General features: G+C 49.5%; 2 protein-coding genes across 8 annotated transcripts in view; both read left to right on the forward strand.

Moving 5' to 3' along the window:
- The first annotated feature begins 541 nt into the window (after positions 1 to 541).
- IL18R1 (interleukin 18 receptor 1) lies at positions 542 to 35023 on the forward strand. 4 transcript variants are annotated; one of them, XM_054728299.1, is made up of 12 exons: positions 544 to 738; positions 787 to 813; positions 4974 to 5060; positions 6193 to 6436; positions 9705 to 9870; positions 13159 to 13309; positions 18012 to 18074; positions 20342 to 20462; positions 22599 to 22738; positions 25936 to 26094; positions 31476 to 31634; positions 33606 to 35023. In XM_054728299.1, the coding sequence occupies exons 3-12, from the start codon at positions 5003 to 5005 to the stop codon at positions 33965 to 33967; spliced, it is 1623 nt and encodes a 540-aa protein (XP_054584274.1). In that variant the 5' UTR covers positions 544 to 738; positions 787 to 813; positions 4974 to 5002; the 3' UTR covers positions 33968 to 35023. The 4 variants fall into 4 exon arrangements, with proteins under 4 accessions (XP_054584273.1, XP_054584274.1, XP_054584271.1 ...); XM_054728296.1 differs by having other exon boundaries at positions 544 to 813; XM_054728297.1 differs by lacking the exons at positions 544 to 738; positions 787 to 813 and adding an exon at positions 1683 to 1686.
- Positions 35024 to 49061: 14038 nt separating this feature from the next.
- The window catches only part of IL18RAP (interleukin 18 receptor accessory protein), a 27333-nt gene continuing 5722 nt past the window's right edge, over positions 49062 to 70672 (forward strand). For 2 of the 4 annotated variants that reach the window (XM_008153427.3, XM_054727990.1), the window contains exons 1-7: positions 53104 to 53287; positions 53749 to 54070; positions 54162 to 54345; positions 61414 to 61564; positions 64845 to 64910; positions 66732 to 66855; positions 68773 to 68924. In XM_008153427.3, the coding sequence (XP_008151649.2) occupies positions 53218 to 53287; positions 53749 to 54070; positions 54162 to 54345; positions 61414 to 61564; positions 64845 to 64910; positions 66732 to 66855; positions 68773 to 68924 (1069 nt within the window). In that variant the 5' untranslated portion in view covers positions 53104 to 53217. Of the gene's footprint in view, positions 49084 to 53103; positions 53288 to 53748; positions 54071 to 54161; positions 54346 to 61413; positions 61565 to 64844; positions 64911 to 66731; positions 66856 to 68772; positions 68925 to 70672 lie in introns of those variants that run through there. The other 2 variants (XM_054727988.1, XM_054727987.1) reach the window with 2 other exon arrangements.

Consider the following 70672-nt stretch of genomic DNA (forward strand, 5'->3'; position numbering starts at 1 on the left):
GAGGGGACCCCCCCTCCAGTGCATGAATTTCATGCACCAGGCCTCTAGTAATTGTATAAAATAAATGAAAATTAGTCTCATTAAATCCTTTTCCTGTAAGCCAGGGTTTAATTCTTCATTTTTGTTTGTAAGATTCACCCGCAGACCTGTCCGCTAAGCAATTTCCTCTCAGTTCCACACAGCGGGCCACTCCCTGGCTTCCCAACTGCAAGCCCCCCGCCCCGACTCCCGACCCACACCCCGCTGGGCTAAGCAGGGAACGTGGGTGCTTGGCGGGGACCTCCTCCTGACCTTTGGCTCACCTCAGGACCCTGCCCGAGCCTGCTCCACGCCCCTTCCCTTGGTGCAGACCCCCCCCCACCGCCCCGGGGCTGGGCACAGTGGCTCCCTCATATTCTCCCAGGTGCTCACAGCCCTGCAACCGCGCAGGTGCCTCCCAGCCCCGCAGTCACCTGGCTCCACCCACCGCCCAGAGTTCCAGGGACCCGCCACCTGCCGCCGCACCCCGCGATCCCCGCCTGCACTCGGGCCAGCGCCAGGACCCGAGCGGCGCCTCCGCCCGTGCGCCCCCCTCCTCCCGCGCCTCCGCCCGCCCCCTCAGCCGCGGCTTCTCTTTCTTCCCATTTTCTGTCCCTTTTCTCTGGTGGACTCTCCAGCGGCCTCTCCCCTTTCCCCACACCTGGGGCTCCTCGGCCCGTCCTTGCTTCTGGAGCTGGGGCTGCCCGCGCTCCCACCCGCCGCCGGAGCCCTGCCCCTGCCCGGCCCCTGCCCCGTGGAGGGGGCCCGCGCCCGCCAGCCTCCAACTCCTGGGAGGTAAGGACCGCGCCCGCGGCTGTGCCCCTCCCCAACGCCCCCCCGTCGCCTGCGGGCAGGTTTTCTGAAAACAAAACCCATTTTAAGAGGGGTCAGGGAAAGGCTCCCTCTGCTGGGACTGCCAGTCCTGCCTTTCTGATGACGGGATGCAGCCCGCGGGGTCTCCTCCCGGGGACCCCTGGGAAGGGAGGGGAAGGTTTGGGAATCAGGATGAGGGTGTGAACCCGGGGTCCGCGGCTGAGCCCGGAGGCCGCCGCACCTGCCTGCCGGGCGGGGCCCGCTCACTGGCCGGCGGAGAGGAAGGCCAGGCGCCTGCTGGCCCACAGCCGCAGACACAAATTAGCGCGGAATAAAGAACACTCTCACCTGCGTTAGCTGTTTTCACTTTTCAGGAAAAAATGGGAATGCTTTAACCTCGAAAACAATACTGTTCTATCGTATGCGTTATAGTGTACGGTGATTCCATACATTACGTATGAAGATCCGTTGTGTGTGTGTGTGCGCGCACACACACATGAACAGTAAGCGGAGGAGGTGGGGGGCATCGGCAGTGATGGGCGGTCTGTGGCCCGCGTGCTCTCCTCACGCCGGGGCGGCGGCGCTGGAGCCGGGCACACCGGCCGGTGTCCGGTTGAGGAGCCGGTTGCAGGCAGCGGCGGGAGCGGCAGCAACACTGCGCCAGGTGCTCCGCTGCGGAGGGCGCCCCAACGCAGATATTCTGCCTTCATTAGCTCAGCCAGTAAACCAGCGAGCAGACATAAAACGGTGCTGTCAGTTAGGAAAAGTGCTCCAAATAGGAAAACCAAGCGGCGGGGGCGGGGGCGGGGGCGGGAGCGCCGCGTGGAGGAGGACGGGCTGTGAAGCCCATCACAAGTCAGTCGTGAGTAGCTACTTGGGAAAAATAAGTGAAGTTGACCCCATCTGCATACCGAACAAGAAAAGCATATGTTAGTGGATGAAACAAATTAAATGTAAAGAAAAACCAAGCCATAAAAATAAAGAAAATACAGATAAGTATGTATTTGACCACGGAGGGAAAGGCATGTTCTCATGGTTCAGTGCCGCAATGGAAGAATCGCAAAGCAAAGGCCCGACAGGTGTGGCTGCACAGGTGTAAACTCTTCCGGGCTTTAAAACATCGAAGGAGGAATTCAAAGGTAAACTAAACAACAGGTTGTAGAAAACACTGAACTTCTAAAAATGGACAAAAGGCATGAAAGCACAGTTCATAAGTAGGAAACTAGCTACAAAAGGCATGACTAATATTTCGCTTTCTTTATACCAATAGAAATGCATATAAAAAACATGAGCTACATTGTACTAATTTGAGTACCTAATTGAAGAATGAGAATGCTCAGTGCTTAGTTGGGTGTGGTAGGCAAATAATGAATTATTACCGCAGTTCTGGAATGCTGTATGCATTTAAATGTTTAAAATGTATTCTTCGTACTGCCATGTACTGACACCAAGAAAGTAAGAACTATAGATAAATAATAATAGCTAACCTCTAAGTGATATTTATTATTCACCAGGTATTTTGGAATAGCAATTTATGTAACCTTCACAACAGCTCTGGGCAGTGGTATTGCTCTTCCCTTTCATGGCTAAATAAAGCAAGGAACCGAGAGGGTAACTTGTTCGGCACCATTTAGCTGATAACGAGTAAAGCGAGAATGTGAATCCCGCCAGTCTGGCTGCACAGGCCATGCTTCAGAAACTGACCCCGCTGCCTTCCATGGGAACATGGCTGTGGGCCATTTATCATGAAATACATGCTGAAATTATAACTTGTCCATATGGAAGAATATGGTGTGACAATTAAACGGGGTTGACAAAGATTTCTGCAACACAGGAAAATGCAGGATAAGAAGTTATTTAAAGGTCATCTTAGTTATTTGAAAACATATAAAGTACAAGAAAACACACTAAATAAAGTACTAGACATGTTGATATTATTTTCTTCTTTTCAATCTTCATTTTATACATATCCTATAATTGACATCTATTACTTTAGAAATCAGAAACATTTTTTAAAAGAAAGGAAGAAGGAAGAAATTTTAAAATTATGTAAAGGCAAGAAATAATATCAACATCAAACATAGCACTAAAAAAATCTCGAGAATTTCCACATGCAAGAAATTTAATTCTTTATCCTCTTACATATATTTTATAACTAAGTTATCTATGATATTTTTCAGAATAACTTCTCTTTTAGAAATTAACTTTTATAATTTAATATCTTAATCTTTTAAATCTGCAATAAGAACATTAGTAATTTTATATATACACATACATAGAGCAGGGAAAATACCAACTAATTTTTATACTGGAATCTTAACATGTTTCATATTGAAACTGAGTTAAGTCATCAGAATGATGAGTTATCTCATAATAGCTTCCTCTCTCAGTAGACCTTGAACATTTAAAAACCGCAGACCAAGCAAACAGCAGCGTCTTCACCGGCGGTGTCAGCCTTACCCAGAGGAAACAGCCCTTTTCATTCTACCCTAGATAAGAGAATTGATAGTGAACAACAAAACATGTGCGCATGTGCACTGCGTGTGCATGTGCGTGTGGAGGGGCTGCTTTAAGCCATAGAAATATTCTAATTTCATTATGAACAGTTGGTACTTTCCATACTTCCTTATTCCTTTTGTCTTTACATTAGTGATTATTATCTCCTGGAAATGACATCAAAAACTTGGTGTTTTATTCATAAAGATTGACGTAAATGGTTTGGCAGCTTAGCCATTAAATGTTATCCAGGATGTGGGCATTGATGGGTTTTGTTGTTGTTGTTGTTGTTGTTGTTGTTTGTGTGTTTTTTGTTTTGCTTTGTTTAGTTTGGGAGGTGAGTGGTAACTGGTGAGAGAATTACTTTGGGCTGAGAGGCTTCATGCACCCAACCCAGGAAGTCTTCATAAACATTAGCTCTTAGATTGCTCAGTAATTTTGGAGACGGGCATTCTTACCATCTCCACTTTGGAATGAGCAAACAGACTCAGACTTTTAAGTAACTTGCCCAAGGTTCCACAGTTTGTCATGTGCCCCAGAGACCAAGCCCTTTCCATGATGCTGCGCTTCCTCAATCAGTAATGCGAGGTGTCTGGTATAAAAGAAGCATGGGATTGCTGGCCGGCTGGCGTGGCTCAGTGGTTGAGCATCAACTTATGAACCAGGAGGTCACGGTTCGATTCCCAGTCAGGGCACATGCCCAGGTTGTGGGCTTGATCCCCAGGAGGGGGTGTGGAGGAGGCAGCAAATCAATGATTCTCATCATTGATGTTTCTATCTCTCTTTCTTCCCCCTTTCTCTCTGAAATCAATAAAAAATATATTTTTAAAAATAAAAGAAACATGGGATTATTTATGAAAAACTCAGACCTGGTATAGGAGCCCCAATGCACCCTTCCTACCTATTCTACCTCTAAATTTGTAATTAGTAGGACAAAACTTGGGTTGGAGTAAGATCAAAAGTCAACTCAGATTTGAATTCTTTGAGTCTGTTTCTGTCTGGAATGTATGCATTTTGTCTCTCCATTTTCCTAAAATAAACATATATGGGCACATGAGTGCAGAAACATGCACACACATCCACACACCTATTTCTCATTAATGAGTATTGATGAACTCTTACTATGTGCTAACCATCGTGCTAAACTTCAGGGAGACTTAGTTCCTAACTTCTGCAACTTGTGTTCTGAAGAAGTTGGATGAGAGAAAACAACTGGAACACACACACACACACACACACACACACACACACACACACACTCCTACAGGGGCAGGATGTCAAACATATTTCAGTAGATTGCAGACTGCATTCATAGAATAGCAGATTTTCTATAAATACAGTTGTCCTCAACTTTGTTCTTGGAGGCAAGATTTAGTAGGCCAGGCCTAAAACACATGAAGGTCTCTGTATTAGAAAATTGTATTACCAGGGATTTCTTCTGGATGCCAAACTTCATTGCATTGAAAATTTTATTAATTCCACTTGCCCGAAAGTTCCAAGACTTGGTGACTAGATGAATGTCTATGAACATTTTCTGGGTCCATTTTTAAAATTCTGTGTGCCAGAAGATGTTTAAACCTTCTTCATAAGACAGGTATGTTTTTATGTGAAAGTTCTAACTGAACCCGACTTACTCTGTTTTCCAGGAAAACTTTTTGAAGCAGAACCCTACAACATGCATCTGGGACAACTGCCCTTGACGCTTTTGGCGCTTATGTGCAGGGACACCTCGGGTAAGTCATAGCAAGGTTTTGCTGCTTGTTTTAGGAGGTGGCTATAGAAGATGCTGAATTTATTAAAGTTAGAGAGTGATTTTAAATTTAGAGAGTTGCCTAATGTTTTGGTGTCTCTGCTCTGGCACAGAGACTAAAAACCCACAGGAGTGGGATCAAATAAAGAAACATATGGGTTTATTGGAAAGAAGAAAAGGTGGCCCCCGAGTTAATGTAGAGAGAGCAGAGTGTGAAACCTTGCATCCTGAAATAACTTACATTTGTCTGGATGAAAATCTGCTTTGTGTTGTTTGAAACTGAATATGTCACAGATGACTTTTTTACTGACCTTTAGAACATTTTACACAAGTTATCTGCTTCCCAAATGAAGGCAAAGATCCATGTTCATAATTTAGGGAATGAAGGATGTTCATGGGAATACCTTACAAATATTAAGGAAAATATTCTAGTCAGAGCAACTACTAGTATATATGAAAGACACGTCTTAGGTCAGGGAAGTCAAGGAAGCTTTATAGCAGGTGTCAAATACCAATTTTAATATATTAGCAGTGACTGCTTGATGACTTTAAAAAAATATTTTAAATTGACTTTTAGAAAGAGAAGAAAGGAGAGGGAGAGAGAATCATCCACATGAGATGGAAACTTCTATCAGCTGCCTCCTGCATGCCCCCTACTGGGAATTGAGCCTGCAACCTGGGCATGTGCCTGACCAGGAGTCAAACCTGCCCCCACTCGGTAGGTGGGATGCAGCATCTGTACCTGCCACTGCGCCCTCCAGGGCAGCGGCCAGTTGAGTGACTGGTTGAGTGCAGAAGCCCCGCTGAAGTCTCTGGCTTTCTGGCATCTTCTCTATGGAGACGCCTCAGTGAGGATGTTTTCGGGAAGGTGTGGCAACCCTGTGTCTTCTGTGGCTTCCCGTATGAAGAAGTTGTCGTGTGCAACACTTTCTTTTAAAAGATTACTCTGCATGTGCCTCCCTCCTGGGGTGGGGGGTCAGCTGCTGCCCTCCTCGTTGGGAGGGCCTGTTGGTATCTCTGCCCTCACTAATGTTCTGGAAATGCCTCCGTGTTGGGAAAATCGCCTCTGTCACCATGTGTTTGATTTTTTCTTTTATTTTGCTAATCTTTTGAAGAAACCTGTACTGCACGTCTTCATATTAATGCCCTTGAAGGGGAACCTTTCTTTCTGAAATATTGCCCATTTTCTCCTGGGCATAAGAATGAACCAAACACCACAAAGTGGCTCAAAAGCAATGACTCACATGGAGAAGTTGAGCTCCGCTCAAGCAGTTCACCCAGAATGACTTTGCATGATTATGTTTTGGAGTTTTGGCCAGTTGAGTTGGATGACAGTGGATCTTACTTTTTCCAAATGGGGTGAGTATCCTTTCTCTTCGTGTTAGTGTATTTCACGGCACTCCAGGACTTGGTTCAGCAAAACAAATGGACAGTAATCTGAAAGGTCATATAACCCAAGCATTTTTTTTCTCCTACTCTTCGTACAATAAAAAATAAATACTTCATTATTGAAAAATTAAACTAGATATTGCCCCTGTGTTTATGTTCTTAGTGGTCTTAATGAAATGAAGACGACGAAAGGAGATTACCTTAAAATTGTTTCCTTTTAGGGTATTCTTGCGAGAGGTAAGTGAAGGCTGAGTGGCATTCATTCTCAGATTCAGCCAGGCCTGCTGGGTAGAGCTGCTGGTCAAGCGGAACGCGTGGCTGGGCTCGGACGGACGTTGTGAGCATGAACAGGGGCAGTGCCTGCTCCTGGCAGTGCGCGCGCGGGCAGCGGGGTGATGGGTGTAGATACACCCTGGTCTAGTTCTCAGGTGTTTGCTGAGGGCTGGTGACAGTGCGTGGAGTAGGTGTGCGTGGCAGTCGATGACAAAGCTCTGCCCAGGGCCGGGGGAGGGGCACACCGAAGGGCCTGGCACAGCCTTCTCCTGGCCCCAAGCGGGCGAACCCCCAGAGTCAGAACATGTCTAGGAAAGGAAAGAACTGGCTGAACGTGCCAGCTGCTGAGCTCGCTCTCTTAACCTTTGATTGATGAGACGGGAGGGGAGTACCTGGAGAAGGAACGTTCTGTGATGGGCGTTGGTGAGGACAGGAGGTCCGTGTTTGTCAATTACTTTGGCGATCTTATATATGTACTTAGGTATCTATGTGTGCATGTATTTTATAGAGATTTGAGACAGACCTATAGGAAACAGCTCAGGGCTGGGGGAGTGATGATGGTGCCAGTGTCAGGAGCACCTGGAGTGAGTCCTGCTCGGATGGGTGTGGTGAAGGCAGAGTGAGAGGTCCCAGGGAAGCCTAGCGTCACTCCTGCGGTTTTAGGGAAGTGAGGTCACTTGGTTTGTTTTTACATATAGGCACCCAAGAGTCAGAAAGAAATTCAAGAACTCTTGTTTTTTAACCAATGAAATGTATGTGACCTTTTAGGAGACATGATTCCAGAAATGAGTCACAGCTGGACTTTTCACAGTCATGTAGAGTGAACACTGGCCATCAGGGCGAGAAGCACTGCTCCCTAGCCTGGGCAATGAAGGCAGCATTTGAATGAACAGGGCAGAGAGCACGGGAGGGGCCCCACCTCCCCCAGCGCCACTCATAGACGGACAGGGACGGGGGCATGACCTGTCTCCAACACGGAAGGTGGAGAACATAGCCTGCATTAGGGAGAGAAGTGGGATCATCAGAGGTCGGATGGCAGAGGGGGGTGCGGACCAGGAGGCCAGGAGGAGACGGCAGCCCAGGCGCTCACGGGCTGTGGTGCTAAACTCTGAAGGGGAGTGGAGGCTGGTGAGTGAGATGAGACTAAGTGATGGTGGAAAGAGCAGGCTTGACAATGGCTTTGAAAGTAAGTGGGAACCTTGAAGATACAGACTTTCTGAAGGTGGTACAACTGACGTGTGTGCACGTGGCGGCGGGCGCCTTGTAGGTGAGTGAGGCCTGTGGTCTCTGTGCGGACCTCACTCCTGGATTATCCCCTTAGAACTGCGGCCTGGCATTTCCAGGAAACGCTGGCTAGTGGTCACATTCCCCTGGAGACGGACACTCCACTCCTGTAGCGAAATCCCTGGGTCAGGTAAGTTCTAAGGAGGAAACCCACTGAGAAGGAGGATGCAGGAGCGTCCTTGATGTCAGAGTCAGTCGTGAAGGCGGAGGGAACAGCGCCCGCAGATCAGGCGCAGGCCGAGCAGTGGTGGGCTTCGCCAGGGCCTCGGCGAGGGGGCTGGTCTCTTCAATCCCTCTGTGTCGCTAGGGGCGGTTCTCGCACCAGGATGACCGGCCCTGACAGGGCTGTGGGCGGTCACCCCCTGGGCCGGGCTCAGCTGCACGCCCCCTTGGAGCTCTTGGAGGCGCAGGGCGCCCCTTGTTTCAGCACCAGGCGCCTGGGGCGCGGGGCAGCGGGGGGAGTGCTTGCTGAGTGATAGCGCCGAGGGCTGCAGAGCAGGAAACAGTCTGACCTGAGAGCATGGGGAGGTGTCATCAGCTTCCCAGAGAGATCCGGACACAAGCCTGCCCAGGGCAGCGGGCCAGCAGGAAGCACCGGCCACGCGGGAGAGGCCCCGCAGCTCCACACTGTCATGGCCGCTGACCCCTCCTGTAACCCCAGGACGAGGAAGGCCTGCCCGCGCCCTCTGCTCCCAGACCATCTGATCCTGTATAAATTCACACGCAAGGGAAGGGCCAGGCTCACACTGATGGTCATCACATGGTCTTTTCCAAACACTCCCGGCCTTTAGGACCAAAGGGATAGGTGTGCCTCCTGGCCGATGGCCGCCCAGGCGTGAGCCGCGGGAGATGTTTAACTTACTTGAAGGCTAGCTTCCTCACTAAGGAAAGTCATCCCGCGCCACTGGACCAGGGGTGCCAGTGGTTCCACCCAGTGCAGACTCTAGGGGAGCCGGGAGCGCCTCCTTGGGCACAGACTTTTCACACACACAGGGCAACTGTTGGATTTGGTGTAGGACTCTACATACTGCTCGCACAGTTTAAGCAAACGTTAGATTGCAAACAATTTTCTTCTAAAAACATTGCAAAATTTCTTTCTTTTAGATTTCTAATTTCTAATCAGAAGGAACAACAATATCTATTCAAATAAACGTCTGCTCAGTGAGGCACGTCAGTGCCAACAGGACCCGCTGAGGGCAGCCCACAGTGGGAGAAGAGTGTTGGGCTGAGCGGCCCTGAGAAACCAGACTTTCAGAAAGCAGGTTCGGGGCCTCAGGAAGACATCGCCCCTTCCTGTCTCGGGTTAAAAATCCCTGAACTTGTTTATCGCCCAAATCGTTGATGTTTTAAAAATTTCTGGTCTGTAGTAGGCTTTGTGTGTGTGTGTGTGTGTGTGTGTGTGTGTGCGCGCGCGTTCACGCGCATACATGTGTGTGCACACATGTGTGCACTTTCAGGCCTGCTCAGGTTTATCTTTTTCCTCGCCTTCTACCCCCATCCCATGACAGTTAAATTTCTTGCTACACTGAACCTAAAAGAGGCAGAGCAGAGTTTGGGCATCAGTAAATGAGTCTCTTTATACAAAAATAGGAAAAAAATTTTGTTGCATTGGTTACTCAATGATGGTATTTGCAAAGTCCCTGTACTAATTATAAAATACCTTTAAACCTTTATGTCATAGAAATCATACTCATGAATGGAGACTAAATGTCATCAGAAGAAGTAAACACAACTGTTTTACTGAAAAACAAGTAATTAGTAAAACTGTGGAAGTTGGAAAGGCTTTGCAGGTGGACTGTAACCATAGTTACTATCGAAACCTGGTCAACAGAACGGCACTGTATAAGGTAACACTTTCAAAATGGTTTAACTTCCGACCTGGCAGAAAAGACAAAATTCCAAATGAGGGTCTGGTGGCTGTGGAGCATTTTGTTCTCGGGACATATAAGCTGTGTGACCTCAGGCAGCTCACTGGCCCTCTCTGAGTGAGGTGGCCCCTAGGGCTGCTGTGATGAGAGCCTACACAGGAGGCATGGGGCACAGCTCCTGCCTGATACTAAGGTTCAGTAAATGACAAGGCTTCCTCTCTCTTGTCTTTCATTAGTTTGTCTTCTTTTTCAATAAATTAATTTTTAGAAATATTAAAGATTTTTATTTTCCTCTTCCACACATACTTAAAATTTTAAATTCTATTATATACACACTAGAGGCCCAGTGCATGAAATTCGTGCATGGGGAAGGGGGTCCCCTCAGCCCAGCCTGCACCCTCTCCAATCCAAGACCCCTCAGGGGATGTCCGCCTGTCGGTTTAGGCCCGCTCCTGGGGATCAGGCCTAAACCAGTAGTCGGACATCCCTCTCACAATCCAGGACCGCTGGCTCCTAACCACTCACCTGACTGCCTGACTGATCACCCCTAACTGCCTCTCTGCCAGCCTGATCACTCCTAACCACCTCTGTCTGCCGACCTGATTGCCCCTAACTGCCCCCCCCCCGCCGGCGTGGTCGCTCTCAACTGTCCCCCTCCCCACAGGTCTGGTTGCCCCTAACTGTCCCCCACCAGCCTGGTCACCCCTAATTTCCCCCACCTGCCAGCCTGGTTGCCCCCAACTGCACCCCTGCCAGCCTGGTCACCCTCAACTGCCCCCCTCTCCTGGCCTGGTTGCCCCTAACTGCCCCCACCTGCCAGCCTGGTCACTCCTCATGGCCCTCCTGCTGGCCTGGTTGCCCCCAACTGCCTCCCTGATGGCCTGGTCACCCCCAACTTCCCCCCTTCTGGCCTGGTCACCCCACACAGCCTGCTGTTCAGTCATTTGGTCATCCCTCACTAACCCCCCTGCCAGCCTGGTCACCCCCAACTGCCCCGCCCCCCCCGCCAGCTTGGTCACCCCCAACTGCCCCCCTGCCGGCCTGGTTGCCCCACATAGCCTGCTGTTCAGTTGTTTGGTCATCCCTCACTACCCCCCTTGCCAGCCTGATCGCCCCACGCAGTCTGCTGTTCGGTCATTACTGTGAGGGCATCCTGACCAATTACCCTTTTATTAGTATAGATTTTTCTGATTATGTTAAGTTCATTTTATAAAATTGGAAGGTAGAGAAATAAATAGGAAGATAGCAGAAATAACTTATAATCCTATCAGCCAGAGAAATTTTTTCCCTGTGTAAACATCTTTTTTAAAAAGTGGTATTTTTAATGGCTTGTATTTTTTCTTTATTCACTAAAAATTATATTGTGATTATTCTTCCATATCTTTAAAAATTCTTCTGACATGAGATTCCATGTGTATTTCCTTGTACCTGACTAATCCCCTGTTATGGACATTTGTTAGTTTCTACTTTTCACTATTATTACTAAGACTAAAACAAATATTATTACTATAAGTCTTTGAGTGTATATATGATTTATCCTCTAACCTAGGGGTCCTCAAACTTTTTAAACAGGGGGCCAGTTCACTGTCCCTCAGACCGTTGGAGGGCTGGACTATAGTTTAAAAAAAAACTATAAACAAATTCCTATGCACACTGCACATATCTTATTTTGAAGTAAAAAAACAAAACGGCAAAAACACCCGCATGTGGCCTGCGGGCCGTAGTTTAAGGATGCCTGTTCTAACCAAATCCATAAACGTGGAATTATTGGATCAGAGGCTAAGAGCAGGTGTGTGCCTTTTGACACACATTAAACTCCATGCCAGGGGTCAGGCCAGCTAACCCCTCCTCCCGCTTTGGCCACCACCCTGGCGGCTGCTCAGGGACCTCTAAACCCCTGACATGCGAACCTTCTGCAGCTCTTAGCAGTCCCCCCACTCTTCTCAATAACACATTAAACGTTTTTTGTGTATTAATTGCATCTTTGTCTTATTTCTTTTGTGGATTGTCTACTTTCTTTGTCTATTTTCTTCAGTTAGTGTACCTTTTACTTGTTAAGCTATAAGAGATCTTTTAGACAATACTATAGAGATTATTATATAGAGAGATTTGTATACACTCACATGTATATTACATATACAATGCATTTGTACACTCACATGTATGCAAATACAATATACACACATACATAAATAACATGCATGCACACACACAACCCAAATTATATTATTTCTGTCGAAGCACAGCGTGGAGGCCGTGGTTGCGTTGTGGAGCTGAGAGAGGGTGGTCTGAACAGAAGACCTTGGGAAAGATGAAACCGATTTCCTAGGAACTTTTGCTTGTTTCTTTTGCGTGAACACTGTTTACTTGTGTTTTTCAAGGACAGCTCTTATGCAAAATGTTTTCCCAATGTCTGAGCCAGTCTGCAGTGGACTTGACCCCATTTCCTGCCGAGCGTGCAAATGTTTGCAGCACATGACATGTGAGGCTCAGCGTGTGGGGTCCCAGCAATCCCCACATGCAGACAGTTAGCTTAGAGGATGGAGCTGGGGGTGCTCTCAGCTGGAAAGCTGACATCGGGGCTCAGTCTCACAGCCTGTTTGCACATCATGACCTACTTGGGGAAGGGCAGCACGGAAGCTGAATCGGTAAACAATTGACGGAAAAAGGAAGAGTCGTTGGTATTTCAACATGGCCACGGCAGGGTCAGTTTGAGTTTATAAACATTCGGTGTCCACAGAAGCAATCCCTGCCGTGAGGCCACGTGGGTGCCTCCCAGCCCAGGCTGCGCCCTCTGCCAGGTGCCACCAGCTTGGCCGCTTTGAGAGAGGAGCTGCGGGGACAGGGGCACGCAGTCAGGATTAGCAGTTCAGTTCCTGTTTCCCCACCTGGTTCTGAGTCGCTTCATAACCTGCCTCTGAGTGAAGAGCACTGCCAGGGTGGCGTTCTCGCTGCTGTTGACCCCTCTGACATGGATGGAAGTGTGTGATGCAGAGGCGTGTGCGTGCGTGTGTGTGAGATGCAGTGGCATGTGCGTGCGTGCGTGTGTGTCCTTGGACTTGAATATTCTCCATGCATTTCCAATCAGGCACCGTCTCCTGGTGCAGGACGTCAAGCGAGGTGTCTGCTAAGTGCTCAGTCCTCGGGTCACTGGCTCCCATGCCCCGCCCCTCCCCCCGTCATGAAATAGAATTATGTACAATTTTGAATTCTTATAATATAACATTGCTTTTACCTAAAATATTTTAACTTGCTTTTTAAAAACAGAACTGTGAAAAGATAGAGAACAATAAAAACCCATCTTTAAAGAAGAACGCAGAGTTTAAAGACCAGGGATATTACACCTGCGTGTTTTTCCTTCATCACAATGGGAAGCTATTTCATGTCACCAGCACCTACAATATAACAATAGTTGAAGGTAAGAAAAATTTTAGATTTGGGAGGAAACAAATGTATCTTAGCAAAATAGACTATTTTTTCTCCTAAAGCAGCACAGGAAGCCAGAGGCAAGCTAGTGGGTGCTGGGGCCACACACTCCTTCGAATGGAAGGCTCCCAGCCACGGGGCGGTGCTCACTGTGCCTGAGATTCTTGGGGAAGGGGGGGTGTAATTAAAGTTCATAAAGGCGAACCTCCCCTGAGCCAGTTCCTTTATTTGGTATTTGAATAAATTGTGGGGTCTTTTATTGTTAAGCATATGTTTTCCCTCAACAAATATTTATTGAGGATGCCTGTATTTAATAACCTCTGAGCACTGGGAGGGCCGGGAGCAGGGAAATAGGAAATGGAGTGAGTAACATACTCTCCGCAAGAACCCGATTGTAGTCAGGAAAGGTGATGAGCCTCACAGAGCTACAAGCAGGGGTGAAGGACACCGATCGCCTCACAGTCAAAAACCTGGGGATGACTTTTGGTTTTCCCAAAACTCAACTACTAATAGCTAGGTCTTGGTGAGCAGCCTTACCTATAAGACATACTCTGTATGTCTTATGCATTATGTTCTGTGTTCTTACAATTAAGTAAGCTAGAGGGAAAACACTTTATTAAGAAAATCCTAAGGAAGAGGAAGTGCATTTGCTGTATTTAATGAAAAAGTCTGCATACAAGGGGCCATGCAGGTCAGACCTGCATTGTTCAAGGGTCACCTGCTCATGAGCCTGGAGTCATCAGGGAGGTGTTCATGGCGTGGAGGGAGTGAGAGTGAAGACAGGCGAAGGGGGCTGCGCCAGGTCCAGGCGCCGGGCGTGATGGGCGGCAGGAGGCAGGAGCTTGAGGAGAGGGTGCCAGGAGCCAGGCCTGGGGCGGGAGGGTATGCTTTCGGAGATGATGGCTCTCGGTCTGGTTTATCATGGACCCCGTTGCATATAGTGGAAAAACTCAGGCTTGGGCTTTTGAGTGATGGAGGCCTTAGAGGTGACTTAAAATTAACCTTTCCCGGGGAAGCTATCCTTCGCGAGGCCCAGGACGGCTCCTCCAGTGCGTCTGGGTAATGACCATGGACACCACCAGGTCACAGAGGCCCAGTTTGTACTACTGGGTTGTTGAGAGTCATTTTCCCCGTTGAGACCAACATGCCTCATGAGCCTCTCTTCAGTGGCACACTGATGGGCTGGCCCCTCCTAACGAGTTTCCCCTCGACATTCCTCCGCACCTTCTGTGAGACTCCTGTGCCTCCACACTCCACAGGCAGGGGCGCACGGGAAACAGAGCTGCTGGGCTGAGGCCACAGGTTCCTCTTCGCATTGACTATCCCCTCACGTAGCTGTGCTCCATACACTGCTCACGGTTCAACTGCTACACGCCCATGTCCCCTAACAACAGAAATCACTTAGCCAATGGTTCTGAAAGTCGGCAGTCCAACATGGTTTGACTGGGATACAACCAAGGTCTGGGCAGGACTGCGTTCCTGCTGGAGGTCCTGGAGGAAGTAGGTTTCCTTGCGTTTTCCAGTTTCTAAAAGCCACCTGTGCCCTCACCTCTGCCTCCTGCATCTCCCACCTGTGCCCTCACCTCCTACCTCCATCTCCCACCTGTGCCCTCACCTCCTGCCTCCTGCATCTCCCACCTGTGCCCTCACCTCCTGCCTCCTCCATCTCCCACCTGTGCTCTCACCTGCTGCCTCCTGCATCTCCCACCTGTGCCCTCACCTCCTGCCTCCTGCATCTCCCACCTGTGCCCTCACCTCCTGCCTCCTCCATCTCCCACCTGTGCCCTCACCTCCTGCCTCCTCCATCTCCCACCTGTGCCCTCACCTCCTGCCTCCTCCATCTCCCACCTGTGCCCTCACCTCCTGCCTCCTCCATCTCCCACCTGTGCCCTCACCTCCTGCATCCTCCATCTCCCACCTGTGCCCTCACCTCCTGCCTCCTGCATCTCCCACCTGTGCCCTCACCTCCTGCCTCCTCCATCTCCCACCTGTGCCCTCACCTCCTGCCTCCTCCATCTCCCACCTGTGCCCTCACCTCCTGCATCTCCCACCTGTGCCCTCACCTCCTACATCTCCCACCTGTGCCCTCACCTCCTGCATCTCCCACCTGTGCCCTCACCTCCTGCATCTCCCACCTGTGCCCTCACCTCCTGCACTCTTTTCATCTGAAAAGCCTGCAATGGACCATCTTCAAATCTCTCCCTAACCTTTGCTCCCAACAATCACACTTCCTTTCCTGACACACTTCTCTCTTATGAGGACCCCTGTAATAACGCCAGGCCCACCTGGATGACCCAGGACACTGTCCTCATGTGAAATAACCCAGGACATTGTCCTTAGTTTCATCACATTGCAGGTCACTTTGTCATGTGAGGTGTAATATTGACAGGATCTGGGAAGTAGGATGTGAACAACTCTGTTAAGCATATGTTTTCCCTCAACAAATATTGCCCCTGGAGGGGCATTATTCTGCCTGCCACAACCTGTACCTGGAATCCCATAACTCAATTCTGAAACTCAGATATCTTAAATTCTCTATATGTCCCCTAAATTCCTCAGTTTTACTTTCCCATATATATCCTTCAATCTCATATACATCTCTGGTCCTTTGACACTTCCACCACCAACACTCTCACCCCACCAGTCCCCGCGTTTTGCCCATCAGCCCCTCTCTTATTCCGCCCTGGAAGGATTAAGGAAATTCAGGATGGAAAGAGCCCTTAGCACTGGCCAGCACTGTACTGGATGCTTGAATGGAATCATCTCATATACTCCTCCCAGCAGCCTCGGGTGAATTAAATTACTTGTTTGTGCCTCGGATGCCTCATAGTCAACGGGGTAGTGCGGGTTCCTCCCTCGGGGCTGCTCCGAGGACGGAGGGATGTGAGTGAGGCGTTGAGATGGTGCCAAGGACAGGGAGAGTGCTGTTGTCATTACCACCTCCCGATGTCCCACCCCCACCCACCGCTCCACAGGCCCCTTTCCTGCCTCAACTCCCCATCACACGGGTTGTGTCTTCTTGGGGGCTGCCTGCTGTCTCTCAGGACTCAGCTCAAATGCCTCCCACCTGTGTGTCCCCATGCTTCTTATCATATCTCGGATTGCTGCCAGAGCTTGGGTCACGTGTCTGTCTCTGACAGTAGACTGAGAAGCTCTTGGAAATAAGGGATCGAACTGAGTTCTCTTCCTCACCTTGCATCTCCCACATGGATGCCTGGCACTTGGTGCATAGTAGGTGCTCAGTACGTGTCTGTTGAGTGGATTAGTGAGCCTCGTTCCACAAGACTAGACTCTTAGCCATCCTGGCCGTTTTCCGTTGGCTTGGTGATGTTTGCATCGTTCTTCTAAGATGTAGAGCTTAGAGCTGAGCAGCTGGGAGGTATCTTGACCTCCACTGAGGACACTGGGATGCTGAGCTCGACGCGGTCGGTGTGGTGCGGTGATTGCCTGCACCTGGTCAGGCTGTAGGTCTCTCAGCTGCCAGGAGCTGAGCACGGTGGTCTTGAATCAGTTCTCTCGCCTCCCACCCGGCACCTATGTTTTCCCTCCTGCCTGGCTGAGCGGGTGATGTACCCTCCTGCTGGCAGCCGTCAGTTTGGATTACCATCAGACTAGGCCTCCAGGGCATGCCCTCCTGCTTCCTTCCTTCCGCGCCTTAAAGAGGGTCTCGCCCTTCACTTGGCACCAGTCCCACTAACCCAGTGCTGCTCTGGTCCCGGTCTCACACTTCACATTTAGAGACGGGTCCGGAGGGAGAGAATCCATAGCGTTTCCCCTGCCTCAGAGCTGCCTGGCAGTTCTTTGGAGCCACGTCAGCTCCCCGTGCCCAGGGGGATTCCAGACCTGCCCAGCGAGTCCGAATCTCAGAGGAACCAGACCTGCTGGGGTTCCCCTGCCCTAGTTTCACTCTCCAGTTCCTGCCCACATGCTGCTCCACCCGCTTCTCCGCCCGCACCTGCCCTGCCAGGTGTGAGGGGGCGCAGGCTGTGCTGCGGGAGCCTCCCCACCCCCCACCCCCCTGGCATTGAGCACCGGGAGGGAGGCCGGGAAGGCTGCTCTGGACTTAGGTGTAAATGCCCCCAAACACCAGATGTGCACAGGGTCCGGCCCTGGGGAGGTGGGCAGTGCTGTCACAGGAGCAGCAGGACTTGATCCTGTAGCCGGTCAGTGTGGCAGTGGCTCTCGGGCTCTGCAATGATTAGCCGCTTCAGGCGTCCACAGCAGCTGCCGGGGTGTCCTTCCTGAGAATAGCTAGACGGGAGCACCTTGTGGGGGGGGTGGTGCAGAGGTCACCAAGGAAGAGAAGGAGGGCTGAGCCTGGGGCGAGGCACCAGGGCAGAGGCGGAGAGGGAGTGGGTCCTGCACCGAGTGGAGGAGGCCCCGGAGGAGTGGAGGCCCAGCAGGAGGCACAGCGGCCTGGCCTCCCGCCTGCACCTCGGTCCCCCCTGAGCCGCTTCCTCCCGCACTGAGCACAGCAGCAGAGGCCGGGACTTGACTTGAGGGAAAGCTAACCCTGTGAGCTTCCTCCAGCCTGTGAGCTCTGGAGGCGATGGAGGGAACGAGAGGCAATAGTCACCGCACCATTATGAAATGCAAGCATGACTGACATGGAAGCCGCCGGGACCGAGTCTGTGCTGCGCGGAATAAGCAGATCAGACCACTGTGCCCTCACCTCCTGCCTTTTTCACTTTTAGGTCACAGTACTGTCATTCCAGTTATTCTTGGACCAGAGATTAACCACGTTGAAGTGGAATTAGGTATGCTTTCACATGCTTATATATTCTGCATTTATGAATGGGGGCCTACGGAGTCCTCCAAGGCTAAACCCAATCGTTACTGATCAACGTTGTGTGCGTAATACATTGCATACTTAGGGAGGAACATTACAAAAGCAGCAAGCCTGTCATGGGTTGAGTGTTGCCATTTTTAGCTGATTAAAATGAACAGCCTGTGGTTTGCAAATTAGGGTTTTAGTCACCTGCTTGTGGCTTTTCTCTAACAGTCTCTATGGTCATTTTTAAGTGAAAACTCAGTAAGAATGCTCAGGGACATTATTCACACTTGTCTGATTTGAGTATCTGATTAATGAATTGAACCCTGACTTGACTGCACAATCAGGAATTGTCTAGAGAGGTCTGGAGGAATCAACATCTTCTTTCGAAAAGAAAAGGAAGGAGGGAACGAAGACATTTACAGTGTAAACCAAGTTTTCTGTGAGGTGATTGAAACATGTTAATGAGTTAAATTTGCCAGCAACTCAGAGAGTCTTTCCGTTTCAGGAAGAAATGACTGAAGCTCAGAAAGGTTAAGTGTTTGTTTCGGGCGAAGCCGCTGGACAGCGGTGCAGGCGGGCTCCGGCTGCCGCCTGCTTCTGCAGCCCACGCCGGCCACCGCTGTTCACCACACACGTTCTATGTTGCTTGGGTACTCTGTCACTTGTATTTGTGGTTTTCCTGCTTTCTATTTTTTACTGCTTTATGAACTTGTCTATTATTTTTCTCCTCATTTTGCGCTTATTTTGCACCTCATTTTCCATTTGTCTGCATGGAGAGTTAGGGAGTTATTTCCAGTTACTTTCTCTTGCAGTATATGCAATTTCAGCTCTAAATTCCCTTATCACGCCTTTAGCTGTTTGTTCCACAAATACTGAAACACCAGATTTTCATTGCTGTTCCTTCAAAACTTTAAAAAACTTTCTCTTATGATTTGCTCTTTCATCTATGGATTGTTTGTGTTTTTTACTGTCCAAATATTTGGACAATTTTGTAGTTATTTTTCTGTAATTGATGTCCAATATAGTTCTATTATGATCCAAGATTATATACATATTATTTCAATCTTTTGAAACTTGTAGTAACCTGCTTAAGGACCAGAATATAGTGTATTTTTAAAAATATTTTAAAAATCGATTTCAGAGAGAAAGGGAGAAGGAGAGAAAAAAAAAAATCAATGATGAGAGAGAATCATTGATAGCTACCTCCGGCACACCCTCTACTGGGGATGGAGCCCACAGCCAGGCACGTGCCCTGACCAGGACTGAACTGTGATCTCCTGGTTCACAGCTCGAAGTTCAGGCATCAGCGGGAGGAATACAGTGTATTTTGATGAATGTTCAAATGCATTTGAAAAAATGTGCATCTGCACGTTTTGGTTTTATCGTCCTGTTAATGTCAAGTAGGTGAGGTTGATAAGTCATTTATATCCTTATTAATCTTTTGTGTGCTTTCTTTATCTATTGTTGAGAGAGATGTTAAATCTCTAGGAGAGCCAATTTGTCTATATATCCTTTAGTTATGTTAATTTTTGCTTTATGTATATAATTTTTTAATCCTTGCCTGAGGATATTCTTATTGACTTTTAGAGAGAGGGGAAAGGAGAGAGGGAGAGAGAGAAACATTGATATGAAAGAGAAACCTTCTGTACATGACCCAACCAGGAATTGAACACACAACTTTTCAATGCATGGGAAGATGCTCCAACCAACTGAGCCATCCGGCCAGGGCTTTGCTGTATATGTGCTGAGGTTATCTACTATATTTCTGCTGAGGTCCACCTAGGTTTTAATCATTTATTTAACATAAATTTGAAGAGAAGCCAATTCATATTTTGGTGATGAATTATAACGGATACCTAATTTCTATGCTTGATATACTTTTCACATTTAAAACAAAGCATGTCTGTTTTCTTTCTGGAAGTAGCACTATATTCGCATTATATATCCATTAGCATAGATTGATTATATTAAGTTAAAACTCAGAGACCTGAGTTTCCAAAGTCAGCACTTTGGCCCTGGCCGGTGTTGCTCAGTGGCCAGAGCACCAGCCCACACATGGAAGGGTCACGGGTTCCATTACCCGTTGCAGGTTCAATCCCCAGCCCTGGTCAGGATACTTATGGGAGGCAACTGTTAGATATTTCTCTCTCACATTGATCTCTCTCTCTCCCTTCCTGTCTCTAAAATCAACAGAGAACACATCAAAAATAAAAACAAAAATAAAATCAGAACTTTGTCAACTTCTCCTAGGAACAGATGTGCAGCTGAACTGCTCTGCTTCGCTGAATGAAAAGGATCACGTCTATTGGAACTTCCTTAGAGACGATGGGCAGGACCCAAATGAGCACGAAGGGGAGGAAATAAAGGCCAGGTATGTAGATGCGATGTGCGATGGACAGCATCACATATGTGAGTGTCCCTGTATCATCTAAGCCTGATGTAAACTAAAGAGGTATCGGAATGTTTGGCATAAGTTGTGATTTATGTGTTATAATTATAATTCCCACACCGTGCTGACGGGCTGTGCAGAAACTCGCTGCTGAGATCCAAACTGAGGAAAGAACGCCCAGGAGGCTCTTTGGCATCACCTCGCAGGAGCAGCCCTAGTCCGCCAGGTTCTGACGGGGGTAGAGGTGGCGCCTCTTACAAAGGAGAGGCAACCGAGCGCACAGGTGTCCGGATTCTGAAAATTCTGTGAAGTGCTTTGTTTTTATGAACGTGCCAGAGTAAAGGCCAGGTCCGGAGCCCGTGACATGTGCAAGTCAACGTGGGCCCTGTGAACAGTGGGTGTCCGAGCCGTGTCCCCGGGCCACCCTGTGAGCAGCAGGGTCCGCGTGCTCAGCGGCTCCGCGTCCCAGTCCCACAGGCCATGCAGCAGCTGCCGCCGGACTCCATCCTGCCCTTTCACGCAGGCCTTTCTTTTGTCTGATGGTTGAAAACGATCCATTATGAGAAACTTGAGAAATCCTGAAAATCACAAAGAAGGAAATAGTCGTGCAAACGCAGTAATGTGTGTGCTTTGGGAATTTCCTTATGGGCGAGCGATCCACTGACAGAGCCACCGGCTCCTGCCCTTTAGAGGCGGCTTGTAGCTTCGTATCAGAACACCCCTGGCAGTGGTTACCTCCTAAGTAATTAACAGAGCACTGAGGGAAGGTTCCAGAGATTGTCTCAGCAAATGTGAACGTAAATCACCAGTCACCTGGATTGACATTGAGCATACTAATTATTTTCTTGTCGGAGTCCATTCACGGAAATTAGAAACACAGTAAGAACGGAAAGAAAAAGCAAACAGGACGGTGATGAGGTATAAACATCTAGGAGGCGCTGTTGGTGTAAAACGCCCCGAGTGACATGTATTGGTCCCCGAGTCACCTATGTTCTTTCCTTACGGAGCGGCCAGACTTCGGAAAGCAAAACAAGCTAAGTGTGTGGTCATTCACACGTTCGGAGAGACTGGGCCATTGCGGTCATTGCTGGTGCGCGGATACCCTCGGTTCTGGCGAGCAGTGACCCTGGGATGCCCACAGCTCGGCTGCCGGAGCCACAGCCCCCCTGGCCATTCGCAGGCTGCGCGGCGAGGCCGCCACTGCTCCTCGGCGTGGGCCACGGAGCCCGCGCTCCCCCCAGTGCCCATCGGTGACCCTTGGCGAGGCAGCTTGGCAGGCTATGAAGTGAGCTGAAGCCAGCTAAGAAGCCAGGAGGGCTCTTTCACTGTCGGTGCACGAGCTTCTTAGGTCACTGTTTGGGCCTCTCCGTGGCCTGGGGGCCTCTCTCCCAGGTTGTCCAGTGTGTCCGAGAGCGGGTGTTTCTGTGCTGGTGACTCCGCTCCGCGATGCTGGGGATGCTGGGGGCCACAGTGGGCACAGGCCCAGGTGCGGGACGCCTGCTGCGAGGGGCGGCAGGGTGGCCACGCTGGGAGTGCTGCCGCCTGCCCGAGCCGCCCCTCCCCGGCACCCAGTGTGGACAGCGTGAGTGAGTCCCGTGGCCGAGAGAGGAACCTCGCTGAGGGGTTGTTGTTCACTGGCGCTCACTGAGCAGCCTACCTGGTCCTCATCTCCCCGGGTGGTGCCTGGGAACAGTGTTGTTTAAAATGGGTTTTAAATGCTGAACAAAATAAAAGGGACCTTAGGTATAGCACGGGCAGCGCTGTGTGCGTGGTCTAGGCCGGCCCCTCGCAGTCCTGCCACAGCTGTTAGTGGCCTGGCTGTAGAAGGAGCACTGAGCAGGTGGGGGAGGAGAAACAGGACAAAGATTTAAGAGAGGGAATAGTTTCCTGTATTTTAATTTAGCGCCATTTCCTGCCTCGCGTTTTACCAGTTCTAGGTAGTTGCTCTCCATCTGGGGCTGGCTCCTGGGCCCCTGGCTTCCTGCAGAGCAGGAGGCCCCTGGGGGCAGGCGCTCCGAGGGAATGACCCCACGATGGGAGCCACTGCGCCTGCGCCCCCTCCTGGGTAATGCCCTGCAGTGGACGAAGCTTCTGCTAACTTGCTTTCCTCCCTTACAGGACTTCAGAAGGCAAATGGCATGCTTCAAGGATATTGAGAATTGAGAATATTAATGAAAAAAACCTAAATTTTTCATATAATTGCACTGTGTCCAGCGAGAAAGGCCTAGACACGAAACGCTTCGTCTTATTGATAAAAGGTTTGAGAAAATGTTGGTTGTGGAGTCTGGGGATTTTGAGCGCTTGCCGAGGGCCTCCTCCAAGAGCACGTCTTCCTCACTGTGTGCCAGGCAGGCTCCCGCGCGGTGCGCACCCCTGGGGCCCGATTCCGAGCAGAGCAGGAGCACACAAGTTACTCTTTTGCCCTCAGCTCCACTCTTATGTGGAAGCCAGAGGCTCCGAGCAGGGAGGCAGGTGGACGGTGAGGAAAGAGTCCAGGGAGGCTGCCAGCTGGCTGTGGCACCCCCGACGGGGGGGGGGGGGGGGCGGGGAGCGCAGCTCAGCGTGGGATGCAGCCAGCGGTGCGGGAGGGGGTTCAGCCAGCGGCACTGGAGGGCCCCCAGCCTCCTGCAGCTGGGCAGGCATGGCCCTGGGGTGCTCATTCCTCAATGACAACTAACAGAGGCCTCCCTGCCTCGAGCAGTCCCCGAACTTGGCAAGTGGACAATGGACGGCCCTGGTCAGAGGGCCCTTCGAGTTCCCCCCGAGTCTCCCACTAATAGCCCCCCAGAGCCTCTGCCGCAGCTCCCAGCATGGCTGTGTCCAGGCGGAAAGCTGTGCTCCAGTGACTACTCACTCACCACTCATTCCCAGGCTGGCACCACCCACATGCAGGGAAAGACTGGGATCTGAGAGAGACAGAGAGGCAGAGAGAGAGAGAGAGAGAGAGAGAGAGAGAGAGAGAGAGAGAGAGAGAGAGAGGAGAGAGGAGTGTGTGCTATGTCTAGCTTTGGTGAGAAACCGAAGGAGTGAGGGTCACAGAAGCTAAGGCCTGAAGCCCACCCCCCCGGGTGTGGGGTCCTGGTTCCCGTCCACGACTCACCTGGAGCGCCTCAGCGAGGCCGTCGGTCTACCACGCACTCACAGGATGGCTGACACTCCTCACATGCATTCACGCAGGTGGTGCAAGGCTCTGACCACCGCTCACCCTGGCCTATACCACACGTCACACAAGTGAAGACAGCAGAGCTAGACCCCACGGGTGTGAGACCCCACGGATGGACTGTGAGACCCACGGGCTGTGAGACCAACGGGCTGTGGGACCCCACGGGTGTGAGACCCCACGGGTGGTGAGACCCCATGGGCTGTGAGACCCCCGGGCTGTGAGACCCCACGGGCTGTGAGACCCACGGGCTGTGAGACCCACGGGTGGTGAGACCCACGGGCTGTGAGACCCCACGGGTGGTGAGACCCCATGGGCTGTGAGACCCCCGGGCTGTGAGACCCCCGGGCTGTGAGACCCCCGGGCTGTGAGACCCCCGGGCTGTGAGACCCACGGGCTGTGAGACCCCACGGGCTGTGAGACCCCATGGGCTGTGAGACCCCACGGGCCGTGAGACCCCACATGCTGTGAGACCCACGGGCTGTGAGACCCACGGGCTGTGAGACCCCACGGGCTGTGAGACCCACGGGCGGTGAGACCCACGGGCTGTGAGACCCCACGGGCCGTGAGACCCCACGGGCTGTGAGACCCCACGGGCTGTGAGACCCACGGGCCGTGAGACCCATGGGCTGTGAGACCCCACGGGCCGTGAGACCCCACGGGCTGTGAGACCCACGGGCGGTGAGACCCACGGGCTGTGAGACCCCACGGGCTGTGAGACCCCACGGGCTGTGAGACCCCACGGGCTGTGAGACCCCATGGGCTGTGAGACCCACAGGTGGTGAGACTAACTGTTGAGCTCGGGCTCTTGCCTCCTGTAGGATCATCACGATGCCCTTCCGCCTCACGGGCACACGTGTCATGTCCCACGGGCATGTGCCGGGAGGGTTTCCGACATGCTTCCGCTTGCTCATCGCACGCCTGGGTTTGTGATGGCTCACTAGCCACCTCCCCTCTTATCAGTGCTGGATGTCCTGTCCCTGCCACAGAGGGTTCCGCCCGGCCACCCCCCTCCATCTGCTCACAGATGTCACCCGGCACAGGGCCTCCAGCTCCATCATGACCTCACAGGAGTGTGCACCCGTGTGAACGTGTGTGTGTATGTGTGTGTGTGTGTGTGCACGTGCGGCACAGTCACGGACAGGCCGGCCTTTCACAGACCAGGATCCCAGGGACTGGCTTTATTCGGAGTTCACTTAGTTAGCAAATGTGATCGCTTACTTATATCCTAGGAGTAAATTTCACCGGGAAGATCATTCCTAAAATTTGTGCCAAGATGTCAAGAGCTTTATGCATTTCTGCTCTTTGACCTGAAACCCCTCAGCGTTTAGAACCTGCTCTAGCAGAATCAGCAAGCACAAGCACAAAGGTCCGTGCCGCTGTTGTTGGAGCATCGGTATGTTTCTAAACAGTACAGCCAATCTAATATTGGGATGTTGTGAAGTATAACTGCAAAGGCCTAGCGAGCTGCTCATCATATAGTGCAACGCAAGAAAGAGTGACTACCCTATGACCCCAATTAAGTCAATATTTTTAGGAAAAATAAAAACCTAAAACAAAATATACTAGCATGTTAGCATGCCCATCACCACATTGCGGGATGGTTGTTAAAAATTGTTTTATAGCTTTTACTCTTTTGTACTTTTTCGTATTTTCTATGTTGAGCATGAACTGAATCAATCTAAGAAATGATATTTTCCCCAGAGGGGGTTTTATAGAAAGTGCGCTAACATTTGTAGGGCCGTGTGCCAGATGCTGTCTTAACTGCTGAGGGCAAGGTCTCATGGACCCTCCCGCAGCAGGCAGCCCTGAGGGAAGCACAAAGTGCTGTTAGCTTCTGTTGCAGATGAAGACACTGAGCGCTGAGGGCATCGGGGACATTTCCCAGGACACAAAACCGGCGGCAGCCCCGGGCTGGGAGCCCAGATAGTCTAGTTAAGTGTTTGCTCTCCCAAGACTCTCGCCTCCATTTATGTTCACAGCTGCTGCCAGAGATCTGTGTATTTCACCAGCACCTTCTAACCCTAGGGCCCGACTTCCCCCCACAGGGATAGATGACAATAGAACGCTTTCAGTTCAGGCTCTGAATATCCTTGTGCACATTTTAATTCATTAAAGATGGGAGTGGAAAGATCACCCCTCCAAACTAAAGTCAGGAATGCGGAGCAGCTCAATGGACCGTCGGCCCGACAGCTGGTTAGTGTTCACGGTGAACACTGACATCTGCAGGGTGATGGTGGACAACAGTGGCAAAAGGGCCATGACTAATTCTTCCCATTTTCTTCTTTTTTCTAGATCGGGGTGACATCCCAGGCCATGTCTTCACTGGAGGAATGATCACAGCGGTTGTGATCTCGGGGGGAGTTGTGTGCCTAGTGATTGTGGCTGTTATTTATAGAATTGACTTGGCTCTATTTTATAGACATTTCATGGGAAGAGATGAAACATTAACAGGTAACAAGTATCGGAATGTTGGGATTTCTTATCCTATGGTTTCATTAGGAAACCTGATAAAGAAACATTAATCTTCATCTTATTTACATTAGATTATGACTTAATGTGTGGTAGGGGTTTCCAGAGGGAACATTGCTCTGAATGTATCATTATTATGCCTCTTGTCGGTGCCACCTTCTTTTGTACTTAGATGTTGCCCAAAATTGTCCTCTAACTGTTTCATGTATGTGTATATGTCGTGTCCTCCTAAATGCCCTTTGAGATGCCTGCTCCTAGGGACTCAACGTCACTGCTTGCACACCATCTAGGCACCTTGCACAGTGTGGTCACTCAATAAGGATCATTTAAGTTGATTTGAATTGAATGATGGCTCCTTATTCTAACCTGGCAAAGGAGGCTGATGGTGTGCCTGAAGGACTGCCAGGTTTTACTGCTGTTTCTATCTGGGACTCTGTCTCAGTTCCCCTATTTTTTAAGAGCAGCGAGAAGTCCTCTAGGTTCCATATAATCACTGAATTAAAAAACCAGTCTAATCCGTTGTACTTGCTTTTTTTTTCGTGTGTGTGTGTGTGTGTGTGTGCATGTGTGCATGTCTGTGTGTAGGACACACACATTCAAAGCACAGTCTAAGAAATTGTAGAAATTTCTCAGCCTGCCCATGCCTGTGCTTAGCACCTCACCCGCAGCGAGAGGATCTCTCAGCAAGTGTGAATCTTGTTCTACTGTTAAAAACAAGTCTTGCTGTATAATGCACACTGCTCTGAACTTGCTTCACTGGCCTTCGGATCTCCTGCCATGAGTTTATAAAGTCTCTCATTTTTTATCCATAGAAATAAAACCCTGCAGAGGTTTATTTCTGTGGATATGCCACTGCTTACTTAGTCACCTTTTATATATTTTATTTTATTTTTTAAAATTTCTTTATTGATTAAGGTGTCACATATTTGTCCTCATCCCCCCATTCCCATCCCACACCCCTTCCCACAGATGCCCCACCCCCCTGTTGTCCTTAACCATTGTTATATATTTTATTGATTTCATAGAGGAAGGGAGAGGGAGAGAGAGAGAAACATCAATGATGAGAGAGAATCAGTGATCGGCTGCTTCCTGCACATCCCTACTGGGGACTGAGCTCACAACCCAGGCATGTGCCCTTTCCCGGAATTAAACCCGGTACCCTTCAATCTCCAGGCCAACGCTCTATCCACTGAGCCACACCGGCTAGAGCTTTAGTCTCCTTTTGATAGACATTTGGTTGTTTGTAACCTTTTATCATTACATAAAGGATGTGATAGATGGCTTTGTGCTGTCATTATTTCATATGTGCGCAGTGTAATTGAAGGAAACATTCCCCATAGTGGAATTGCTGGAAATACAAAGTATAGACACCGTTGTTATTTTGAAAAACATTGCCAATTTGCCCTCCCCACTGCTCTGCTACCTCCTGCCTTCACAGGAGGGCACACCTGCTCCCCACAGCTCTCCCACCACCTGTGGTATCTGGCAAAATGCCGGTAACAGTGGTAGCTCGGTGTGGTTTCCTTTGCTTTCACTTCCTGCGCAGGAGCAGCGTTGTGTTTTCAGTCTCATGGTATTTCCTTTCCCAATGGACCATTCCTTCCTTTGTCCGTTTTTTAATGGGGTTGTTTGCTTTGCTTCTCTTGCTTATTTCTAGGAACAATTTCTATGTTAAGGATGTTAGCCTATTGTCTATAATATGAAAAGGCAAATATTGTTCCCAGGTTGTATTTGTCTTTTGATTTTTTTCTGTGGAATATTCTTTAATGTATTCAAATTTATTTTTCTTTTATGGTGCTGGATTTATGGTCACAGTAGAAAGACCCTCCTAAGCTCTAGTTATAAAGGAATTCTTATATTTTTGAGATTTTTAAAGATTGATTATTCACACTTACATCTTTTAATTTAATGATATAAAATTAGCAAAGGTAATTAATTTAGCTTTGACTCTGCATGTGTGTGTGATTTTGCTATGGAGAGAGATGCTCCAACAAACTGGGGTTCTGTTTTTATTTTTTTAATCCTCACCCAAGAATGTGTTCTTATTGATGTTTTATTGATGAGAGAGTATCAATAATGAGAGAGAGAAACATCAACCCATTGCTTCCCGTACTCACTCTGACTGGGGGTCAAACCCACAACCTTTTGGTGCATGGATGATGCTCCAACCACCGGAGCCAGGGCTGAAGGTCTGTGTGGGATATTTTATCGCCAGGTCTCTACAGGCACAGACCAGTATGCATCTCAGAATGGACAGTCACTGATATCTCTCTTTCGATTTTCAACTAAGATGTTATTTACCCTCCAGTTGTGTCTGACCCAATGCACAGATACTTTTCTAAATGCCTGTTTCTGAGCACGGAGAACTCACTTCTTAGCGCCCTGGGTGGCATGCCTGGAGACGGAGATGTACTCCGCAGCAGCTCTGCTGAGAGTGTGGTCCGTGGACAGAGAGCAGTCGTGAAAAGTAAAAATGGAGAAATGAGTGCAAAAATTAAGACTTTTACATTATAGCAATTTTACATTGCTGCACTATCCAAGAATGTGTTCAGTTATTGGTTTATGAATAATTGGAAATGAAAGAAACCAATCAACAACAACAACAAAAAACTAAACTTAAGTTAAAACATGGCCACTTGCCACACAGAGCTTGTCTAAGAAGTGTTCTGACTCTTTGTAGTCCAGACATCCACTCACAGGCTGGTTTCGTTTATGCAGAACAAAATTATTAGCTTCCAATTTGCTTAGCTTGGCACCTCACTTTATCAGTTATCACAACCACCAAAGCTTTCATTCCTTGGGTTGAAAAATAAATTATAATATAGATTAGTATATTTGCTATACCAAGAAGAGAACTGCATAAAAATGAATTTGAAAGCTATATCACTATATAAATTTGACTGATTTATCTTTCCAATTTATTGCAAGTAGTTACATTCCGATTGTGAGAAAAATATACCTTGTCCAAAATTGTACTCATTTATTTCTTGCACCTTGGTGCCTCACTGACATGATGACTATGCTAATGGAAGCACTAGCTCTCATCCTAATACACAGCTGTAGTTCACGACAAGCTGACAGAACAATCCAGGGACCACTTACTTACTATATTAACAACTGGCTTTAGTTGATCAACTTTTAACCTATCTTTGATAAGCATAACAATTTTGCAACTTTGATGAAAATGTCCTGTCATTCACATGCATGTCATTCTGAAGAGCAATTGCTTTACAATACACCCAGGGTGGGTTCTGACTCAAACTGCGGAACAAGAGGCTGTGGGCAGGACTGAAGCAGCTTTTGCCAGAAACTGTGTTTCTTTGTGAACCTGGATGCTGTGAAGAATGGGGCCAGGCTGTTGAGCATAGATGATGTGGTGCCACAAAGAATGTGGGCCTTGATGGTTTCGTCCTATTAAATTTTAATAAAGGAGCCAATATTGTTTAGTCTTCAACTCAGAAGCAAATTCATCAATCCCAATCCTAGACCCGAGCATACATCTAACTCCATCAGCTAACCAGTTGCCCTGGGATAAGGATGGAGCGTCCCCATGCCCCCTCTTCCTCTCCTGGCCCCTCGCACGTGTATGTTATTTAGAACACATGGCCTTTCAGAACACATGTCCATGGGGACGCCCCATTCTCTGACCAGATTATTTTTTGTTTTGTTTGTGTTATACTTTGTTGTGTCTGCCAATGTGTTATTTATAAACTTTTCAAGTTGTTGCATTTGTCTGTAAACTCGTCTCTAACAGAATGGATAAAGGTAGAAGAAAGAAATGTAAATAAATTTTTAGTAACGCATTTAGTAGAATGGTCTTAGTTTTTAGGTAACACATTCCTCTTGAATGTGTCTCTAGTCATCTGAATATGCAATGCTGCTTCATTGTTGGGAATAAAACAGCAGCAGATGTGTCTGCAGACCTTCCCACCGACGGAGTTTCCACATTGGCCTTTGGCATTATGTAAAGTTTTACCATGCCAGCATGGGTTTCCACGGCCCACCGTTTCAATTCCCTCCATTGTTTCCTCCCACTCTCCAGTGTAAACACTCAGCATTGTATTTTTTAATTTAAATTTTATTTTTCAATCACAGTTTACATTCACATTAGTTTGTATTGGTTTCATGTGCACAGCATCGTGGTTAGACAATCCTATGCTTTGCAAAGTGACCCCCGGGCATTTCAGGCACCCACCTGGCACACCCATAGTGAATACAGTATCATTGACTCCATTCCCCAGGCTGTGCTTCACATCCCAGGACTATTTTGTAACAACCAATTTATTGCCCCTTCCCGGTGGTATGAAGGTGTACATGGGATGGTTATAGAATTGAATGATTGAAGTGGAATAAGCCGAGGTGAAATTTACTTTCTAACCCTGGGCCCAGGGAATACTAGAATTTGGGCTACTTGGTCCTCTGTTACCTTTAATCTCTGTTATTTCTCTGACCTGTGACATGCATTTCTCTCTGTCCCTCTGTGATTTCAAACAGTGAGAGTCTCAATTTGCATGCTTAAAAGTAAAAACACTTGCTAATTGATTGCTCGATTATCATATGAGCTTTGAGGATGCTATTTTTTGTTTTTTAATGATACTTGAATATAATCATTGTTTATTGACATTTAAAAATTCAGAGATAAAGAATCCTATCTAATAAAAGAGTAATATACAAATTGACCATCACTCCAAAACACAAGATGGCTGCTCCCATGTGGACACAAGATGGCTGCCACAAGTTGGCCAGCAGGGGAGGGCAATTGTGGGCGATCAGGCCAGCAGGGGAGCAGTTAGGCATCTATCAGGCTGGCAGGATAGTGGTTAGGGGGTGATCAGGCTGGCAGGCAGAAGTGGTTAGGGGCAATCAGGCAGGCAGGCAAGTGAGTGGTTGGGAGCCAGCAGTCCTGGATTGTGAGAGGGATGTCTGACTGCCCGTTTAGGTCCAATTCAGACATCCCTCAAGTGGTCTCAGATTGGAGAGAGTGCAGGCTGAGCTGAGGGACACATCCTCCCCCACTCCCTGTGCACGAATTTTGTGCACCAGGCCTCTAGTAATGCATAAAAAAGAATAATAAAACCAAAGACTATGTAGGGACCTTACGGATTACCCAAACAGTCTTGTTTTTCAATTTGTTTTCTATCAAAAATACTTTCTTTATTTTTTAACAGCTTCATTGAGGCATAATTAACAAACAAAGGCCTGTGCATATTTAATCTCTATAATTTGATGTGTGTGGACACAAGGACGCCATATTTAACTTTTCTTTTTCAATAATTCCATGTTCGTTTTTCGTGACTTTCATTCAAATTTGAACTTAAGCTTTTATTTACGCACTAATTAAAGGAACAAACCTTGCCTCCTAGATGGGAAGACATACGATGCCTTTGTGTCCTACCTGAAGGGGCGCCGGCCTGAGCACGGGGAGGAGCGTGCCTTCGCTGTGGAGGTCTTGCCCCGGGTGCTGGAGGAGCGCTTCGGGTATAAGTTATGCATATTCGAGAGGGATGTGGCACCTGGAGGAGGTGAGAAAGGGCATGGCAGGAGAAAACTAGTGGAGATACTTTCTCTTTATAAGATGAATAGTTTAGGCCAGTGGTCGGCAAACTCATTAGTCAACAGAGCCAAATATCAACAGCACAACGACTGAAATTTCTTTTAAGAGCCAAATTTTTTAAACTTAAACTTCTAACGCCACTTCTTCAAAATAGACTCGCCCAGGCCGTGGTATTTTGTGGAAGAGCCACACTCAAGGGGCCAAAGAGCTGCATGTGGCTCACGAGCCACAGTTTGCCAACCACGGGCTTAGGCTAACCCTGTTTTGCTTAAAAACGAGCAATTTACCCTGGTCCTCTAGCCAGAAATAACCAGCAAAGTCAACATAGTGAGCAGTGAGGGAAGCTGACTGGCCGCTCCTGTGGCGACCTGCCACCCATGCGATGGGGGTGGAGGGTAGGGGGCAGCATCTTTAGAAGCGGCCGAGTCGGCACCCTCCGGAGGCGGTTCTCTGGCAGCCACTGAGAAGGCCTCTTCTGAAAACCCTTCGTTCAGCAGATGGAGCGGAACACGTGCTCCTGCGCGCACAGACACAGCGGTGCTCTCCCTCCATCGCGCGGACCCTGGGGAGAGAGCTTCGGTGGGAATAGGGACATTGGAAAAATAAATAAAAGGAGATTGGTGGTTCACATCATGTTTGAGTTATAAAGTTCAGTTTTTAAATTTATATGTGAATACAAATGGCCATCACACATGTCTTGAAGCAAAGCACAGTGAGAATCAAAGATCGTGAGAAGCAGCTCCGTGTTTTCTCTGAAGTCTGCAGAGTAAGCGTTTGGAAGTGGGTGCCATGGGTGCCGTGGGTGCTGCTGTGTCGCCAACAATGTGACACAGGTCACCATCCCTCGCTCATCTCTCATCACTCTGGGCGCCATCCTTGCGCCGGGTCTGAACTGGGCGTTGCAGACGTGGCAATAAATGAGAAAGGAGCGTGCCCGTCCTCCCCCCTCCTTCTTTCAGGAAGAGAAGATGTGCTGCTGCTTAATTACAAATAACTTCCCGAAGGAACAGCAGCCACATTGGCAGACGCAGGTGACACTGCGATATTCGTGTGCGTTAACGCTTCCTAGAATGTAGTGAGCATCACTGCTGGCCTTTACATCAATTTTATTATTTATCATTATTTTCTAGCAGCCATTTTGAAAAATTGATTTTTTTCTTAGTTCCTAAGTACTATAAAAATAAAGAACGTTTGTCCTCCGTGGTAATGAGCTTCGGTTAAAGCCTCTGTTTGGAAAGAGATCGAGGTCTAGAGCAGAGGGGGGCAATCTCCCAGCCGGGCCGCCAGGCCTGCCACCGCCTGCAGCAGGGCCAGGGCAGGTGCCTTTTCCGTCACCACAGCAGAGTGAGTTGTGACAAAAGCTGTATGACCTGCAAAGCCTGAATATTTACTATTAGGCCCTAAACTGAAAAAGGTTGTCAACCTCTGGTCTAAAACAATGGCAGGTTTTGGTTTTATTGTTAAATTCTGATGTCAGCGCGCTCCTCCAGGTATGTGGGAAGGAAGACAGTGTCACAGTTAGAAGCCAGTACTCCAGACAGAGCACGTGGGTTCAGATTCTGTTTCTGCCGTGTACTAGCTGTGTGACTCAGGGCAAGTTACTCAAGCACTCTGTGCTTTAGCTTCTTCATCTGTAAAAGGGGGTGATACTTTCTTTATGGGGTCATGATGATTAGATGAGTTAATATACATAAAACAGGTAGTAAAGGGTGTGGCACAGAGGAAGTGATAAGTAAGCACTCATTGTTATTGTTACCTTGATAATTGCTTTTAATAGGCATATAATTGCTTTTAATAGGCACATGGTTTGTCTTAAGGCAAAACTTATTTGTGAACTTCAGAGTTAAATAATACAAAGTTAGACTGTGCAGAATGATTTTTACTTCAAGCTCACCCTTTCAGTTCTCTTAAATTAATATTCCATGCTTTGCATTTTCAGCTGTTGTTGATGAAATCCATTCACTGATAGAGCAAAGCCGAAGACTAATCATCGTCCTAAGTACAAGTTACATGTTTAACGAAGTGAAGTATGAACTTGAAAGTGGACTCCATGAAGCACTGGTGGAAAGGAAAATTAAAATAATCTTAATTGAATTTGCACCCATCAGTGACTTCACATTCTTGCCCCAATCACTAAAGCTTTTGAAATCTCACAGGGTACTGAAGTGGAAGGCTGACAAGTCTCTCTCATATAACTCAAGGTTCTGGAAAAACCTTCTTTACCTGATGCCTGCGAAAATGGCCCGGCCACGTAGAGGTGAATGTGAAGCCGAGCCGGTGCTTGCCAGGTCCTGTCCTTAGGGAAGTGCGTGTGGGCGAGTTGCAAGCTCTGGGGGCTGAGGAAGGAGCCTGCTCCAACCATGGCTGTGGCACCTCCATTTCACTCCACGGAAATCCCGCTCCCAGTTCCGCCATGAAGCTTCACTGGGCTGGGCTGCCGGGAGGAGGCCCCAGCGAGCTGCCCATGTCCCAGAAGACCCTGGACGCTACAGAAGTGGCTCTCCTCTCTCCCCCTCTTTCACAACTGGGTATGCGGCTGGGAATTATGTAACATGCCGCGTGCCTTACCAAAAGGGCACATCTGTAAGCATTTTGAATGCTACCCGTTGAACTAAAGGATTTTAAATTTATGAACAGGCTTTTCTATGAGCCAGTAGGGGACATAGTGATGGGCACAGTGCAGACACCATCACTCTCCCACATAAGCCACCACCTCTTACACCGGGACGGTGCTGGGGGGTGCTGGCTGCGGGCTGGTGCAGGGCAGGGCATGGGGAGCCGCGTGGGGAGCCACGTGGCAGGGCCAGGCTCCGGGTGTGCTCCGTGTGGCCTGGCCACAGCTGCAGGCCAGGGGTTGTTGGAGCCCCACCACGGCCCTGTGCTGGGCATGCTTCACTGGGCCTATTTGTAGGAACTTCTTAAAGGCAACCCCAAACAACTATCTTTGAGGATAAACACAAGTTTTAATTAAACAACTTTAATTAAAAGATCTTAATTAATTTTCCAGATCTTTCCAAGTTGGTAAAAAACATTTGTTGATTCTACACAAATATTTACGTACAGGATGAGTGCCAGACCATATTATCCGTTAGGCAACAAAAAAGGATAGTTACTTGCTTGATTTGTTAGAAGGTTACATATTACATGCCTGTGGTGAGGGCAGCATGGCTGGTGGTTTGGTGTGAGCTGTGCAGCCAGGATGTCTGAGCTCAAGTCCTGGCTTTGCTGCTTGCTTCTGTGAATCCTGGACTCTTTCCTAGCGGATCTGTGCCTCAGTTTCCTCATCTGTAAAATTAGAATATATGATAACTATACCTACTTCAGGGGCACTACATGAATAAAATCCCTACAACAGTTCTCGGCCAGACTTAACATTCTGTTAGTGTTGTTATTACTATTATTGTTATTATTAATTATTACTTAGATCAATTTTTTAATTGTCACTCAAGGATATGTTTTTATTGATTTTTTTAGAGAGGGAGGAAGGGAGAGAGAGAAACATTGATGTGAGAAACACCAATCGGTTGCCTCCTGTACATGCCCTGACCAGGAATCAAAGCTGCAGACTGCGCTGTACAGGATGGCGCTCCCCATGAGCCACCCAGTCAGGGCTAGGTTCGTGTTTCAGCTGTGGGGTACCCTGGGAGCCGAGAGTGAAGGGGAAAGAGACTGGAGAAGGCAGTTACCTTGGGCGACCGCTGTGCACAGAGGGCATGTGCAGAAGCATCCGGAGGCCAAAGGTCGCTCTTCACTGCACGTGTGCAAGTTGTGACATTGCAAGACATCCCTGTCTTCCTAAGGAGCTGAGAGGGGGCCTTCTTGATGCCTCACAGTAAGTCTGTCTGGGAAAGGCACAGAGGGAGTGACAAACAGCCTTAAAGAGAAGGACCCGCGGTGGGTGGGGAGCGTGGGCGGCAGTGCAGTGCTCAGAGCAGCGCCGACAGGTCTCCACACTGCTGGCATGCTGCTGGAAGTCAGGGGAGACATTCCACTGAGTTTCCAGCATCAGGAAGGGCCCTGACCTCCCAGAGCTCACAGCGCGGTGTGCTAGCCGCACAGGCAGAGAAAGCACAAGAATTGTGTTACAGGTTTTCGATGTGAAAATACACGGTCAGGAGAAACTTCATTGCTGTCATCATAGTCTCTAATTCACAGAATAATTGTGCTTTTCTCTTTTATTATGTACTAGAGGCCCGGTGCATGAAATTCATGCACGAGGGGGTGTCCCTCAGCCCAAACTGCACCCTCTCCAATCTGGGACCCCTCGAGGGATGTCTGACTGCTCATTTAGGATTGGGCCTAAACGGGCAATCGGACATCCCTCTCACAGTCCAGGACTGCTGGCTCCCAACTGCTCACCTGCCTGCCTTCTTGATTGCCCCTAGCCGCTTCTGCCTGCCAGCCTGATAACCCCCTAACCACTCTGCTGCCAGCCTGATTATGCCTAAATGCTCCCCTGCCAGCCTGTTTGCCCCCAACTTCCCTCCTCTGCTGGCCTGGTCACCCTTAACTGCCCTCCCCTGCAGGGTTGATCGTCTCCAACTGCCCTCCCTTGCAGGCCTGGTGCCTCCCAACTGCCCTCCCCTGCTGGCCATCTTGTGGTGGCCATCTTGTGTCCACATGGGGGCAGCCATATTGTGTGTTGGAGTGGTGGTCAATCTGCATATTACTCTTTTATTAGATAGGATAGAGGCCTGGTGCAGGGGTGGGGGCCAGCTGGTTTGCCCTGAAGGGTGTCCTGGATCAGGACGGGGATTCCCTTAGGGCGCGAGGCAGCCTGAGGGGCCTGTGGTGGTTTGCAGGCCAGCCACGCCCCTGGTGACCCAAGCGGAGGCCCTGGTATCTGGAATTTATTTATCTTCTACAATTGAAACTTTGTAGCCTGGAGCGGAGCCAAGCCTCCTGCTCACTCCATAGCCAGCAGCCATTTCTGTTGGGGTTAATTCACCTTCTATAATTGAAACTTTGTAGCCTGGAGTGAAGGCCTAGGCCAGCCAGGGCAGGTGGAAAGCTTGGCTTCCTCAGTTGCCGGGGACAATCCTGGCCTGCTCTCTCCAGCTCCGTGGCTGCCGCCATTTCTGTTTGGATTTGTTTACCTCCTATAATTGAAACTTTGTAGCCTTGAGTGGAGGCTTAAGCCTGCAAGGGCAGGCGGAAAGCTTGGCTTCCTCCATTGCCTGGGAAACCTTGCTCTCTGTGGCTGTAGCCATCTTGGTTGGGTTTGTTTGCATACTCACTCTGATTGGCTGGTGGGCATGGCTGGTGGGCGTGGCTGGTGGGTATAGCAAAGGCACGGTCAATTTGCATATTACTTTTTTATTAGGTAGGCTGCTTTAAAACAGTGGTCGGCAAACTGCGGCTCATGAGCCATATGCGGCTCTTTGGCCCCTTGAATGTGGCTCTTCCACAAAATACCACGGCCTGCATGAGTCTATGTTGAAGAAGTGATGTTAGAAGAAGTTTAAGTTTAAAAAATTTGGTTCTCAAAAGAAATTTCAATCGTTGTACTGTTGATATTTGGCTCTGTTGACTAATGAGTTTGCCGACCACTGCTTTAAAATATATTCAGTGTATTTTTCAGTAAGTGTATTAAATATGTACATTCAGTATATGCTTTAATATATAACAATATGGATGCACCATTCGTCTAGTGACTTCGGTTTTGAACAGTCTCAGTGTCTGTGTCATTAAGATTCCAGTCCTCATTCTCCACGTGGACAGGGCCTGTGGGACTGGATGTGGTCGCCCTCCATGCCTTTCCCCGCCACAGAGCTGTGTACTTGCCTCTGTGCTTCACGCCTCCCTCTCTGCAGGCCGCGGCCCAGTGCAGCAGCCAGTTAGTGTGCCTGCAGCTAAATGTAAGCAACACACTTCCCACTGGGGAACAAGGAATGACTTTTACTGACGGAATAAAGTCCTTCTCTTCTGTGACTCACATGCCCTTCAATGGTGGCATCCGTCCGAGAGCCAGTGACAGGGTAGCTCACCGAGGTGCTTAGTGCACTGGAAGCAGGAGTGAAATTAGAGTTACGCTCTTAAAGCAGAGGGCCCTTAGCACCCACACGCTCTTAAAGCAGAGGGCCCTTAGCACCCACATGCCCGCGCCAGGAACTGAGTGCAGGGACTGGCCCGGGCACCCGAGGCCATGGTGTGAGGCTGGAGTTGCCTGTTGGACAGTGTGTGTGTTGAGGGGGGGCGGCTTGGAGGCTGAGGGCCCTTGCCTGGGGGCACCGACTCGGACTGCCCAGGACTAGTCCTGCAGAGAGGAAGCGGCCTTAGGGCTGGCTCCGAGGAGACAGGTGAGTGCACAGAGCCTTGGCTTTCTGCTAGGCCCCAGGAGGGTGCCGGGGCAGCACCGGAGACCTCTGCAGGGCCCCTGAGCACCCGGCCGGGCATGCCCACTGTGCCACCCGCCAGGGGAGGGGAGGCAGACCTGACAGCAGGAGCTCACCTCTGCTGATGCTGGAGGGTCGGGCAGGGGCTGACCAGGACTGTCTGCAAGGAGCCGGGAGACCCAGCTCCCCCGCATGTGTCAGCCAACGTGCTTGTCTGAGACGGGGACACTGGCAAGCCGGTCCGAGGCTGAATTGAAGCAGGCTTTTAACACTCAGATGAAGGAATCTGCCACTTGGGCTGAAGTGCAGCTCTGCGGGGGAGCCCAGGGTGAGGGAAGCCATCATTTGAGTTGAAGCTACTCTGAGAGATCGGCCGGTGAGCAAGGAGTGGTGTTTCAGGAGTGACCACGCCACATGCCTACCAGGGAGCAGGAGGGTGTGTGCAGGAGGGCGGAGGGGCCAGCCGCCCTGGGACCCCTGGGAGTGGCCCCAGTGCGGGAGGGCAGCTCCGGCCCAGCGCCCGCGACTCTGTGGGGCTAGCGCGACCCGCTTTCGCCTCCGTATGGCCTATTCCGTGGGTGCACCCAGGGGGATACCCCATTCAGACAATAATGGGTGAGCATGTTAAAAAATAGACTTTCAAGTTGTGTGTCCAGGGTCCGTGGTTCCTCAGAGATGCCTGTACTTGCTTTTCCTTGTTTAATCACATTCGTAATTAAACCTCGGATATGATGTTAGACAATCGCGGACGCTGAGAGCCTTGTCTTCCCACCTCAGTGGGGAGGCCCGAGTGTCCCCTCAGTGAGTACACCCTCGTCACGCACCCACACCACGTGTGCACGCGGCGTGCAGTGAATTACCGGTGAGCACACTCCAGTGGTTCCAATTTCATTAAGCAGTTTTTTAACACAAATTGGTGTTGACTTTTGTCCAATGACTTTTCTGCAACTACGGATTTTATCAAATAATTTTTCTTCTTGGAGAATATTAATGTTTTCATAACCTCTAACCATTCTTGCATTTTTGGAATAAATTCCTCTTCATCCTAATGTATTAAAAAAACTATGTATTTAATTCACTAATATTTTATTTAGGAATTTGCATATTTGTTTCTAAGCAAGTTCAAAAAATCAATCTACATTTTTTTTGCATGTGTATGTGCAACCCTAAAATATTCTTAATTATTAGCAAACACTGAAAAGTCACTACACATCTGAGCAAGTTCCTGACCATGAACGGTCAAGATTAACAACAAGTGGTGCTTGGAAGAAATGGAGATAAGCCAAAGGAAAAACATATTTAAAGGCAAATTTTAATATTCTCAGGAAAGCAAGAAATGATGTTACATTAGAGCAAAATAGAGTTGGAAATAAAATAATAAAATAACTGAAATGGAAAAAAACTATCCAGGTTGGAGGTTGTGAGGTGTCTCCCAGAATGTAAAACCAAAAGCTAAATAAATTGCAAATGGGGGGGGCGGGGGGAAGAATTGGAACATTAGCCTAAATCAAAGTAATAGCATATCTATTCAATGAGAATAAGCAGGCACCTTATAAATTAGAATAGAGAAATAAAAAGGATTATTCTAGAAGTAATTAAAGGAACTATCTCAAAACTGAAGGACATGAGTTTCTAGAATGAAAGGGCTACCTGTTACCCAGCAAAATGAATAAAGAAATGTCCTTAAAATTGCAAGTAAAAATTATGTGCTCCTGAGAGTTCTATATCCAACCGAACAATTATTCAAAACTGATGGCAAAATAGAGAGTTTTTTTTTAGACCTACAGGGTAGGGCAAAAGTAGGTTTACAATTGTTTGTATGAAAAATAATGCAATAATTAATAAATAATAATACAAGAATAAACTTCATGCTTCACATACTTGCTTTTGTCCCACCTTGTGTGAGGCCTCAAGGCATTCGCTCCTCCAGCAAGAGAGTGTTCTCCAAGAAAACAACTTAGGTTCCGCTTAGGGTCCCACTGAGAGCGGGGAGACAGCACCTCCAGGCGACGGTAAGAGGAACCCGTGGTGGCAGCTGTAGCTAAGCTGTACTCCAGTGGAAGGGCAAGCTGCAGGCAGGCGTTTCAGGAAGAGACAGATTTCCTCAGGGGTTGCATGCACTGAGCAGCGACTTCCATTTCTGGTGGAGAGTTCAGAAGTCAATGAATGATCGGTAGAAATGTAATCAAATGAGAAAAAATAGGTATTAGCTTCAAGTGAAGCAAAAGTAAAGAAAACCATAAATAGTAGTAACCTGGTCAAAATGGGGTAAACATTAAATCTTTTTTTATTTTTTTAAATATATTTTATTGATTTTTTTACAGAGAGGAAGGGAGAGGGATAGAGAGCTAGAAACACTGATGAGAGAGAAACATCAATCAGCTGCCTCCTGCACACCTCCCACTGGGGATGTGCCCGCAACCAAGGTACATGCCCCTGACTGGAATCGAACCGGGACCCTTCAGTCTGCAGGCCGACACTCTATCCGCTGAGCCAAACCGGCTAGGACTTAACATTAAATCTTTAACTAAAATTATGATTTAATTATATTTGGAGTCTAAAGGGGGGGAATATGTTTGTGGTGGCGGAGGGTGGGGTAAAACATATATTTCATTGTTAGGAAGTCAAGAGATTATATCAGAAACTTTGTTCAAAGTCAGGCTACCCTTTGCCTCCTCATCAGTCCTGCTCCATGCACTGCAGTACCTTCCACACCTGTGTCCATTGGGCGCAGTCTCTGGGCAGCCAAATCTACTGGAAGTTTCTCTATCCTGTTTGTTTTCTGCTGTGTTCAACCTGTTCATCCCTCTTTTCTTCTTGAAACCACCCTTGGATTTGTGAAATCATTCCATCCTGGTTCTCATAGCACTATTTTAACATTTCCCATTCCTTTCATGGTTTCTATTTCTCTGTCCAAGGTCCCTTTCTAGACTCTTCGTTTCTTCCTGTGCTGCATATTCCCCAGCCCATCACCTCAGCTAACCTATCAATAAATCTCTGACTACCCAAGATTTGATTACAGAGTCTAGAGTCATATATTGGGCTCCACATTGGGTAGCTTTATCTAGAAATGTTCATAGCGTCTAATTCTCAACCATTTACACTGAACTTATTCTAGAAATAGAGGCCCAATGCATGAAATTTGTGCAAGAGTAGGTCTTCCTCCCCCCCGGCTGCTGGCACCGGCTTCCCTCTGGTACCCCGGACCCGGCCTTCCATCGCAGCCCTGGTTTCATCTGGAAGGTTGTCTGGAAGGACGTCAGCCTAATTAGCATATTACACTTTTATTATTATAGATAGTGTCTCTGCACCTACTCTTCCTACCACACCCTCTGTCTTGAATAATAAAACCATTCTCTAACTGAGGATCAAACAAGAGGCTGAGAGTCATCTATAGTAGCTCCCCCTTATCCATGGTGTTGCTTGCCATGGTTTCAGTTACCCGGGGCCAACCACAGTTGAAATATAAAGTAGAAAATTCCAGAAATAAATAATTCTTAAGTTTTATTTATTTTGAGGGTTTTGTTTTGTTTTTTTGGTTTTGTGTTGTTTTATTTTTAATTTAAGTATTACATATGTCTCCTTTTTCCCCCATTGGCCTCTCCCCACCACTCCCCCTCCTTTGCCCCTCCCCCTCCCAACCCCCCCAGCACAAGCCTTCATCCCCTGGTGTCTGTGTCCATTGGTTAGGCTTATATACATGCATACAAGTCCTTTGGTTGATCTCTACTCCCCCTCCCCCCATCCTCCCTTGCCTTCCCTCTCAGGTTTGACGGTCTGTTTGATGCTTCTCTGTCTCTGGATCTATTTTTATTCATCAGTTTATGTTGTTCATTATATTCCACAAATGAGTGAGATCATGTGATATTTATCTTTCTCTGACTGGCTTATTTCGCTTAGCATAATGCTCTTCAGGTCCATCCATGCTGTTGCAGAAGTTAAGAGTTCCTTCTTTTTTTTACAGAAGTGTAATATTCCATTGTGTAGATGTACCACAGTTTTTAATCCACTTATCTGCTGATGGGCACTTAGGCTGTTTCCAAATCTTAGTTATGGTAAATTGTGCTGCTATGAACATAGGGGTGCATATATCCTTTCTGATGGGTGTTTCTGATTTCTTGGGATATATTTCTAGAGGTGGGTTTATTGGGTCAAATGGGAGTTCCATTTTTCATTTTTTGAGAAAACTCCATAGAGTTCTCCACAGTGGCTGCACCAGTCTGCATTCCCACCAGCACTGCACGAGAGTTCCTTTTTCTCCACATCCTCACCAGCACTTGCCATTTGTTGATTTATTGATGATAGCCATTCTGACAGGTGTGAGATGGTACCTCATTGTCATTTCGATTTGCATCTCTCAAATGATTAGTGACTTTGAGCGTGTTTTCATATGTCTCTTGGCCTTGTGTATGTCCTCTTTTGAAAAGTTTCTATTTAGGTCTGTTGCCCACTTTTTGATTGGATTGTTTATCTTCCTTTTGTTAAGTTGTATGAGTTCCATATAAATTTTGGAGATTAAACCCTTATCAGAGATAACATTAGCAAATACGTTCTCACCAGCAGTGGGCTTTCTTGTTAATTTGTTGATGGTTTCTTTTGCTGTGTGAGCTTTTTATTTTGATGTAGTCCCATTTGTTTATTTTCTCTTCAGTTTCCATTGCCCTAGGAGATGTATCAGTAAAGATATTGCTATGATATATGTCTGATATTTTGCTACCTGTGGATTCCTTTAAGATTTTTATGGTTTCCCTCTTATCTTTATGTCCTTTATCCATTTTGAGTTTATCTTTGTGTATGGTATAAGTTGGTGGTCGAGGTTTATTTATTTTTTTGCATGTATCTGTCCAATTTTCCCATACCATATGTTAAAGAGACTGTCTTGACTCCATTGTATGCTCTTGCCTCCTATGTCAAATATTAATTGAACACATTGACTTGGGTCGATTTCTGGGTTCTCTGTTCTGTTCCATTGACCTACTCTTGTGCCAGTGCCAAGCAGTTTGAGAACCATGGCTTTGTAATATAGCTTGATATTTGGTATTGAGATTCTTCCTACTTTTTTCTTCTTTCTCAGTATGGCTGTGGCTATTCAGGGTCTTTTTTATTCCATATGAATATTTGGAGAGTCTGTTCTAAGTCTGTGATATATGCCGTTGGTATTTTAATGGGGAGTGCATTGAATCTGTAGATTGCTTTGGGTAGTATGAATATTTTAATGATGTTGATTCTACCAATCCATGAACATGGTATGTTCTTCCATCTGTTTGCATCTTCCTCTATCTCTTTTTTCAACGTCCTGTAGTTTTTTGAGTAGAGGTCTTTTACCTCCTTAGTTACTAACTTTATTCCTAGGTATCTTAATTTTTTTTTGCAATGGTAAATGGGATGTTTTTTTTTTAATCTCTTTCTGTGAGTTCACTGTCCTACATAATAAAAGCTCAGTGACTGAAACAGTGGAACGACCAGAATGAGCAGAGACCAGAACAACTGCGGCCAGCCGGCCCCGCCCCTGAGCAGGGACTCCCACTCTGATCAGGGGCATGGCCAGCTGGCAAACTGCCCTTGGCCCCTTGCCCCAGTCCACCCCGCCCCCGAGCAGGGACCCCCACACCGATCAGGGGCGTGGCCAACTGGCAGTCTGCCTGCAACTCCTCACCCCGGCCGGTCCCGCCCCCCCAGTGGAAGCCCCCACCCTGATCCGAGGCCCCCATCAGGACAGGCCAGCTGGCCCCCACCCATACACCGGGTCTCTATCCTATATAATAAAAGGGTAATATGCAAATGGACCCTAATGGTGGAGTGACCGGTCACTATGAGGCGCACTGACCACCTCTCGGTCCCTTTCCCTGGCCGTCAGGCTCTGACTGCCCGATGGAAAATGGGGAGCTGGGGTGGGTGGTGGGGGGGGGCAGGGCCAGCGAGCAGGCAAAATGGCCAACCTCTTGGTGCCTCCCTCGGCTGTCAGGTTCCAGTCGCCTGATGGCAAACAGGGAACCAGGGGTGCATGGCGTGGGGAGCAGGCCAGCTGCAGGAAGCCAGTGAAGATGGCACTGATAGCAGGCCAGGCCTAGGTACCATACCTACCTGCACACAAATTTCATGCACCAGTCCTCTAGTGGATGTATAAAAATGCCATAGATTTCTGGGTGTTAATTTTGTATCCTGATACATTGCTGAATTCATTTATTAAGTCTAGTAGTGTTTTGATGGAGTCTTTGTGGGTTTTCTATGTACAATATCATGTCATCTGAAAATAATGACAGTTTTGCTTCTTTTCCAATTTGGAAACCTTTTATTTCTTCTTCTTATCTGATCACTATGGTAGTACTTCCAGTACTATTTCAAACAGGAGTTGTGAGAGTGGGCATCCCTGTTTTGATCTTGTTCTTAGGTGAAATGGTTTTAGTTTTTGCCCATTGAGAATGATGTTGGCTGTGGAGTTGCCATATAATACTTTTATTACTGTGCCTTTAGTCCCACTTTGCTGAAGGTTTTCATCAAGAAAAGGTGCTGGATTTTGTCAAAAGTTTTTTCTGAATCAATTGATATGACTGTAATTTTTATCTCTCAGTTTGTTCATGTGATGTATCACATTTATTGATTTGTAGATGTTGTACCATCCTTGCATCCCCAGAATAAATCCCACTTGGTCATGCTGTATGCTCTTTCTAACATAATGCTGGATTCGATTTGCTAGAATTTTGTTGAGGATTTTGTCATCTATGTTCATGAGGTATATTGGCCTGTAATTCTCTTTCATTGTGTTGTCTTTATCTGGTTTTGGTATTAGGGTGATGCTGGCTTCATAGAATGAGCTTGGAAGTGTTCCTTCCTCTAGAATTTTCTGGAATAGTCTGAGGAGATAGGTTTTAGTTCTTCCTTGAATGTTTGGTAAAACTCCCCTGTGAAGCCATCTGGCCCCGGGCTTTTGTTTGCTGGGAGCTTTTTGATGACTGCTTCAATTTCTTCCATAGTTATCGGCCTATTGAGATTTTTAGATTCTTCCTGATTGAGTTTTGGAAGGTTGTATTTTTCTAGGAATATGTCCATTTATTCTAGGTTGTCTAGTTTGTTGGAATAGAGTTATTCATAGTGTTTTTTTTTTTACAATCCTTTGTATTTCTGTATGATCTGTTGTTATTTTGCCTCTTTCATTTCTGATTTTGTTTATTTGGATCCTTTCTCTTTGTTTCTTGGTGAGTCTGGTTAAAGGTTCACCAACCTTGTTTATTCTTTTAAAGAACCAGCTCTTGGTTTCATTGATTTTTTTTTTTTTTTTGTCTCTGTGTTATTTATTTCTGCTCTGATCTTTGTAACTTCCTTCCTTTCCTTCCTTCTGCTCACTTTGGGCTTTTCTTGTTGCTCTTTCTAATTCTGTAAGTTATAGAGTTAGATAATTTATGACCAGTTTTTCTTGTTTCCCAGGGCTGCTTTCACTGTGTCCCATAGATTTTGAATTGTTGTGTTTTCATTGTCATTCATTTCCAGGATATTTTTAATTTCTTCTTTGATCTCTTTTGTAACCCAATCATTGTTTAGCATTCTATTCAGCCTCCAAGTGTTTGAGTTTTTTTATTGTTTTTATTGAGTTGATATCTAATATTATGTCATCGTGGTCCAAGAAGATGCTTATCATTTCAATCTTCTTGAATTTGGAGAGACTTTGCCTGTGACTCAATATGTGGTCTATCTTTGAAAATGTCCCATGTGCACTTGAGAAGAATGTATATTCCATTATTTTGGGGTGAAATGTTCTGAAGATGTCAATTAAGTCCATCTGATCTAGTGAGTCATTTAGGATTGCTGGGTTTGTTGTTGTTTTTTTTGTGCTGTTTTTTGTCTAAGGATGTATCCAGTGATGTCAGTTGGGCATTAAAGTCCCCTATTATGATTGTATTGCTGTCGATCTCTTCCTTGATATCTTCCAGAAGTTGTTGTTGGTGGTGTTTTGTTGTTTTTTTTTTTTAATGTATTTGGGTGCTCCTGCATTGGGTATATATGTTTATCAGGGTTATATCCTCTTGTTTTATCAGTCCATTTAGTATTATGAAGTGGCCTTCCTTATCTCTTATTTTGGCCTTTACTTTGTTTATTTTGTCAGATATAAGTATTGCTACCCTAGGTTGTTTGTTTGTTTTTTTGTTTGTTTGTTTTTTTGTTTGTTTTTCATTTCCATTTGCCTGAGAGATATTTTTCCATCCTTTCACTTTCAGTCTGTGTGAGTCCCTATTTCTGAGGTGGGTCTCTTGTAGACAGCATATATATGGATAATGTTTTCTTATCCATTCAACCACTCAATATCTTTTGATTGGAGCATTTAGTCCATTTACTTTTAAGGTTATTATTGATAGACACTTTTTTGTAGCTGTTTTTATTTTTTTGCCTCTGTCCCTTCCCTTTTTATTTCTTCTTTTTAAAACAGCCCCTTTAGCATTTCTCGCATTGCTGGTTTGGTAGTGATAAACTCCCTTAGCTTGTTTGTCTGTAATGCTCCTGATTTCCCCTTCAACTTTGAATGATAGCCTTGCTTGTATTCAGTCCCCTGCTTTGTATCACATTGTATACTTCCTTCCTTTCCTTTCTGGCCTGATGTGTTTCTGTTGAGAAATCATTTGATAATCTAATGGAAGATTCCTTGTAGGTAACTCTCTCTCTTTTGCAGCCTTTAAGATTCTCTCTTTGTCATTAATTTTTGCCATCGTAATTATGAAGTGTCTTGATGTAGGTCTTTTGGTTTCATCTTGTTTGGGGCTCTCTGTGCTTATGTGAGGAAAGTTTTTTTCTTCCCCAAATCAGGAAAGTTTTTTGACATTATTTCTTCAAATAGGTTTACTAATCCTTGCTCCTCTTCTTGTTGTTCTGGCACCATTTACTGGTGTAAATGTACCACAGCTTCTTTATACACGCATCTACTGATGGGTACTTGGGCTATTTCCAGATCTTACCAGTAGCTATTGTAAATTGTGCTGCCATGAACATAGGGGTGCATACATTCTTTCTAATTGGTATTTTGAGTTTCTTAGGATATATTCCTAGAAGTGGGATTACTGGGTCAAATGGGAGCTCTATATTTATTTTTTGAAGGAACTCCACACTGTTTCCACAGTGGCTGCACCAGTCTGCAATCCCACCAGCAGTGCATGAGGGTTCCCTTTCACTTGTTGTTTGCTGGCAAGTGTGAGACAGTACCTCATCTGCTGTATGCTCAGTTGGTTGGAGCATTGTCCTGTACACTAAAAGGTTGAGGGTTTGATCTTTGGTTGGAGCACATACCAGAGGCAACCAATCAATGTTTCCCTTTCACATCAATGTCTCTCCTTCTCCCTCTCTCTCTCCCTCTCCCTCTCCCTCTCCCTCTCCCTCTCCCTCTCCTTCTCCCTCTCCTTCTCCCTCTCCCTCTCCTCTCTCTCCTCTCCCTCTCCCTCTCCCTCTCCCTCTCCCTCTCCCTCTCCCTCTCACTCTCCCTCTCCCTCTCCCTCTCCCTCTCCCTCTCCCTCTCCCTCTCCCTCTCCCTCTCTTCATGTTTTTACAATTGCTTTTTATAGCTACCTTGGGCTTGCTTACAGAATATTTGACTTCTGAGAGAAAGAAAATGAAAGCAGAAGACTTTTTGGAAACTAGGTCCAGAACTGGTGCAGTGTCATGGTCTCTGCATTCTATGGGTTAGAGCAAGTCACAGTCTGCCTAGATTCGAGGAACAGACTGCACATCTTGGCATAGGGAGCAGCTTTTTGGAGACTATGTCCACTGAGCCTGGACCAGGGCAGTCCACTCCTGCAAACTCTACTCCAAGTCCATTCCAGTGAACAAACGTACTTCAGAAGCACCTTTCCAAATACCTTACACTCAGCCACCAGGTCTACATCAGAGCCTCTGGAGCTATAGGAAGATAGCCCACGCCCATTCCACTGCAGGCCAGTTCAATTCAACAGTTACTGGGACCTGTCAAAGGACCCCCTATGTCAGCCCTTTACTCCCATCCTACCCGACCTCTCCCCAGCCCCAGGGTGTCTACGTGTTGCTCCCAGGACACGGGCTGAGCCTCCCATGTGAACTCTCCTTTCACCAGCTCCCCGGCCTCCCTCAGGACAGCCTGGAAAGGCGTGTGTTCTCTAGGAATCTGCAGGGTCATGAGGAACGCAGAAATGCTTTGAGCGTGCTTCTATAGTTGCTAATGCTGTCTTCGGGCCTCCCAAAGTCACCTTAGGCAAACACAAATGCTGCCTTCACCCCAAAGAGAACCTGGTCTCCAGCTGTCCTTGAGGCTCCCCTCCAGCTGTGTGCAGAAGTGGCCCAGAACGGCGGGAGCTCCACAAAGCGGCCTCATCTTTATTAGAACATGAGAGGAGGGTGTTTCCTCAGCTCAACCCCGTGCTGTCTAGATAAAGCTCTTTCTGACCACTGTGGTCCCTGAGTGTTGAAAGGTCTTTCTTAAAGGATTTTAGTTGTCCTATCAAAGAACCATGGTGTTTTTAATTATGTTATCTTTTGAAGCTTTCTCTTAATAAATATGTACCCCACAAAACGTTGGTGAGTTCAGATTATTTCCTAATCACAAGAAAAGCTGAGTGCTTATCTTCAAGATTACACTTTGGGAGGTTAGTTGTACAAGACCAAAAACAACAAACAAACAAACACCCACAGTTGAGAAATTGAGTGCTAATAGTCTTCACAGGAAATCCCTGTAAAGGAAATAGGCTTACTCAGTTTTCAACTGAGCCCAACCGCAAACCTCAGCTAGCCGAGGGGCAGTCACAGAGTCTTAGTGCTTCATCTTCAGGGCATTTCCTTCGACTGGTAGAGGGAGTTATTTGATTTTCCTCTATGTGAGCATGGATTTGACAATGTCAGGGGTCCCTTACAAAATAATAAAGATTGTCTTTTTTCTCCAGGTGTATTTCCAAACTTGTAAGAGTTAACTGTTGTTGCGTCTTCTCCAGTTACCTGTCTCACTAGGAAGAGAGACAGGAGAATTCTTTGAAGATGGGTATTCTCACATGTTCTTCAGAGAGAACAGCCGGCAGTCATTGAAGTGACATGAAGTTCCTTCCTCTTTTTTTGTCTTCAGAACAGGAAATAAAGGTAAGGCAATAGTACATTTTTTCACTAGATTTCCTAACCAGAAAATGTAAGCTGCGGAAAGAGCTTAAAAATGTTTCAAAATTAATTGCTAACACAATTCCTTCTCATAAAATGTTTTGTAATAATATGTGTGCTATCTGAATGGCAAAATTTATATTTCTACATGTCTGGAGTCTTCAGTTTATAAAAACTGGTGGTTCTAACATAAATATATTCATAAGGCTTTGAGCATTTTTTGGGTAAGGACTCAAGATGTTTGCCAAATTTGACACCTGACTTCTCCAGCATTTTCTTCTCTTCTGTTTTTCTCCCACCCAAAGCTCTGGTCAGTGAAATTCTTAGTTCATTATCAACCAAATATCATTGAAGTTGTAGCCTTGACCCACGGAGGGCAGTGATCCTCAACCTCTGGAAGAAGACATGCAGCTCATATAGAACCAGGAAAATGCTTTGAGGAAGAGACCCTTTGGACACTGGGAGTCTCCCTGATGGGCTCTCATCTCTTTCTGTGAGGCAACAGCATGTGGTAGCGGGACAGGGTCTCTACATTTGTACATAAACTCCCCTCATTGCACCCATTATTAGTGGGGACCACTATTTCAAGCATGGTAAATTTTGTCCGTCAATAAAACAGAAGGACCGTAGCTCTCACCCAGAGAGTACACGAGAGAGCCTGGGTCACTGAGACAAAGGAATGTCACCTGAGTAACATGAGTGTGACCGGCTGGCAGGCGCAGTGGGTGAGTGGGGAGGGATGTCATCATACAGGTGGGCAGGGAGAGACTCTCTGAGGAAGAAATCCAGGTCAGATATGAGAGCCAAATGAGGTCATGCAGAGCTTCCCACGGGGTGCTGGGGACTGGATTCTTCACTTCGCAGGCAGAGGGGCCAGTGAAGTCAGCATAGAAAAATGCCACCAGAGGCTGGCGATGGTAGATTATTTGTTCAGGGCTTTGTGGCCAAAAGAAAGGAAGATGAGGGCGCAGGCCACATCTTGAAAGGCAGCAGCTTTAGACTACCCTTTTCTTGACCACAGTCCTTATGAGAAAGAGCAGCCCGCGGGGACAGAGCGCAGTGTCTCAGCCCTGTCCCAGCCCTCTCCCGGCCCTCCACCCTCAGGAAGCTCCTGGGCACAGAGCGCACCCACTTTCAGCAGCTCACAGCCAGGGTGAGCAGCCATGCTCCTGCCTCCGCCTGCGCATGCTGGGCTGGGAGACCTGCCCACTGCGTGGCTCTGCCCTCCTCCTGTCCAAGATCATGTCTCTGTGGTTTTCAGGCTGTCTCTCTTCCTGCCTCCTCAGAGAAATCGGTCCATGAATCTCACTCTCACTTCTATTTCACCTGCTACCTGCCTACTCACTCCCCACACAGGAGAATCCTGTCAAAGCTCTCCTTTCACCAACACAGGAGCCTGTCTTCCCCGCAGTGTGGCCTGTGGGAGACGTGGCTTGTCCCCACTCTCCACATTGTCCCTCTGCTCCCTCATCACAGCACAGCTCTCATCATCTCCCCTCCCTGTGCACTCATCTGACCCGTTGGTGGTCAAACATAATGGACACTTGCAGTGTTTTTGTGTCTGATTCCTCCTTAGCTGCTGCCATTGGCATCTGGTCTTCCCTTCAAGTTCTCTCTGCGCTCAGTGTCAGGGTGGTCCCTGTGCTCTGTTTTTTACTTTCTTCCTTTTGGGCTATATTCCGTTTAACTTCTCCTGGTCCTGACCGACCCTTCCAGGCCAGTGCTCCTTGGGGAAGCCCATCTCTTCTCCCTGGCAGCTTCCAGACTTCTCTGGCTTGAGCCCCTTCCCCCTGTGCTGTTGCCCCAGATTCCTCTGCTCCAACCGGATCCCCAAGGACACCTCAAGCTCATTGTTTCTGCTAGAGAAACATTAATTATTGATAACTAATTTATAAATATTAAAGTTATCCCTCCTCCTGCATCCAAAGATGTTGGAGACATGGTGGGTGTGTGTGTGTGTGTGTGAAACTGGTTGAAAATGAAGACTTTTATAAGATGAGGAAAGGCAAGTGTTTCTTTATGAGAAAAGATGGAGACACCTGGAAAGAAAGGTCCTGGGAAAGTCGTGGGTGGAGGGAGTGGTTGCAGGAAGGACCAGTGAGTGCAGGAATGTATGAGCAGACTTGCATGGCTGGTTAGATGTGGGTACAGAGAAAGATTGATGTTGTGAGCTTCCTAAAAATCAAAGATGTGCAGGGAGAAGATTTTTTAAGGGAACTTTCAGAGTGGCCATATGATATTTAGTATAGCTTATTTTCTCTCCCACCCCCTTCCTTCCTCCCTTTACTTCCCCCTTTATTTTCCCTTTCCTGTCATCACTGCATTTGTTTCTTTATTTCATCTTCATGGAATTGTTTATTATCATGTTCATGTTGACAAAGACTCTGTCCTTGACCAAATTTTAGTCCGGCTCCTCTGAAGACCTCTTCTCAGATCAGCGTGGGCCCAGCCCTTCTTTGTCTTTGGTCTGCCCAGCCCAGTTTTAGCAAGGAATTCTGCTAAGTCATCCCCTGGCCTTGATATTTGATCAGCCAGCTTGATACCTGATCAAGTTTCTATTCCCCACCCTTGTTTCTAAGTCCTTATGCTGTCTTCAGAAAGAATCCTGTTAGGGCAGCTTCCTAAGACTCCCCAGCCTTTCATCTCTCCTCTTGGGAAGTGTCCATGCCCTGCCTGCCGTGCCCTGCTCCTGGGCTGGAGATGCCCCCCCCTCCCCCCCTGCCCTGTCCTTGTTGTGTTTTGGGTTGAGCTGATCTCTCTCCCCAGGCCCTGGTCTTGAACAAAGTCTTCCTTGCTGTTCTAATCAGTGTCAAATAATGTTTTCTTTAACATTGTTCTCCACACAGTCAGGCCCTTGAGAACAGGGGCTGTACAATTTCATTTGTCCCCTCCCCGGTTTGCCTGCAGCAGGTGGAAGTGTTCTCGGAGAAGAGTTAGCTGAGATCAGGGGTTAACGTGTCTTATGTCTGTAAGCCCAAGAATAATGCACAGCTTATTTCTATGTTAGTGATAATAGTCAGAACTCTCAGAGGCACAGGAAAACTGTTCTATAGGAAAATTACTTTTATTTTTCCACTCAAAATAAAATAAAAATCAAATATTACCCACTGCTATGACCCGAATGTCTGTGTTCCCCCAGCCTCCTAATTTATATGTTGAAATCCTAACCCTCAAGGATAATACCCTAGCAAGGGTATTACCTTATCTTAGTGATGGTATTAGAGGTGGGCCATAGGGGGGTGTTTAGAAAATAAGGATGGAGCCTTCATGAATGGGATTTCAAGAAGGCCGGCTTAGAGGCCTTCACCAGAGCCAGTCACACTGGCGCCGTGATGCAGGCCCCCAGGCCCCAGGACTGCAAGGAGGGCGTTCCCGCTTCATACCCACCCCGTGGCGGCCTGGATGGACCAGGACCCTGACCTCTCCTCTCTTGCAGGTGATTTGAAAATCCCAATGGCCACCCTACCAACAAGGGACCGGCCGCTGGGGGCCCAGCCCAGGTTCCTACACTTTCTGCGGTGACCCATCCTCGTTTTCCCCTCAGAGGCTTGGCCGCAATGCCATCCAGCAGCAGCGTTTTCCTCTTACTTGCGACACAGAGGCCAGCATCCTGCATTCGCTGCAGTTACCTCAAACCAGCAGCGTGCAGGTTCACCACCACCTGCTCCCCAGGCGCGGGGAGGCCAACATTCTCACTCAAAGTGGCATTTTCTTTCCAGGAACATTTTCATTTAATTCTTTCCAAATTACTCATGGAAATGTGCATAGAGGTGCGACGTGGAAAGAAGAACCCTGTGAGGAAACGGGGTCAGAAGGACGCACGGCCTGCGCCCCGGGCGGCGATGCCGTGCGCTTGCCACGCCCTCCCTCCCGGAGATGGGGGAGGCGCGCAGCCTGCACACCCCCTGATGCCACGCACACATGGACATGTGGCCGCTCGCCGGGAAGGACCTGCCCTTTCGAAGCTTCCTGTGTGACTTGCATTTTGCTCACAGTTTCGATTTCTTATCTCCCACTTCTTTACAGCAATGAAGAGGCTTCGCGGGGCGGACTCTGAGTCCCAGCGCACCCCCGGCCGCCACGGAGCGCTTCCTGGGGGAGCCGGACCCTGGGCGGACAATGTTCCATTTGGGGTGGATCTTTCTCTGGTTTGTCACAGGAGAGAGGATTAAAGGGTTTAATATTTCAGGTAGGGGCTTCACTTTTCATGTCAACACTGAACCTTATGGTCAAAGTTTAAAGTGACAGATAATTTGATATATCAGTAGCATGACACACTAACACAGAACACATTCTTCTTAGAAGTAAGGGGTTGTAAGAGGAGAAATTATTGGGGTGAACAGCCTTCAGCTGATACCAAGTATTGATGGGAACCCCGTTACTCAGGTGGGTGTTGGGTGGGAGCAGGAAGAGGAATACATGGGCTTAGCCGTCTAACTGCTCAAAATAAAATTAAATAACAATCAAATGTTACGCCCTGCTATGCTGAAGATGCTGGGGTGCCCTGGGGGGGGGGGGCGTTAGCATGTAAACTTCCTTTTCCCACAAAATGGGGACAGTGAAGTGGAACGATGCACACTATTCTTTGTAAATATGTCAGTTTCATCCTTGAATGCACTTCTGTGTTGCTTTGTTTATTGTGGTTTTCAGGTTGCTCCGTCAAAAACTTTCTTTGGATGTACTCCTCAAAGAGCACCGAGGAGTTTGTCTTGTTCTGTGACTTGGCAGAGCCAGAGAAATCCCGTTTCCACCGCAGAAACCCTCTCTCTCCCGCCCCGGGCCCTGAACGCCGGCCCTGCCCTGGCGGCGAGGGCCTGTCTGATGCCCAGTGGTACCTTCAACCTCGGGAAGGAGGCGCGTTACAGGAAATTACCAGGAACCAGTCTCACCTCCTCCTGGACAAGACGACCCTGCGTTTTTTGACGGTGGAGAGGAGCAGTGCGGGGTCATATATTTGTAGGCCCAGGACTAGGTAAGTCCCACACGCATTCTTATCTGAAAACATGCCCAGCCCCTCGTGTCTGGGTCTAATCTGTGTTCACGGGACGCGCTGCCTCTCCCAGGAGCCCCAGCGACGAGGCCTGCTGTGCGAGGATGGTCCTGGAGGTGCGGCCCCGGGCCGACCTGTCCTGCGCGAGCCCCGCGCCCCGGACGCGCTACCTCCGTCTGGGCAGCACGGACTCCATTCACTGCCCCAGCCTCAGCTGCCAGGGGGGCGCCCCGAGCCCAGAGATGACCTGGTACCAGGTAAGAGTGACTTCTCCCAAACCCGCGCAGGATGTGGGGTTCAGTGGCCGCGTCTGTCCGTACACAGAATCGTGGGCGTGAGGATGTCAGGCCCAGAGCTTCCCCAGGGCTGGCCTTGTGCCTACAAGAAAGACCGACTTTCTAAAATGGCCTTCGCCCGGCCACAGGACGCGGTCCCAGCTGTCCCAGCGCCCTTCCATGGTGCCGGGACACTTCCTCAGGTCAGGGGTGTCCGTGTGGGGTAAGACAGTTACCGCCGGCCCGGCAGCCGGCCCGAGGAAAGCCCTGAGTGAGAAGAAGGGCCCTGGGGCCCCGGGGAGTAGAGCGCTTTCCTGAGTGGCAGCTCTGGGTGGCCCTGAGGGGCAGGCGAGACCGGGAGGCGGGCGTGCGGTGCTCAGAGGAGGCCACGGGGCCAGGAGAGGCAGTTCCGTGATGACGTGAGTTACCAACCACAGAGCAGAGCACTGGGCATTCTCCTGTGCTTATGGTCACCGCGTGCCACAGCCTATGCAGCGCTCCCAGCATCGCCTCCAAAGCCCCTGCCAGCCGGCCCCTGGACGCGGAATCAGGGGATAGAATTCAAATGCCACTGCACTAGCAACAATCGTGTAAAGTCCAGTACTTTGCCTTAAAAGTCATGTAAAACTTTAAATTTGACTTCAAAATATGTCCGTTTGTTAATATAAAACATCATTTTAGCTTGCCGCTGATTGGTGTCCAGCAGGCAGCCTGCTTGCTGGGTGGTCCCGTGCACGCCCAGACCCCACAGTAGAGGCGTGGAGGGGCACCTGCTGGGGAGAGCGTTTGCCACTTGGTTCTCCTGAGACCTGGGGACAGCAGGTGGCCGGTGCTCTATGCCTTTGTAGAAATACCGACTCGGGGAGGGTGAGGGATGCCATTTGCATTTTAAAGTGACACTGAAAACGTGCTGGCTTCAAAACTCCCAGTTTGGGGCACATTCATTTCACAGCCTCTAAGATGAGGTCAGTAAGGAGTCCGCGGTTCTGCTCAGCCCTGTCAGGTCCCTCTTGGCCGGTGAGTATTGTAACCGGGTGACAGAGGCCTTGCTGTGCCCAGGGGCTGCTCCCAGCCCCGCAAAGAGGCTTGCCCCGCCTTCCAGATAGACCTGCACACCTTGAAATGAAAGGCGTTTCACTTTGGGTAAGCACCAGCCAGAGCGCTGCCAACTTCCTGCACAAATTGCTCTATAAGCGACACCCTGAGGCTGTCTGACGTTCACTAAGAAGCTTCATTCACTTCTCTAGGCTTTCACTGCACGTGCCAGGATGTGTCCGTGGGGAAAGGTATCTGTTCTAGGCGCAGGAAGCAATGCCTGCTGTGAAAATTGTACCTTCTGATGCAGCGTTGGAGAGGCACGGTTTAGGTTGTTTATGCATTACGTGTGTGTGTGTGTGTGTGTGTGTGTGTGCAGTGCATACACACACATGCACACAGACACATGCATACCTGGAGGCTCACAGAGCTCATGGATGCAGTGTATTACTGAAAGTGATGCTATTAGGCAGGAAATAGCACCCAATGCTCCTTTCTCTCATGCTAAACGGTGGGTGTCTCACACCCCTGCAGAGCAGATGGCACTAACGCAGGCACCCTGAATCCAGGCAGAATTGCTCTCCATAGCACACATTTACGCCCATTAAAAGAAACATGTTAGAGCAAAATGTGTGTAAATGGAATGTTGTTAGTTGATGCAACAAGTGACGGCTCAGCGGCCCTTGGAGGGAGTGCGGGATGGACGCTGGAAACAGGAGCCGGCAGGCACGCTCCGGGCTGGGCAGCGCTCGGCTCGGCGGGCAGAGGGTCGTGCCGGTGGAGTCAGGGTGGACTGTGCGCACAGGCGGCAGGCTGGGAATGTGGTAGTGTTACTAGGTCCCTGTTGGTGTGTTTGAACTTTCCAAGTATAAGTCCTGAGCCGGGACCCGGGGGAAGAGAAGATGTTGGACCCTACAGATATTTTCAAGGAATAAAACAGATCAAATGATGTCACTGGAGGGGGTGAAAGGGTGACTCCACATTTGGGGACTTTATGGTTCGAAGTAAACTCACAGCATATACCAAACTGGAGAAAGCAGCCACGCATTCAGTTAGGGGTGAGAAGGGGGAGCTGGGCACGCAGAGTCATTAACAGACGTGAGAGCACCGCGTCCCGGGAAGACAGGACCTGAGATGCAGATGCATCAGAGTAGAATAGTAAAGTCTCGAGTCAGCCACGCTTTCCTGCTTTGTTCTTCTCCTTGCTCCACACATTCCTTTAAAAGTCCTTTTACCCTGGCAGGTAGCTCAGTTGGCTGGTGTGTCATCCCATACACCAAAAAGGTTCTGGGTTTGATCCCTGGTCAGGGCAAGTACCAGAGGCAGCCAATCAATGCTTCTCTTTCACATCAATGGCTCTCTCCCTCTCTTCCTCTCTCTCTAAAATCAATTTTAAAGTATTCTCAGGTGAGGATTAAAAATAAGTAAATAAAATAAAGGGTGTTTAGTGTCCTCAGCTTTATTTTCATGCCTCAGTTCTCTCCAGGACTTCCTGACACTATTCACACAGGTTCACACTGAGCTGCTGCTCCTTCTGTATCTGGTTATTTTCTTTACATCTGAACAAAACTAGCCCCTCTGTTTCCCACCTGACTCATTTGTGATTGTATTATTAGAAAGGGGTTTCCATCATTCTTAACACAAATTGCTTATCTCTTATTGCTTGTCTTTGATGTTCCTTTTATTTCCACCTCATAAAGTCTTAATGGTACATACTAAGCCATACTTATATTTTTATGGAAAAAGCTAGAGGCCTGGCACACGAAATTCGTGCATGGATACAGGCCCTAGGCTTGGCCAGTGATCAGGGCCATCTTCCCCGGCTGCCAGCAGCCAGCCCAGCCCCTCGCTGCCACCCACCCTTTGTTCCCCACTCGCCATTGGGCGATGGGAGCCCACTGGCCTGGGGGGGTAGGGGGAGGTACCTCGAGGTTGGCTGTTCCCACCCACTTGCCAGCCTGTCCCCTGACACTGGTCACCCTCTGTGTATGGAGTGACCAGCGGGGCAGGGGGCCTTGGCCTGGTGCCACGGGTGTCCGCAGTGACCCACTCCCGGTTCCCCATTCCCCATCAGGCAATTGGAGCCTGCCCGCCAGGAGAAGGGACTGAGAGGTTGGCTGGCAGGCTCCATTGGGCCATCTGGGCCTGCCGGCTAGGGGAAGCTCCTGTGTTGAGCATCTGCCCCCTGGTGGTCAGTGCATGTCATAGCTACAGTTTGTTGATTTGCATATTACCCTTATATAGGAGGATTAGGTCCACTTTGTTATCACTCATCTTCCCTCGCTCAGCCAACGTCTTAGTTCTAACTCTGCCTTCCCATGTGATTTACAACAACCTCCACTCTAGTTTCTGTTCTTTTACATTGTTACTGTGCTGTGCAGGATTCTGTCTCTGACTTTTATCCCGTGCTCTGAACCTTCCTTTTAAAGGATTCTTGATCCTTGAGATCAGCTGACCGGCTGTTTAACCTTGTCTGCCCCACTACTTGGCCTTGGTTTTCTTCACACGGCAGCTGCCCCTCCAACCAGTTCTGCCCCCACCCCCGGCTGCTTGCCAACCTCCTGGAAATTCCTCCTGAGCCACAGGAACCACACCAGAGATGTGGAGTGGGGAATCCCTGACTCTACAAGTCAGCAGGCAGCGTGGAAGGGGAATTCCTCCATCAGAACTGGAAACTCAAAATCAGAGTCATTTAGATAAATGTCCAGTGCTCTCACTGACCAGCTCTGTGCCACAGAGCAAAAGACCAAGTCCGGAGCTCAGGCTCCTCGTCTGTAGAATGGAAACCAGGACCTGTGCAAACCCAGCCAGGAAGCCTTTGGACAGTCAGACGAGCTGACACACGAGAAAGCTCTGTGGGGCTGCGTGGGTGACAGGCTCTCACTGCTACTCTTTGTTGTTGCTCCATTTTCCTTGCCTGCAGTGGTGAGCGGGCTGCTCCTGGCACTCCTGGATGGAACTCGGAAGGCCACGTGCCACGTGGAGGCAGGAGCTCCCCATAAGTGCACAGTGATAATCACCTAACAGATGCTCATGCTCCGACCCTGCCCCAGTCCCTCGTGGTACAAAAGTGATTATGATAGTCTTTGCTTAATTTGGTAGGTGCTCTCACACTGAGTTGCCATTTAAAAAAAAAAAAGCCTAATAATATGACTCTTAAGCTTCAAAACCTTCTGTTCAGTTGTGCACGCACTCATCACTCACTCACCCTCTGCAGAGGGCAGCCTGCTGCCGCCGCCTGCTGGGGGCTGGAGCCCAGAGATCAAACACAACCACGCACATCAGCCCTTCAGCTGGCCTTGCTTCCTGCGTGCATGCTTTGCTTCAAGAGTTCTTAGCTGGCTTTCCTTTAACTGACTGGTTGCTACACATTCTTCAACGCTCTGCTTGGACTGGAGGGGCACGCCTGCTTCCTATAAGCAGAGGCATGGCCACCGGGTGCATCTCCCTCTGGCTGACACGCGGGCCTGCGTCCTTGCACATCGCGCTCACTGAGAGAAAGGCTGGGTTGATTCCGCCCGGTGTGTCTAGGACCTGGCATATGTCTTAGGACAGAGACTGCTCTTGACAACCCCAGAGAAGGAGATACCTACACACTCAACACCACACTACATACGAGGGGCACACACAGTGGGGAGGACGCAATGACGGCGGTCTGAGCCCGCTGCGCGGAGCTGGTAGTGGTACCTGACTTGTCCCGGGAAGGGCTCCCTCTCCGTGGGGTTGAAGCTGAGCAGCGCCCACCCAGGCAAAGGCGGGCAGACTGTAAGCCTGGGTGAGAAGGAGCATGGCACTGCGGGATGGCGGGGGCAGAGGCCACTGACAGGGCAAGAGTCAGCAAGGAAAGGCAGGCACACTGCAGCGGGGAGGCTAAGGAAGGCAGGCACACTGCAGTGGGGAGGCTAAGGAAGGCAGTCACTGCAGCGGGGAGGCTAAGGAAGGCAGGCACTGCAGCGGGGAGGCTAAGGAAGGCAGTCACTGCAGGGGGAGGGTAAGGAAGGCAGGCACACTGCAGCGGGGAGGCTAAGGAAGGCAGGCACACTGCAGCGGGGAGGGTAAGGAAGGCAGGCACTGCAGCGGGGAGGCTAAGGAAGGCAGGCACTGCAGCGGGGAGGCTAAGGAAGGCAGGCACTGCAGCGGGGAGGGTAAGGAAGGCAGGCACACTGCAGCGGGGAGGCTAAGGAAGGCAGGCACACTGCAGCGGGGAGGCTAAGGAAGGCAGGCACACTGCAGTGGGGAGGCTAAGGAAGGCAGTCACTGCAGCGGGGAGGCTAAGGAAGGCAGGCACTGCAGCGGGGAGGCTAAGGAAGGCAGTCACTGCAGCGGGGAGGCTAAGGAAGGCAGTCACTGCAGCGGGGAGGCTAAGGAAGGCAGGCACACTGCAGCGGGGAGGCTAAGGAAGGCAGGCACTGCAGCGGGGAGGGTAAGGAAGGCAGGCACACTGCAGCGGGGAGGCTAAGGAAGGCAGGCACACTGCAGCGGGGAGGCTAAGGAAGGCAGGCACACTGCAGCGGGGAGGCTAAGTAAGGCAGGCACACTGCAGCGGGGAGGCTAAGGAAGGCAGGCACACTGCAGCGGGGAGGCTAAGGAAGGCAGGCACTGCAGCGGGGAGGGTAAGGAAGGCAGGCACACTGCAGCGGGGAGGCTAAGGAAGGCATGCACACTGCAGTGGGGTGGCTAAGGAAGGCAGTCACACTGCAGCGGGGAGGCTAAGTAAGGCAGGCACACTGCAGCGAGGAGGCTAAGGAAGGCAGACACACTGCAGCTGGGAGGCTAAGGAAGGCAGGCACACTGCAGCGGGGAGGCTAAGGAAGGCAGGCACACTGCAGCGGGGAGGCTAAGGAAGGCAGGCACTGCAGCGGGGAGGCTAAGGAAGGCAGTCACTGCAGCGGGGAGGCTAAGGAAGGCAGGCACACTGCAGTGGGGAGGCTAAGGAAGGCAGGCACACTGCAGCAGGGAGGCTAAGGTAGGCAGTCACTGCAGCAGGGAGGCTAAGGTAGGCAGGCACACTGCAGCGGGGAGGGTAAGGAAGGCAGTCACTGCAGGGGGAGGGTAAGGAAGGCAGTCACTGCAGCGGGGAGGCTAAGGAAGGCAGGCACTGCAGCGGGGAGGCTAAGGAAGGCAGGCACACTGCAGCGGGGAGGCTAAGGAAGGCAGGCACTGCAGCGGGGAGGCTAAGGAAGGCAGGCACACTGCAGCAGGGAGGCTAAGGTAGGCAGTCACTGCAGCAGGGAGGGTAAGGAAGGCAGGCACACTGCAGCGGGGAGGCTAAGGAAGGCAGTCACTGCAGGGGGAGGGTAAGGAAGGCAGTCACTGCAGCGGGGAGGGTAAGGAAGGCAGGCACTGCAGCGGGGAGGCTAAGGAAGGCAGGCACACTGCAGCGGGGAGACTTTATCCGAAGCACCAGAGGTGCTCGGACAGACTCCGAAGGGAGAGGGAGGCTCCCAGCTATTTCAGTCCTCAGGCAGCTTTGGCCACCATGAGGGAAACAGCTGTTTTCCAGTCACCAGCCATTCGTTGTCATATTGATGTACGTAGTATTTTAAATTTCAATTTTATTATTTTATTAAAGTTAAATTTATTTAAAGAGGAAGCTTTATATTACCCCCATATATAGAAAATCTGCATACATTTTCTGACATAATAAACACATAGGTTTTTAAAAAAAATTCATTTGGAATTAGCTACTTAGAATATGATGAGTTTTCTGGAATACTCTCAGGGGCCTGACTCATACTTTGAAAAATAATAAATTAAATATATCTTAGTGGGCTGACTAGATTGGGCGCCCACAGCATGATGGTATGTAGACGCCTCTCATTTTAAGGAAGAACTTTGCAAGGACAACTTCCCAACAGAACCTCTCCCTCGCTCGAGGGTGACTGTCGTGTGCTCAGCTCAGGCGGGCTGTTCCCTTCCGTGGTTCTATGTGTGAAGTCTTCCGAAAGGCGCAATTCGCCTAAGAACAATTCTCTGAGGAAAGAGCTTTACTTGACTTTTTGTCTCTCGGGTTAGAATGGAAGACTGCTCTCTGCGCAGAGGAGCAACCCGCTGCAGCTGGATGTGATCTATGACTACCACCAGGGCACGTACGCCTGCGACTACACTCAGGCCGATGGTGCGGGGGCCTGGACGGTCAGAGCTGTTGTTCAAGTGAAAACCATCGGTAAGTGAGATCTTGGTTTCCAGATTTCATGTTTGAATCCCAACTACCCAGTTAAAGTCATCTTCCTGAGGCTGCGTGATAGACATACAGTATCATTGGGGAAAGCCTTGAATATCGCAAACATCAGTTTTCCCATTAACCTAGAGTCTTCTCCAGGGAAGGCTCATATCCAAGTTGTCCCCAGCTGGGTTTCCCATGCATTTATCCCTGGTTTGTTTCTGTAATAAAGTTAAAAGTGATACCAATAATTCACACAGAGGAACAGCTGACACCCATGTACCTATCACCAGCTTTAACACTGTGAACATTTTCCACAGGCCTAAAATCTTGCTTTTTATTTAAAGAAACAAGACATTACAGATATAGCTTGAGGCCCATGCCATCATCTCTTCCCTTTCTCCTCCCTTCCCAGATGTAGTTTAGTTTTATAGTTTACCAGAGGCCCGGTGCACGAGATTCATGCACTGGAGGAGGGGGGGCCCTCAGCAGACATCCTTAGTGCTGCCGCAGAGGTGGGAGAGGCTCCCCCCATGGCCGCTATGCTTGCCAGCCGAGAGCCCGGCTTCTGGCTGAGTGGCGCTCCCCCTGTGGGAGTGCACTGACCACCAGGGGGCATCCCCTTCATTGAACATCTGCCCCCCCCCCCCCCCCCCCCGTAGTCAGTGCATGTCATAGCCACCGATTGTTCCGCCGTTCTGTCAATTTGCATATTAGCTTTTTATTATATTCTTTCTATTTATGCCTTCTGTACATATGTGTGTGTCCATTCATAAAACAGAATAATGTTCTATGTTATAGAATGTGATTTGTGTTATTAAGCATACGATATCATTCTAAGGTATTGTTTTGCCAATTTACATCTTCATCAGCAGTGAACAGATTCCCATTATTCCCAAATTATAAATAAAGTCTGTGTCCTCAGACTTTATTTTTGTTGGTGCCAAGTGGGGTCTCTTATTTATATCAATTTACCTTCCCCTGCGTGCTAGTGAAGCTGAGCATCTTGTCATGTTTATGGCCAGGGCTTATCCTGCTGAGAGTTCCCTATGTTATGGCCCAGTCATCGCCTTGGCTCAGCCCACTGGACCTACAAGTGTCTGCATGAATAAACTAGTCAGTAATGTAAGCGTGGCCATCTCAAAGCATTACCAAGGCAGTCGCCATGTCTTGTATGGAACAGCTACCGGTAGCTGATTTATCTCTTGGACACATATTACTCAGTTTTGCCTCCTCTCCTTTAACTGTGAGCCACAAGCCGCACGGGCAGCCTGGCCCTGCCCCCGCTGCCGCAGCTCAGCAGTTCCACGCCGCCCAGACTGCTCCTGGTAGAAGGAGACAGAAGCAAACGCCCCGCGGGCACCACGTGCCCCTCCAGGTGGCCCGTGGCTGTCCTTCCCGCAGGCCTGGCGCCTCGCCGTCAGTCCCCAGGGGCAGACCGGCTTTCTCTTCCCCGAGGACTCCTTGGACCACCTGTGGCATCTCGTTCAATCTAGCCTGGTCTGTCGTCACTCATGTCCTCCTCGTCCCCCCTCGTTGACTTGTCCATTTGCACACACGTGTCTGCTGAGAACCGAGTCTGTGTGAGGATGGGGCTCATGCTGCGGATGTGCAAACGGTCCCTGCACCCTCCTCTGGTCTCCCAGAACTTAGCACTCTGCCGGGCAGACAGAGGACAGGCTATGACTGTACAAAGTGAGGAGCGGAGAGAAAGTGGGCACAAACCCAGACCTGGCATCCCGAGCCCAAAGCGGGAACGGGGATGAGAACCAGTCACCAACGGAGGCGGGAAAGACGCTGCTCCGGCAGAGGCAGCAGCGCGGGGATGTGGGAGGCCGTGCAGCCCAGCAAGAGCAGGGGCAGTGGAAGGCGAGTGTCTGCAAACAAGACTGACAGACACTGTCCCGGGGAGCAGGGACCTCATCCGAGGAACAGTAGGGAGCCATGGAGGGTTCTGGGCAGAGGAGGGTCGGGAATAGATTTGTATTAAACGGAGGTTACTGTCCACTGTGTTGAAAATGGGTTTGTGGGGGGAGGATGGAGATGGGAGAAGGATTAGGAGGCTGCCGCAGTCAAGCAGGCATGGCTGATAGAGGGGGAACTAGGATGGCCGAGGGGTGGGGAGAGGCGGATGGACTCAGTATTTTCGGGGTGTATCTGAGAGGATGGGGAGATTGTGAGTGAAGGAGAGGGGAGAGGATAGACCAGGTTGCAAGGTGGACAACTAGGTGGGCTTTGGATATGTACTGAGAGGAGAGACAGCACAGCACACACGGCATACACGGTACACACAGCACACATGGTACACACAGCACAGCACACACAGCACACATGGCACACACAGCACACACAGCACACACAGCACACACAGCACAGCTCACACTGCACGCACAGCACACACGGCACACACAGCACACACAGCACAGCACACACAGCACACACAGCACAGCACACACAGCACATACGGCACACACGGCACACACAGCACACACAGCACACACGGCACACACAGCACAGCACACACAGCACACACGGCACACACAGCACACACAGCACAGCACACACTGCACACACAGCACACACGGCACACACAGCACAGTACACACAGCACACACGGCACACACAGCACACACAGCACAGCACACACAGCACAGCACACACAGCACACACGGCACACACGGCACACACAGCACACACGGCACACACGGCACACACAGCACACAGTGCACACAGCACAGCACAGTGTGCCACACATGGCACCACAGCACACACGGCACACACAGCACACACAGCACAGCACACACAGCACAGCACAGCACAGCACACACGGCACACACGGCACACACAGCACACACGGCACACACAGCACACACGGCACACACAGCACACACAGCACACACAGCACACACGGCACACACGGCACACACAGCACACACAGCACACATGGCACACACGGCACACACAGCACACACAGCACACACAGCACACACAGCACAGCCTGCTCACCCAGCGCGGACCCAGCCGCACCCCCATGGCCTGCCAGAAAGCGCCCAGCAGACATGGATTTGTAAAAGCTACTGTGTTGCCAGCACCAGCCAAACGATGTCGCAGTCATTTTGGAAGCTCGCTTTTCACACAGACCCGGGGCCCTAGGCCCTGGAACGTGAACAGAGTCTGCAGAGGCAGCTCCAACGTGTACAGACCTCATGTGGCCGCGCGTGCCGGTGCTCAGCAGGCGGCTGCAGCTTCCCTGCAAATAATGCTCTTTCTCTTCCCCTGTTAGTGAAAAACACCACCCTCAAGCCGGACATCCTGGAGCCTGTCCAGGACACCCTGGAGGTGGAGCTGGGTACGTGGGCTGCGTGTCACCCTAGTGGATGCTGGGACCCGGAGCACGTCCCAGTGTGATGTGGTACAAGGAAGAGAGAATCGGATCCCAGTCCCATAGCATGGGGTGTGGGTGGGGCTCAGCCGCTGACGCGTGCTGCCTCCTCCTCCTCCTCAGACCCTGACTTCCAGCCGGTAGGTGTGTAAATCGGCAAAACTACGCTGACCCCCACGGCCGCACTGAGAAGCCCAGGCAGCGGCTGTTCGGTGGCGGTGCCTTCGACACGATCAATAGGGTTACGCTCTTTCTTACCCAGGAGGCCATAGGCGTGGTGCCGTCTATAAAGTTAACCAGTTTACCAACTTGAGTAGCGTTAACCTTTAAAAAGTACAGTAACCGCTGGCCTTTGAGGTGCTTGTAGGAGCAGGCCACACCCCTGCCCGCTCACTGTGCTTTCCAGAGCAGCGCCTTGTCCTGGGCGCGGGGCCAGTGGCCCTTCCACGGGCCTTTTCCCTCGTCAGCTTCACTAGCATCCACGATCACCAAACAGCCAACTGCGGGCTGCACTGTTCAAACCAAGGACTGGCTGCTTCCACAAAATAAGTATTACTTTACATGTGAACTATTTCTAACAGAAATGTGAAAACAGTGCTGTGTTATGGGAAGAGACCGCTAGGTGGTGGTAGCAGTATATCCTGATTATAAGATAGCAATATGGGCAACAACACAAGAATGGAAGGACAAAAGAAAGGACAAAAGTTATTTAATTTAAAAATAACGAAGTTACACATGGAGTCAGTGAATTTAAAGTATTACTAGGGGAGAAACATTAATAAGGCGCAAAGATGAGTTTTCCAGTGGAATCTCTGCCTGCCTCGTGGTTAGGATACTGAGGCTGAGGCAGTGCATCGCTGGGTAGCTCTCCGGAGAAAATGGGGAGACAGGCTAGTGTGCAAATCCATGCACACCCATCGTGCACGGCCCACAGCAGTTCCACGCCTGAGTGGTGTCTTCTTTGAACTCCATGCCGGTCGGCGCGTGACCTTTGACTTCAGCCGCAGTGGAGGCCGAGCCGGTGCAGCGCCTCAGCTTTCCTCTGTCCCTCAGACCACACGGGGCCTGCGTGCTCCGAGCAAACCAACCCCCTTTTTAAACACAGAGAGTTGTTTTTACAACGGAGGGACCTGGAGAGCATTGTACTGAGGGAAGTAAGCCAGTCAGAGAAAGACAAACACCTTATGATCTCACTCATGTGTGGAATCTAATGAGCAAAATAACCTGGTGAACAAAATGGGACAGACAGACAGAGGTCAGGGGAGGGGCTGGAGGGAAGCATGAGAAGAGAGCAGCCAGGAAGCACCTGTGCAATAGCCATCGACACAGACAGCGGCGGTGAAGGCTGGGAGGGGTGCTGGGAGCCGGGTGCGGGGGGGCAAAGGCAGGGCAGAGAGAAACGGACACAGGGTCAACAATAAAAAAGAAATAAAAATAAACAAAAAAATTTTAATAAATAAGGAGTTTGGTTCTGATAATGCCCTTTTTGAAAAATAGCTGATACTTTCTTTATTACACGTTTATAATACAAAATCTTTTAATTGATAGAAACATTCTTTCACAAAAATAGAACAACAAACCACCAAAACCATAGTCCCTGTGTGCGATCTCAGCGCAGCAGGCTGCCTCGTTTCTGCCCCCGAGAGGCGGGCGGGCGGGCATGAGGCCCTTCCCGGCCCCGCTTCGCCGGCGGCCTGTGGACAGGGAGCCGCGTCCGCAGGTCTCTTGCTGCGCAGGATCGTGTCCTCACAGCTGCCTTCCTGTCTTCTGCGGCCCCTTCGTTTGCAGGAAAACCTTTGACACTGAACTGCACGGCACGCTTTGGCTTTGAAGAGCACTTCACACCGGTGCTGAGATGGTACAGCCAAGATTCTGGCCAGGAGAGGGAAATCCCAACAGAGGAAGGGAGGAGGTAAGAAGGAAATCAGAGGACAATATTCTTTGCAGCCACAATGTGTGCTTCCACCTTCGGAAACCTCTGCGACGTGCACACGGAGGCAAACACACACACACACACACACACACATCACACACACACCACACACACCACATACAAACACACACACCACACACACACCACATACACATGCACCACACTCACACACACATCACATACAACCACACACACATACACAACACTACACACATACACCACATACACACACCCCATCACCACACACATACACACCACACACACACACACACACACACACACACACACGATGATGTAGCCAGGAGCACCAGCTCGTGGTGAAAATGAGTCAGTGCATGTTACCTTTAACCCTGGGCCAAATGCGGCTCCGACAGGGCCGTGGAGTGAGGTATCTCAGTTGCTGTAAAGTCCCGTGTTTAGCAGCAGGTGCTATGGCTGCTTTAGACATCCAGGGGACCAGGAGACAGACAGTGGCCCCAGCTGCTGGAACAGAAGCAGCGTGCCCCACAAATGGGGGAATGCTGTCCCCCAGGCCCCCGTTTCCCCGGTGCCCACTCAGCGTACCCAGGTCTCCAGGGCCATTACAGCCAGAAAGTACGAAATGAGGAAACGCTGCATGACCGAGGGGTCTGACCAAAACCTACGGGCAGTGAGGGCAGTGGCAGCAGTGCAGCCTGGGAAGGGAGGCTTGGCGGGGGTCTGTCTTGAAATGCTTGGAAGCTACTCTGTTTTCTAAAATCTAGACTTAGTTTGTTGCTCTCAAGAGCACGGAACCCAAATTAGTGGCCAGAATGAACTGGGAAGACAGTTTTGCTCCATAAAATGGAAATCTGGAGAGCCATTCGGATCTACCCAGCTCCTCACAGGGCTAGACAGGGGCCCTGAGGTTGAGGGCTTGGGGCCAATCTGCCGGGCCTGCGTCTTTCTAAGACCTGTTCCACAGTACCAGCCTGTGATTGGCACCCCTCTGATTTGTAAAACATTTCAATAAACAAACATAACCAAGGACAGGTTTCTGGAGCAGTGATCAGATTTAGCAGGAACTTCTAACACAAGGAAAGTCATTGGGTCCCCTATTAAGCTGATACTGCATCCAAGTTCAAAGGAGTCGAGGATGACAGAGGGTGTGCTCTGACCTCATGCCCTCTGGGGGGCTGTTTCCCACCCATCGGCAACGTGCCCCTGAGGCCCCCGCCAGCGTCTGCGCACAGGGCAGGCGAGACGCTCAGCATGTCTCCGGCGGCAGGAAGCGCTCCGTGGGGAAGCGTTGGTGTTGGGGTCTCCAAGCAACACCGCCTGCACTATCACGCATGTAAACCAGATTCCTTAGGGTGAGGCCAGAGGGGAGACTGGCGACTTTAGGGAATCCACATTGGGAAATAAAGGCTCCCACTCCTGCTGGGCCTGGATGGGCCAGGGCACAGGCCAGGCACCGGGTCCCATGACTGGCAGCGTGAACTCGGGCTCGCCTCCCGCGCCTGGTCTGCATTGCTGGCCAAGTTAGAAGACCCAGGCCACACCTGTGGGCTTCCTGTGAGGTGCAGAGTGGAGGGACCATAACCCCCTTTTGCGCTAAGACGCCCTGATACCGAGTAAGCCCTCCACGGACGGTGTAGATGTTAATAAATTCTCGTTAGCATCTGTCCTCAGGGAAAGTCTTAGGTAAGCAAGGCCAGCGGAGGCCCACAGGCGACTATGCCCGTGTGTAAGCGTGGAACGACGCTTCGCAGATTCAATCCTCTAAACCCGAGCCCTCCCGACCGCGCTGAGCTGGGGCGCCGCCTGCTGGCTGCCCCCAGCTCTGCAGAGGCCGATGCTGGCCGTCACATGGTCCTGAGGCTGCGAACGGGTGTCCTTGTGTGCCCTGGGCGGCTGGGATGTCTCCTCCTTTCCCAGCGTGAAGGCCACCGTGGAGGCGGAAGTCATCCAGCGCACCGTCCACTTGGACAGAGTTGCCCAGAGGGACCTGCACAAGACCTTCATCTGCTTCGCCCAGAACTCGCTGGGGAACGCCTCGCAGCCCCTCCGGCTGCGGGGGAAGAAGGGAGGTACGCCGGGTACAGGGCCTCCCCCGAGGGCGGGCCAGGGTTTTCCTAGGCCAGTGGTCAGCAAACTCCTTAGTCAGCAGAGCCAAATATCAACAGTACAACGATTGAAATTTCTTTTGAGAGCCAAATTTTTTAAACTTAAACTTCTTCTAACTCCACTTCTTCAAAATAGACTCGCCCAGGCCATGGTATTTTGTGGAAGAGCCACACTCAAGGGGCCAAAGAGCCACATGTGGCTCGTGAGCCGCATTTTGCCGACCACAAACCTAGGCAATCGTGCTGTGGTGAGAGCAGCGAGACACGCTGTTAGACAGCCTTCTACACACTTCGCCGCTGAACTCAAAACTCTGACCAAGACCACAGCTAGTCAGTTTCACATCAGTGACCCAGACACGGCCTCCTTAACCAACATTTTGCGTATGGGGCTGTGTTGGAAAAGCCCATCTCATCCTCCCCTTCATTCTACAAACACCTAGGCGAGCTGCAGGCAAAGGCCTGTGCTAGAACCTCGGTGCCTCCCTCATTTCCCTTTCCGGCTTCTGAATCCAGAAGACGTGATGGTCAGATATTGGAGTCTGGAGGTGAGAGAGTGATTCTGCTCAGCATCGGGAGGATATGTGTATATCACAGACCGCAACGCTTTAAAGCTGGATGGGCATTCCAGTGGGAAATAGCTTGTAATTCTTTTGAGACGACGCTCAGAGGTGAAAGTGATATCATTCATTCATTCATTCATTCATTAATAATGATTCTAGAGCAGCAGACTGTGGATGCTCATGAGATTTAAATAAGACAACCTCTGGCTCTGGTCCCCGTGGGCGCTCTGTAAAGGTGTGTCTCCTACGTTAGGTGCGTGGAGGGTGTGCCAGACGCACCTCCTGGCCGCAGGGAGCGTAGACTTCAGTGGGGACGGTTGTACCTGGAACTAGTTTGCAGTGAGAGGGTGCAGAGCACGGGGCAGTTCCCGGGGAAAATAAGTAACAGTGGCTCCGACCCGCTTCCCAGGCGCCTGCCCAGCACCTGCCCCTCCCCCAGGTTCTCCCCACTCAGTGTAAGATATCCCTCAAGGCTGGCTGACAGCATGCCAGCCTTCAGGAAGAAAGCTCCCGGCGGCGGCGGTGCTGGCGGGATAACAGGTGGAGAAGCTGTGGGTGGGCACAGCGCCGGGTGCTCTGCATGTGCTCAGGGCGCTGTATCCCTGTAACCAGACAACTAAGGAGACGGGCCGCCTGGCACTACTGAGCCAATGCAGCAGAGACCGGGTGGGATCCTAGATGAGCGTTTATGCCAGTCCTGCCGGCAGCATGGGAGAGCAGCAGGTCCCCCACAGACATCTGCTCTGCCCCCCGTAAGCCGGCTGCTCTCATTGGGCAGAAGAACAAGATTATGTGGGGGAGTGGGAATTACAGGCATGGGGAAGTGGGCATGGGATAACCTTACAGGTTACACGCCATGCGGGCTGGGGGTTCCCAGAGGGTGGGCGCCCTGGGACCAGATTACAGGTAACAGGGGCTGGGGGTAGCAAAGAGCAGGCGCCTCCGGGACAAAGTGCCTCCGGGTCCAGGTGCCTGGAGGTTGTAACCCTTTCCATAATGACACGCGGTTCTCGGAAGAGGACGCTGCGCTCCCTGTGAGCTCCCGTGGCCCAGGCCCGCAGCTCCCAGCCAGGAGCTCCTCTGAGCAGAACAGAACCGCCCGGTTCACAGAGCAGGATTACCATCGTAGTTAGTTTAGTTTCCAATGTTCTA

This window comes from Eptesicus fuscus, chromosome 16 (genome assembly GCF_027574615.1).
Source record: "Eptesicus fuscus isolate TK198812 chromosome 16, DD_ASM_mEF_20220401, whole genome shotgun sequence".
NCBI classification, from domain to species: Eukaryota; Metazoa; Chordata; class Mammalia; order Chiroptera; family Vespertilionidae; genus Eptesicus; species Eptesicus fuscus.

Bases quoted from the DNA above. Each gene is read 5' to 3' on its own strand.
- IL18R1 (XM_054728296.1), top strand. From the start codon at position 5,003: ATGCATCTGGGACAACTGCCCTTGACGCTTTTGGCGCTTATGTGCAGG. The intron at 13,310-18,011 runs GTAAGAAAAATT...TTTCACTTTTAG, and splicing joins CAATATAACAATAGTTGAAG to GTCACAGTACTGTCATTCCA. The intron at 18,075-20,341 runs GTATGCTTTCAC...AACTTCTCCTAG, and splicing joins CCACGTTGAAGTGGAATTAG to GAACAGATGTGCAGCTGAAC.